This window comes from Sorex araneus, chromosome 2 (assembly GCF_027595985.1).
Source record: "Sorex araneus isolate mSorAra2 chromosome 2, mSorAra2.pri, whole genome shotgun sequence".
Classification (NCBI taxonomy): domain Eukaryota; kingdom Metazoa; phylum Chordata; class Mammalia; order Eulipotyphla; family Soricidae; genus Sorex; species Sorex araneus.
In genome coordinates, this window is record NC_073303.1 from 347,648,787 (window position 1) to 347,720,875 (window position 72,089).

Sequence of the window (72,089 nt, forward strand, 5' to 3'; positions counted from 1 at the left end):
ACTGAAGATGTATCATCCATGCTTTCCTTCCTCGGGTGACTATTACCATTACAAGGGTGATAAGATTGCCATTTTATTGGCATTTTTGTAACTTGGTGGGGAAAGCTAAGTGTCCACATAAGTCTCCAGGCCAGAGCTATTTGTTTCATTGTGCTTCATGGACCCTTTGCATTGGATTATGCATCTGTTACAGAATGCTTTATTTTGCAGGTTCTGTGAATATCTTATTCCACTCTTACTCAGCAATGTGGTGAGAATGAATGTCTCCTATATAGATAGTTTTGTTCACATCAATACAGTATAGTAGAAAGAATAGACAATGGATTTGTTAAAAACAAATGCGTAATATATTCAAATATAGATTATCTATGGTCCTTGCTTATAGCCTGGATCTGCTGCTGGATCTGCTTCCTACATGCATATTCTTGTAACCTCACCCAAAGGAAATATATTTGCTTAGGTATCTAACCTTCCAGTCATCTAAGAACAGTCCTGCTGGGACATGGTTGATTGCTCTCTTCTGTCACACTTCGTATAGGATTAGTCTATATACCAACCATATCTCTCTCCCCTTCCTGTTTCTACTAGAACTTGTCTGGACAGAAACTTGGTATATATGTATGTTTGCATCTTCCCCTTACACCCATCAAGAGAGGATCTTCAGGTTCAAGCTCTAAGCAGGGCTGTTGTGCCTGTGACCTTCTGTGTACCTGTGGCTTCTTAAAACAAACATTTTCACATTAGTACTCTTTGGTTCCTTGTTTTCTATAACATTTCCATATTTCAATCTCTCGAGTATTTTAATTTGTGGTTCTCACAGAGTTCACCTTTCAATCTCCCCCGTTATAAATGACCAATTCTGATTGACCTGGTTGTGAATATTCTGCATGGATCAAATAACCATTTGTTTGAAAAGTCTTCAAAAGACTTCATACCAATGTGATTCTATAACAAAGACTTTATATTCTTTCTTATTATAATTGTAAAATCATTTCTGCTAATCAAAGGACTTAAACTCTTCAGCAGAAAATAATTAAAGCATAATTAGGATAGGTTATGTACTGAGGTATGAAATCAGCCAATGAAAGTAAAGCATATGTATGAAGTTGGCAGATAAAGCAGTTGTCATGCCACAGGATGAGGATAGAGGGTCCTGCAAGAAAATTCATTTTCCACCAAAGGGCTTCTCTTATTGTTGATGTCTTATACAGGTAGGAGTTCAACAAGACAGATAGTTAAAAACAAAATAATACATATATGTGTGTATATATACATATATGTATACACACACACACACACACACACACATATATATATATATATATATATATATATATATATATATATATGTAATGCAGGAGCCTTGAGACCTTGATAAGACTTTCAGCTGAGAGTTCAGTGGAGTGCAACCAAAACTAAGTTCATGGAATCTGGCCTAGGATTTTCTGCTTCCTTTGACTGTAGATAGAATATCTGCTTCAGAAGACTCAGAAATTGATCCCATCTTCTAAGGAAGCCATGGCATGTGTGAGGTTTGGCAGGCAGGGAGAAGATAGGTGTCCAAGATGTCTCCGAGTGCCTAATGGGTGACTCTATGCCTACTATCTGAACCTGAACCTGTAACCATATTACTCATCGTTCTCTGAATGTGCTGGGAGAAGGGAATTGTTCTTTAGTTGGCTCTTGATACATTTATTTTGATTCTTGGCAAAATCTGTAGTGTGCCTCTCGTCTTTGACTTTGCTTTCAGCATTCCTTGCCCCAAATTAAATGGTAAGACCTCATGGGATGTCTTTTACTGCCTTGTGACACTTTTCTTTTTCTCTGCTGCCCCGAGAAAACTATAGTTGTTGCTTGCATGTTACTTATGACTTCCACACTGAGTTCTCTCTGTGGGACCTCTCTTCTTTGGGAACTCTCTAGCTGAAGAATTACATTATGTAGTCTGCCATTGGTTAACTAGAAAGAGACTGTCACCTGTCTCCCAGTGGTTGCCTTCGGGGGAAACAAGAAGCCAGAAAGGACTATCTGAGTAAAGTTCTCTTGGTAGAATTCCTGGGGGGATTTTTTAAAATGAAATCCTGAACTCAAATATAGTAGTTTGTAAATTATACTGCTTAGATGAACCTAAGATTTTCTTTATCCCTCTGGTTTATAGTCCCCTTGGTGGCACCAGTTCCACTAACTCTGCTCCTTATGTTGGGGCAGAATTAACTCCACTTTTCCCATCATCCAACCATCTGGAAGGTACTTTTACTTTATTTCCATAATATTATTCTGACGGGTAGTCATGGGGCACACCTTGAGGTGCTCAGGGCTTATTCCGAGTTCTGTGGTCCAGGCTCACTTTGGCAAATCTTGGGAGACCATATGTTGTTCCTGGGCTCTCACCAAGTCTGCCACATGTCAAACAAGTATCTCACACACTCTGGTATTTCTCTGGCCCTCTTTACCATAACTGACTTATCTCTCATTCCCAACTTGAATGGAGCACATCATCTCTGCTTTTTTCTCTAATCTGGCTTCCTCCTTCCAATGTACAAACATGAACTAATGTTACCCTTCTCTTCTGCAACACTGACATACTTGTGCCTTTCACTACCTGGAGATTTCCCCTTATTTTCTCCTCTAAGAGTATATCTGATAAAGAAGGGCTCTTGAACTCAGTATCCCCAAATCTGACTCTATATTTATAACTTCACTTTCTATTTCTCTGTTTTAGATGCATGTATTGTATAAGCACACACTTGTACACACACATACCTACATGTATATACTAAATATATGCATAGTTGTATACACATACACATTTGCTAGAGAAGTGAAGTCATTCTCACATGATAATTATTTGAGTTATACATTTTATTTATATAATTTCTGAAGAACCACATCTTAACCCTATCTCTATTGGCTTAGCTTGGAAGTTCAGTTGAAAAATTATATACTTCATAAATTCTTCACTGATTCTCTTCCAATATGGCATAATCCAATTTCCTAAACTTCAAAGGAGCATTTGAAAGGAGTGGGTTACTATTGGATATTTTAGTTAAAGAATATATTGTACATACATTTAAAATTAATTTTCTCAATCATCCAAAGGTACTAATGCTCTCACTTTGCAAGTGACAAGATTCTAGCAATTGGGTCAATTTCTCTCTTTCTCTTAAACTTCACTCAGCTCGTAAATGTCAGGGATAAAATTAGAGTCTTGTTTTTCTTAACTGGATTGCCAACTTTTTTTTCCTTTTTTTGAGGTCTTGCTAAAGCCTCTCTGAAAGATTTATAGCTCTGTGTTTTTGACTTCGTTATGAAACATGCCACCTTTCCCCTTATCTTCTCCCCATTAGATCTTCCTGTGTTTAAGGTCAGCTCTTTGCCCATGTGTAGACTTATGATCCAGAGCTCTTTAGAAGTAACTAAATTTCACAAGGTATTTAATTTTGTTTCTCAATTGAGATAAAATATGTATCTTTTGTATTTCATCTTACTCCAAGTATTGTTCTGGGGAACACCCAAACTTTCCTGAGATGGTAAAAATGAAAGCATTTTACCAGCTCCAAAGCACTATAAAAACTCAATTCAACAAACATTTATTAGGCGCCTAATATTTTCTAGAGACGCAAAAATGAGATAAGATCCTTACTGCCAAGAAGATTATATTTAAGGTAGAGTCACATACAGCAAGAGGAAAGTAATCGTAGTATAACGTGAAATATATAAGCACTAAGGAATTATACTACAGAGATAGAAAAATAGGTGGATGGAAGTCAGGAAAGATGTATTTAGTGCTAGAAGGTGAGTTAGATCTACAAAATCTTGGAGCACAAAATGAAATACAGAAACTTTATTTATTTTTACTTTTTTTCTTTATTTGAACACTATGGTTTATAATGTCGTTAATGATACAATCATTTTGTGCACTAATGTTCCAACATCTATCACCAGCGTGATTGATTTCCACAACTGTCCTCAGTTTCCCATCATCTCCCAAGCCCTCGCCTTTAGTAGGCCCCAAATAATTTGATATTCCTTTTTTACACCTAAATGGCTAATGAAATTATAAAAAATCGTTCAGTAAAATAAAATTTCTGAAAATTGTTATATATCACCATGAGGTTATTTAGTATGTCACAGCACAGACTTGAACCCTCAAGCCTACACGTACAATAAAGAAGCTGTGCCTATTTTAATGGACTGCAACATGTGAAAAGTCTAGAATTTCTGAGTCAAGGGAGAGATTGGAGAAGTGGCTCAGTCAGTCTTTGTTTTATGATCATCTATATAATCTGTGGAAAGTTTAGACTATCACACTTTTCTTTTCCAGAAACAGTTTCCAGTACTAGAATGGAGACTTCTACAACAGTCAATGCAGTTCGAATGGATGGATGGCTGAGTAACATGAGTGAACTTAAGTTCTTGTAGGACCTTCAGAACAGAGGACTTATTTTGTGCTTCCTGAAACTAGGACAAAGTCTGGTTTAACCTTGGTGCTTAAAAATAAATCTACTGAAGCAATGACCAAGTCAATAATTTAATAAATATAACCAAACTGTGGTGTGCATTTGTGTGTGTGCATGCATGTGTGTATGTGTGTGTATGTGTGTGTGTGTGGTGTGTTTGTGCACATATGTGCATGTAGGTACCACTTTGGTAATACCTTCTCTCAAAAATTCTGCTCACAAGATCTGAATCTGACTGAGTAAGAAGATGTGTAAGATGCTTATGAAGCATCTATGAATTTTAATGGGCCTTTTATGTATCCTACTTCATTAATAAAGGAAAGAATGGAGTACTCCAGCATATTTTATCTCCCATCTGTATTCAAATACAACAGAATTTCTCCACCAATAAAATTTCAGGGTAAATTAATGATTTTCATTTTCTCAGAAAACCTATTTTTCCTGAATGGGTAGACTGCTGACCCAACCTATCAGTGTGATTTCCTATTTAATAAAAGGTAGAGGCAGATGTACAGTGTATGATACACTGTAAAGTGACCTTTGGTCTTATCATCAATCCACGACTTCGAGTTAAATGGGGCCATGCTTTTTGAGGGGAAAAACATGGGTCCACAAAGCATGTGATTCTGTTTTGTTGGTTAATGCTGACTTGGACATTCTTTGTTGGCCTACAGAGGATGGGGAGCTCTATTTGACCTATTGGATGAATCTATTCCTTTCTGGACGGTTTTGTTTCCATGTATATACTGGCTTCAATTATTTTCTTATATAGACTTTTGGAATCATTTAGACTGTCTTGACCATACATGTTTTTAATAGACATGTTTCTGGAAGACACAGAATAAGGACAGAGCTGAGTTAAGGAGAGACTGACTACAGAAACCTCTGAAGGTTATAAGAGAGATCCATTTCTTATGCTACAGACAAGCTTAGTGCCTTCTCCATGTAGAGGATGCAGGTGTGTGAGAGACCCATCAAGAAATACAATAAAAGTACGGCCCCCTGGACCAGAGAAGCTCCGTAGAAAAGATCATTAGGTAGACCAGAAATCTCCCTAGTTTGCAGGTCCTCATTTTCAGTCACTTTGTATTATATATTGATTAGCATTAAATGAGGTGGGATTAAGGCAAAGGGGTAGAGAACTATGAACAGAGGCTTCCAAACCACATCATCCAATGGACAGTAATTCTACTGTTAACATCTAACAGTTATCAAATACTAGCTGGTTTTAGGGCTTATTGATGCAACTGTGGGGGTATGGGAAACCATACAGGGCAGTGCAGTATTCTGGGGTAATAATAGTAGGAGGTTGTCACCTCCCCCTGAAGGAGCAGAGATTGGAGTCAGTTACTAGACCCTAGAGAGAGATCTGTGCAGAGTGGGCATTTGATGGCTATTGTGGTGTTTGGTTGAAGGATACAATCAGTCAGATAATTATGGAGGTGAGGAGTCTAAGCTATAAATACTCCTCAGGTATTTGTCCTGTGTGTGTCCATTGTCTAGACCCAAACAGAAACCAGAGAACATGCAACTTCATGGACATAGGCAGTGTAGATAAATTACGTGGTATATTGAGTGAATGACACAGTATGGTTGCAATCTAGATCTTGAGGGAAATAGAAAATAATCCACATGCATCCTTATGTCATCTAATCCTCACAGAAATATTAATTGGAAAGTATTGTTGTGTCCATTTTATAGTTGATCACGATTATACTGAGAGGTTAAATAACATCCCCAAATATATACAATAATTGGCAGAACCAGACTTTAACATGAAACCCCTTTTATGAAGCCTGACCACCTAACTACCATTCTAAACTATAATAAAGAAATATATATTTCTTTTATATATATTTGAAAGGGTTTTATATATATTTGAAAGGGAAAGGGTTAATTTTCCCTCCCCGCCCCAAGCAGAGCCTTGACAGTTGAAGACCTCCGGAACCCAGCCACAGCTCAAGGCCACTCTCCACACATTGGGACAAGCCTCACACATGAAGGGACCGGCAGAGGAACCCAGGTGTGCAGGACCTGGGGCTGAGATCTCCAAGCTTGCTCAGATTGGGACTGGGCCTCCTCCACCCACACCCCCCATTTTTCAGTAGCGTGGCAGCCACACCTACAAACTGCCCCTGGCCCCGTGTAACCCCACCAATGGCCAACATCCAGAGACTATAAGACCAAGCTCCTGGAAGTGGGTGGCCGCAAAGTGGCCTCGTGACATCTAATAGCTTTGTTCTCCCTCTTGGAGAACCTGACAAGCTACCAAGAGTCAATTGCCTGCACGGGAGAGCCTTGCAAGCTCCCCGTGGCTTATTCATATCCCAAATACAGTAAAAGATATATACATACCTCGCGGAGAGCCCGGCAAGTTACCAAGAGTATCCTGCCCACACGGCAGAGTCTGGTAAGCTACCATAGGCCAAAAACAGTAATGACAGGTCTCATTCCCCTGACCCTGAAAAAGCCTCCAATCGTTGGGAAAGATGAGTAAGGAGAGGCTGCTAATATCTCAAGGCTGAGTGTAATGAAGACATTACTGGTGCTCGCTAGAGTAAATCGACAAACAATCGGATGACAGTGATCAGTGATATATATATAAGAAATAAACAGTAAAATATCCCTTTGGGGTGGGTGGTACCGGCCCCACTCTCTGCCAAAATATGATCCCGGTGGCCGCACATGTGGGGCCTCACCGCAGCTGCACGAGCATGATTCCAGAGGCCAGCTAAACTACTTTTGGTACCGGCAGCTTCTTGCAGAAATGTCTCCAGATTGAGAACTAAGCCACAGCCCCATGATTGCCCAGGAGGGGAAAGGTTTTTCTCTCTCATCTTTTCCTTGCCAGGAGGGGGGGAAGGGTGTGGCGACCACCATATTATGAGGACCACTAATGAGAGATACAAGCTTGCAATGATCCAATTTCTGGAAGAAATTTCCCTGGACTTAGTTGCTAAAATACAGAAATCCAAAACTGCACGGCTGCTATTGAGGCCGTGCGACCTCATATCTCTTCACAGCAGGTCTGACTCTAGTGGGGAACACCTAACAATAATAGTGAGTTTTTTTGTTGAAATATTGAATGTAACCGAAGTAAAGTGAAATTTATCAGTTACACAGGTGGGGGTGGGTAGGTGGGGGGGGTGGGAGGTATACTGGTGGTTTTTTTGGTGGTGGAATATGTGCAGTGGTGAAAGGATGGTTGTTTCAGCATTGTATAACTGAGGCTTAAGCCTGAAAGCTTTGTAATTTTCCACATGGTGATTCAATAAAAAAAAAGTATCCCTTTGGAGGGGGAAGAATGGCAGTATGCAGAGTTTTCTTTTCTTCATTTCTATCACGATTTGAAAATGCCAGTCTCTAGCAGGCTTGGATTCATCTCAACCTGGTCCTCCAAAGGCTGGCAATAGGCAGGTATGCATATGGAAACAACCTTCGTTTAGGGTACTGTTGGGAATCAGGTTCTGTACTGATAGAGTTTAGGCAGAGAGTAAGAATAGATGGCACAGATGAGAATCAAATGGAGTGAAGAGAGCTGGCAATTACGCTGGAGGCTTCCTTAACTTTGGAGTTCACTGATTGTTAGTAATTGGCCACCACAGAGTCCACTGTGTACCTATATCCTCTCTTTATAATTGTAGCAGGTGGATTTCTTAGATGATCTTAAAATTTCCCAGTGCTTGGTATATACACAGTGTTCCCTATTTATTCAATTAGATATCAATCTAGGCACTGCTGTGAAGAGAAATTTCAGATGTAATTATGTTCCAAATCAGTTGATATGGAGATTATCAGCATGTGTCTGACCTAATCATGCAAGTCCTTAATTTGGGTCTAGAGATCTCTGACAGAAGTCAGAAGTTCAAAGGCCCAAGAGATAGTGCAAGATGTAAGGATTCTGCTTTCCAGTTTGTTTTGCTTTTAGGGTCACAACTGGTTGTACTCATGGCTTATTCTTGGCTCTGAGCTCAGGGAATACTCCAAGCAGGGCTCAGGTGATCATAGGCAGGTCCAGGGGTCAACTCTGGGTTGGCTGAATACAAGCGAACACCTATGTGCTGCACTATCTGATGGTCTCATGGCATTTGCCTTGCATGCAGCTAACCCGAATTCAAATCCCATGCACCACTTATGGTCTCCTGAGCACTTCTCAGGGTCACTCCTGAGTACAGAGTCGGAAATAGCCCCGAAGACACATCCAGGTGTGACCTCCACACACCCCCTCCCCAAAAGGAGAAAGAAGTTAGGGCTTCAAAATGTAAAGGTATTAATCCACAGAAAACTCTATCTTTGGGCAATGGGCAGGTTGGGAGCGTATTTCACAAGAAATGTAGGTGATGTCTAGGAGTTGAGTAGCACCTGGATGACAGAAAGAAACAAGGACCAACATGGTAAATAGCCTGAGGGAGTTTCAAAATTGATTCTTACTGATACCTTCAGATCTGGACTGGAGCGATAGCACAGTGGGAAGGGCTTTTGCCTTGCATGTGGCCAACCTGGGTTTGATTCCTCCATCCCTCTTGGAGAGACCGGCAAGCTACTGAAAGGTATCCTGCCCGCATGGCAGAGCCTGGCAAGTTACCCGTGGCGTATTCAGTATGCCAAAAACAGTAACAACAAGTCTCACAATGGAGACATTACTGGTGCCCGGTCGAACAAATCAATGAACAATGGGATGACAGTGCTACATGCTACCTTCAGATTTAAAACAAACAAACAAACAAACAAACAAACAAACAAACAAACATAGTGGACAAACCAGCCAAGCTTGACTGGACTTCTGAATTACAGAGCTATGAGCTAATAATAAATGTGCCATGTTTTCGGCCTCTCAGTATCACATGGAAACTAACACAAGATTGAAGCCGCACATTTCTCACTGTCTAAAGTACTGAAAGTTGTATTTCTCTCTAAATATTTTCCCAGACTGAGGGAGTTGTCCTCTTCAAGTTGTATCCAGGAAATGTGTTTCTGATGACCAATAGACACAGAAGTACAGAGCCTGGATCCCTTCATCTCCACTTGGGATCTCTGAAGGATACCACCAATTTTGGACTTTTACTAGAATAGTGTTCTTCAACTTTTTCAGATGTGTGGACCAGTGAAAGTAGAAATATTATCAATCCTGGACTTGTTGACAGCTAAGACAAAAGCCAAAAAGCAATGTAGACTGTATTTTATTTATTAAATCGAATGCTATGAAAAGAAAATTTATGGATAGTATGGCATCTGCTGCTGTTTAACTGCTGTATGATTGGGGGAAATTTTTGGCGGACTATCAGGAAGTTTCTCTAGTTTGGCACTGGTCTGGGGACCACAAGTTGAAGAACAGGGAGGGATATGGAACATTTGTAACATCAGAATTTCACTTCTTTCTCTGCCCAGTGCTGCTTTGCTCATTCCCTCACAGATGGTCTTCCTGAGACCATTTCCCAACAAGTTTCTGCACACAAATTCCCATTGCAATCTCTCTCCATTCATCTAGATTTAAGACAATGCTTTTAGTAAGCTCGGAGTGGTAGTGGAAAGGCAAGAAGGGTCATATACAGAACCTTAAGGGGAGAGCCGATTCCTACCATAAGCAGTAAAATAACAACGGAGGGGTGCACATGGCAAAGACTCAATATTTGTGAACTAGATTTAGAGGGATCACAGTTTTCAGGACTGACTTTGTCATGCCTCTTGTCCTTGTGGTGATAATTAATAGCTACCAAAAGTGTTGCATTTTGCACGGCAAACTCCATGGTCAGTCTCCTCAGATTCTCTGCATTGTGAGAGTGAAAGGATAGAGAGGCCAGTTTAGGGTGGGCTAAGGAGAAAAGGAGCATAAATTTTGAGGGACAAGAAGGATTTCTTTTTTTTTTTTTTTTTTACTTGCAAGTCCCCAAGTATTTTTCTAGGTCGGGAAGGGTAAAAAAGCATGAACAGAGAAAGATAGCCAGGACTATAAAGGTCTGCAGGGGGAGTGGGGAACAGCAGCAGCAGGAGAAGGAGGAGTAGGCTTTCATTGTTTGAATGACATAAGGAGCTTGTTAATGAGTGTAATTTTATGAATGTATAAAACAAGGAAATCAGCACACACTGGTCATAGAAGCAGTGAGTACTCACAGACAGAATCATGCGACATTTCCTCATATGTCTTGGGGAAAATCAAAAGGAGAAAGGGAACAGATGGCTTGCCTCCCACTGTCTGAGGCCAGACCATTTTGCTTATCTGGGCTGCAATATTCTTTTGTTTCTAACCCAGTTTGCTTATTTGTCCTGTAAAGATGCCTTTGTGGATTGATGCTGAAAATCATGATGTTGATGGTAATGGCCAGTCCTTACTTTTGCAGCCCTTGAAATGCTTTCAAAGTTATTTCACACTCGTTATATCATTTCATATCATCCAAGATGCTTTTTTGGGTCTTCATCATGGTCCTATGGGAAAGGCAAGATAGGTATTATTTTTCTCATTCAACTGAAGAGATAATATCGTTGAAAGAATGCTCAAGTGTAATAGTAAGTGTGGATGGAGCTCAAACTAGAACCTCATTGTGACAACCCCTACAATGATTTTTCTTTCATATGGTGAATAGAAAATAGTATTTTTTTTTTGCCTAGAATTGACATAATAAACTCATCTATCCACTGATCTCTCCATTAAATGGTATCTGCCACTTGCTCAGACATGCTCACAACAGAGTTTGCTGAGTTGTACAACAAAAGGATTTCTTATAAGGGCATAAATCTTGATCCCTTCTGAGTATATGCTGTTATTTATCTTATTTTGGATAGAAGTATTAAAGGAGGAACAGTATTTACTAGGTCTTGTGATATGTGTATATATACATATACCTCTAATCTTGAACACAGTCTGGCAAAAGGAGTGCGAAGCTTATGTGAGAAAAATTGAATACAAATCTATGCAACTATCTACCTAAGAGTACCAATAATATTGGTCAAGCTTAGGGTAGACTTAGTTCTTAATTCTGTGTCCATCTTTGTGTTGAGCTATTTTGATTCACCGATTCTAGAGGTCTCAGTAGGAATGTAGGTAAGGAAACCTATCTAGACCTAAGTTGTTTTTGAACTGTCTGAAAGGATGTGATGTTTTCGCTATCAACATTTTCATGGGATAAAAGCCTGCCCATTTACCTTGTATGATGATACATATTTTTACCTTGTATGAAATTCAAGGAATTAATGTTTGTAGTCTCAGTTAGGCCAGAACTCATGCCCTCGGGGAAGGCAAAATCTCCAGAAAACCGGAGTAGAAAAGTTTCAGTAACTCAGTGGCCTCCTGGTGCAACTCATCTTTAAACTCATCTCTGCTGGGGCTTAAAGGGTTTGGGTCTTTGTCTTAATAAACAGGTTATTACCTAAAAAGCCATTAAAGCAGCAGGAGAGAAGGCTGAGCCAGCTGCTGGGCAGAATGGCAATCTACTGTTCTCTCAGCAAACGCAAGCCCTGGAGAAGTCTCAATTAAGGGCACTAAAATTTTGTTATTTCATAGTATGAAATTTTTGTCAATAATGAGGCTTGGATGTGTTTTATGACTCGTGCGCCCTCGCACTCCTCCCTTTTGGGTTGGCTTCCTGAAAACAGTCGACATAAAGTCCAGTTTTTCCTGGATGAGGTTTCTGTCCCAAGGCTGTGTCAAGATGATAAATACTTCAAATTGAAAAGCAGTGGAGAGAGCTTTTTAGGACATCTTAAAAACTGACTTAGATCAATTTCTAAGATGGTCAGAAAAAATATGTATCTGGCTATAAAGTCATCTCTTTATCATAAGATTTTTAAATATTTAAAAACATATTTGAATGTTTACATATACCGCATATGACCTAGTGTGCTTGGGGGCTTTGTCCCAGCTCAGTACTTAGAGATTTTTTCCAGAAGTGCTGAGGGACCATGAGGTGCAGGAATCAGCCCTGGGATCCTATATGCAAAGCATGTACTCTATCCCTTGAGCTATCTCTTCTGCCCTGAATACTTCCATAGAGACTTCCACTACCTCTTTCTTGAAAAATATGGCTGCACCTGCTTCTTAATTACATGCTTTTTAAAAAAGTTTTGCTTTTTGGGTCACACCCGGCAATGCTCAGGGGTTACTCCTGGCTCTGCACTCAGGAATTACTCCTGGTGGTGCTTGAGGGATCATATGGGATGCTGGGAATGGAACCCAGGTTGGCCGCATGCAAGGCAAACGCCCTACCCACTGTGCTATTGTTCCAGCCCCTCACATGTTTCTTAATCCATTGCTTTTTCTATTGTTCTGGATAGGTTTCACTGGGCCCATTCAGGTCCGTTTTCCTGTTCTTTCATTGAAAATGCTATTTCACAAACTTTTAGAGCTGTCTTTTCTGCTCAGTCAACTCCTATTCATCCAGCAATGTGAGATGGGAAAGCACTGAAATAATCTATAGATCTGGAATACCTCCTGCTCTTCCTACAGGTAAGAATCATTTACCATGGGGGGCAATGGTCCCTGTTGCATTATTATAGTATCAGAACTAAATGTGACTCTATATACAAATTAAATGAAAGTTATGCCAACTCTCAGTTTCCTTCTTAAATGCTGGAGCAACAGTTTCCTAATTTCAGAAGATCAAAAGTTCCTTCTAGAAGGTTTTTCCTTTTCTTATTTCTCTCTTTCTGACTATCTCTGTCTCTCTTGGTCTATACAGAATACAATAACAAAAGAATGCAGGTTGGATGGCTTTACAAACAGAAATAATTAATTTCATTACAGTTTTGGCTGTAAAGTTTTAGATGAACGTCTGGTGGAGTTTGTGGGGAGGACCTATTGTCTGTCTTATGATGATCTTATCTTATAGCTTTGAACTCACAAATCCTTTCCTTCAAGTATGTGCATGCAAAGAGAGAAAGGCCAAGCTTTCAGATGTTCTTTCAAGGATATCAATACTATATATCAGAATCCCACCCTTAAGACTTTGTTTGCTCTGAATTACTTCTCTCCTTCAAATGAAACCATGGTGTGGGGTTAGGGCTTCAACATATATATTTGGGGGAACACAATTTTTGACAAAGCTACTGAGTACATTAACTGGAGTAAGGAGAGCCTTTTCAGGAAATGGCACTGGGAAAGCTGGATAAGCACATGTAAAAAATAAAGCTGAGTCCAAATCTCATGCCTTACACAAAGTAATCTAACATGGATCTAGGACTTTGAGATCAGACCAAGAAGCCATAGAAAAACTGAATTCACTGAGGAAAAGCTAAGTATAATACTCCAAGATTTAGATGTTAGCAATGTTTTCAATGGTATGATTTTGTTGGCAAAATCAACAAAAATAAATATAAACAAACTAGACGACAGCAAATGAAAAAGTTTCTGCATGACTAAAGAAATATAGGCTAAAACTGTGCAATGGCAGGTGAATAGATAATGCCGGAATGGTATATGGAATACTATGCTGCTGCAAGCAATAATAAAATCAGGAAATTAGCTGCAACTTGGATGGAACTGGCAGACATCATGTTAAGTGAAGTTTGCCAGATGAAGGACAGATACCGGATATTCTCTTATTTTTGGTAGATAGAATAACAGAATGAGAGATTTTAAGGTATAAAGGGGGGCTATACTTAGATTAACCTTATAAAAACAGAAAAATTTAGATAATAGAAGTGAGAAGGATACTAAAGGGAAGGGAAGACATTAAAGGAGAGAGTAAGAAACATATGAGTGGTAAGGAGAGGTAGGGGTCAGGGGCCTCAGGCACAGATAGAGTTGTGGTATATATATATGGACCACAGACTCAACAGACTGTAAGTATGAGATCCAAACTTTAAAATGTGCCTGTCAAGGAGATAGGCTTGGGGATGCAAGGAAAGCTGGGCACATTGGTGGATGGAAGTCAACACTGGTGATGGGATTGAACACTAGATGCCTGACACTTAACTATGAATACCTGTAAATCATGAGGCTTTAATAATTTTCTTTTTGGAAAATAAGGGGCAGAGAGAAATTACAGTGGGTACTGAACTTGCATCTCATACAGCCACCACAAGTTTGATCCCCAGCAACCCATATTGTCCCCTGAGCTCTTTCTGAAGTGATCCCCAAGTGCTGCACCAGGATTAAGCCCGGTGTACCACTGGATTTGACCCCAAACAAGGAAAAATACAAACTATTCAAAAAATTACTCAATGTTTAAATTTCTTATACATATTGCTAACACACTGGCATCTCAACATTTAAATATTTCTGATAGTCTCTCTCACGAAATGCGTATTTTCAGCTAAGACAGCAAGCGTCTCTGGACAGAGCTCTGCTTCTACATTCTATGTATGACTAATATGAGATAAGACATTTTTTAGAGTTAATAAATACTACTTACCAAACTGACTGGTCGCTTTACTGACATGAAGCCAATCAATTTGACTTCTGTTTCATAAAATTATGGGTATGTTATGAATAGATGTATTATTTAGAAGTGAATAGATTATTCATTAGTTTTAAAAAGTAGACTTCAAATCTTAGTGATTTAAAATAGTAAAATATTCCTCCTCCACATGCCTTATATTCATCATGGGTCATTTGAGCAAGGAGGGCTGATTTATCCAAGAACACAGTTAGTGGGGTTCTGACACTGCTTGGTTGCTGTGCGAAAGAAGAGCATGCGTTGCAGGGTTTGGCATCAGTAATCAAAGGCTCTTGGTCATAATTCAGTGGCCAGAACTAGTTGCAGGACCTCATTTAACCACTAGGGCTTGGGGCTAAAAGAAAACTCATGCTTTGTGTCCAGAGCACAGAGAACTCAAGTATTTGGAACTTAATGATAGCACTGTGGAAAAGGAGAATTCTGTGTCACAGAAAACAAAGAAGTTAACAGTTATTTCATAATATTTATCTTTTATTCTTCTAGAAAGTTTCCTTCTATTCTCCCCACCCTCTTTCCATGTGAACTCAGGAAAGATTTTTCATACCCTCCATGGGAACTCGATTGATAGCTCAGAATTATTCTTTACTACTATTAGAGCGTGCTTTCCATATTACCCAGGCACTTGGATAATGACACTGAGATATTCCTGGAAGGGATTCCCTGGCAATTTCTTCCGAAGGGATGTAGAAAGTCCTGTGGTCAGAGTAGGAGGGATCCTGGATTCCATCTCAGCTTTTCCTCTGTTTCACTTACGTATCTGTAGGGCAACTATGATGAAAATGCAGGCATGAGCACGTGCACGCTCACACACACATATGTGTGCAAGCACATGCACAGAATTCTTCTGAATTTGAAAGCCACGAGTATAGTCTAACCACGTAGCCAGGACATAGATGGTTTTGCAACATTGCTTCCAGAACCTGGAAAAAAGGCATAAGCAAATTGAACCTGCCTCTGTACTTCCCGACACAGCATCTCCCCATCACAGCAGATGGCCCCTCTAGCTCCTGATGTGGCTGTTGAGCTGGAATTCAGGACACTCTCCTTGCTGGGGGGCCGCCTACACTGCTGGGATGCCTCATCTCTGATCAGCTGTGAAGCAGTCTATTAGCATTGCAAACAGAGGCACCCCTCCTTGCTTGGAGTCCATTCCTTGACTTGTTTGGACCAATACACTATGCAAAATAAACTAAGAGGGAATTAGAATATTTTTGTCTACTGTGCCTGTCTAAAATCACAGCATCCCAAAATGCTTAGGATCCTTTTTATGTTGTTTTCCTTTTGTTCCTTTAAAAACTCTCTTTTCTGAGCAAACCAAGGACTGATGAGCTGTCCCCAAACTGCAGTACTTACATGCAAATATGAATGACAAAGACCTTGATTACAGCTTCATTTTCCTTCGTGCAAGCCTTTAAAAGTCACTTACAGCTACAGAAAACACGAGTCATGGACCTCTGCAAGTGTGGTTGAGTCAGTGGGGCTGGCTGTCAGGGTTTCTGGGTATTTCTACTCTTCTTTCCATTAGCAGTACTGGTTTTCAGCTGGTAAAGTAGGCCCGAGTGACTCCATGGATATTGTTCTTACAAGAAGACCCTCTCTGTTCTTCCATCTCTTAGGTTTTACACAGTCTCATGGAAAAAGCTATCATCAGGAGAGTTCTGTGGTCAAGTCATTATGATGCATGGTCTTGGGAGAACGTGAGTGGGAGAGCAATATCCTGGATAAGAAGAAGGAGTGAATGAGGATTCTTGAGGATTCGGTGACCACGGCTCCGAGAACAAGGCTGGAAATAGGACAATGAGGAGAAATTAACTTTTAAGATAGAAATGAGAAAACCCTCACATTTAGAGACACTAGACTTCATTCTTTTTAAGGGCATGAGCTCTCAAGTAGTGCTCAGGGACCAGGGAGCCATTCCCAACAACACCTGGAAGATTCAATGCTTAGTTCTGCAATGTAACCACTTAGACCTCAGTAGTACTGAGAATCACCAGCAAAACCCTAGCGATGCTCAGAGGCCACCATGGCTACATTCCATGAAGCTTAGAAGACCTGGGATCAAACATGGGGATCTATGCATGTAAAGCTAACACCACTGACCACTGAGTTCTCTCTGGTTCCTAAACCTCCAGCTTTCAATGTTAGAATAACACACAGATCTCCTCTCTTGGGACTCTTTGTAAGTGAAGCCGGGGTGGGGGGGTTGGGGGGGTTGGGGGTTGGGGCTCAAGCATAACAGCGTCTGTGTGCATAGAATCTTCACCACCAAAGACAGTAATTCATTAATTTAATTAAACAGATGAGCAAGCAGCAATCTTGCCACATATATCTTTCCTCATGAAAGTATGCAAAACCCACTGCAATTTCTACTGATTTATTAAATAAAATTTTTGCAACTCAACCAGTAGGTAAAAGCTCCTGAGCTGGAAGAAGGAGTATCTCTGATTTAAGTCTCGATTAGTTCAGTTAGAAACATTTGAAAGTGGAGTCACTAAGCTTTCATGTCAGGAAACAGGGAGCTAAATAATGGTTAACAAGGTCTGCGGCTTGGCTGACTTGGTTGATGCAGCTTTCCAGCCTCTTGTCACTGTACTGTCCAGAACAGGCACTATTAATATTTTCTCTCTTTATAAAAGGACATATGTGTTAATAAATGATTAAGTATATTTTAATAGTGGCAGAAGGAATCATAATCAGAATTTCCCCGATTCTCAAACATTGCTCCTGCCTGCCTTGATCTTAACACCTGAATTTCACCAACAAGAGCCTTAAGTTCAATAGAAATAGATTTTGAAAAAAGAGTTCAGAATCATTTGATTTTCTGCTACAGAATAAAAGGACCTAGAGCCTGCAGAAACTTTTTGGTACATAGAAATGTCTCAATCAATATTTGCCAAAGAGTGGGGATTGTCTGCTATCATCCATCAAGACATAGTAAGTATTTCACTGTTCATAATTTGTCATTGGGAACATGACCTTGTGGACCTTGTTCTTTGTATACTGACAAAGAATAGGAGGAGAGAAAGAACTAAGCTCATTCCTAGAGAAGTTTGGGTGAAAAGTTTGAGTTCAATTAGCATCAGGAAAGAGCTGCAGGCCCCAGCACCTTTCTCTCAGTACCTGTCACAGCCTTTGCAGCCTGAAATTTAGTGATTGGAAAACAGGCAGTCTATTTCTTTCCACTCACTCTGAATAATGGGAGAATCTTTCTATTATACCACAGCATGAAACGCCCTAACATGGTTTGCATGCCCGAAACTCCGAGTGTCACCTGTGTTTCTACAACCTTACAAGACGTGGAAGGTAAGCTTACAAGTCATGAAGTCATTGGAAGCAAATCTCTCTGTAGAATCATAAGATGCAGGGGACGGTTTCCACCTCACAGATATCAACTTCAACAACTAGAGTACTGGAGCAGCTTCATAGATAATATTCAGGCAATGCAACACATAGAACAATTTTTAACTAGGATCAAATCTAATTTTTTAAAATTTTATTTTATTGAATCACCATGAGATAGTTATGATCTTTCATGTTTGGGTTACAATCTCACAATGATCAAGCACCCATCCCTCCACCAGTGCATATTCCCCACCACCAATATCCCGGGTATACCCCCCCTTTCCCACCCTCCCCCTGCCTCCATGGCAGGCAATATTCCCCATACTCTCTCTCTCCTTTTGGGCATTATGGCTTGCAACACACACACTGAGAAGTCATTATATTGTTCTATTATCTACTTTCGACATGCATCTCCCATCCCAACTGTTTCCTCCAGCCATCATTTTCTTAGCGCAGATCTAATATTTTAATTGTAGCACCAACTTACAAACACACAAATGAGTCTAAAGTGGTGAAATTATAATTCCTAACAGCTTTCATCTCTTCCTTATCCATTTCTTATCTTCATTGTATTTCTTTACATTATAAATATAATTTATACTTTTATTATGCTGAGTCACCTAATGTATTTGAAACCTTCCTTCCAAGTCTCCCAACTCTGCCCATTTTATCCATAAGGTTATATTCCTATGAAAAGAAGCATATGTTGGGAGAAGGGTGTTGATCTAGCAACTCTGTTGGTCAATTGATTGTCCTCTCATGCTCATATCTTCTTAGTGACCATGATTAACATTTTTTCAGGCTTATCTTTTGCCTCAGATACCCATATTGTATTTTTAACATGATAAGAATTGAAGGACATCTTTGTTTTCCTATTTCCAAGTCAGTGGCAATACCTTAATTGGGCCTGGGGACCTAGGGTCTTCATTATCTCTATAAGCTATACCTAGCATTACTGTAAATCAATAGAAATTATAAGTGAACACAGCATTCTTTCTCTTTAAAAGAAATTGGGACTTCAAAAGGGATCCTTTTGTATTCCCTTCTAATTGGAGTATGGCACTAATTCTTACTCCAATTTTTCCTTACCGTTTGTTATATTTCCTTATGGGTTTTGATGATATCTGAGATTCCTTGGGATTAACTTTGTAATAAATGTCCTTCAGTGCATTTTCACTGGAGTAAGACATTCTTTCTTATATTCACTAACACAGATAAACAGAGACTGATTTAAAAAATAAACAAATGAATAAATAAAGAGTGGATCTATAGCCCAGAGCAGTCTCAGAGTTGGGGAACCAGACTCAGTGCATGCATAGAGGACATGACTGGGAAAAGGAAGAGGCAAAAGGAATGGAGTCAAAGATAAAAGGGGACTCTAGAGCAGGAGTTTATAAAAGGGTCAAGGAAGGGCTTAAAAGGGGATTCCAAGAGTTTGACAATGTTCTGCAATCCACAAGACCAATAAACTTTGATGTTAGGGATTGAGCTTCATCAGGAATTAAGCTAGGTGTGGGGATACTCAGATGATCAAGACAGGATGAAATAGAGAATTTTTATTACAGAGTTGACAGAACCCTAGACCTCATTTAGTATAATCCTATTTAATGCCTGAATTGTAACCAGGACAGCCTCTGCTTTGGCATTCCCCTGGAATGCAAGAGGGTTTCCAGAGCAAATGAACCAATCCCTTGTATTTATTTAATTTTTCAATTGAGTTCTTTCTTATTAATGCTAAAAATATTTATAATTAGTATAAAATTCTATAATATAATAATCATCACCAATATTATCATCACTAGTATCACTGTATCTCTGTATCACTGTCATCCAATTATTCATCAATTTGCTTGAGCGAGCACCAGCAACGTCTCCATTGTCCCTGTCGCATGTTAGTGTAGCCCAATGGTGTATTGGGGGCTCTTTCAGGGTCAGGGGAATGAGGACTGTTATTATTCTCCTTGGCATATAGGAAAAAGCAGGAGTACATTTTAATTTTGTTAGACTTTATTCAGACACCGTGGTTTATGGTGTTTATAATACAAATAAAAGAAAGGTGATTAGAGGCTGCCTCAAAAGTTTCCATCCCTCTCAGAGAGCCCGGCAGGCTACCGAGAGTATCCTGCCCGCACAGCAGAGCCTGGCAAGGGCCAGGCAAGAGCCTGGCAGAGCCGTGGCATACTTGATACTTGATATAACTACTATATAGTAGATTATCAGTTGGAACAGAAAGTCAGGAATAAAGCAAATCAAGCAGAATGAACAAAGAAAAGTTAAGAATCCCACTTTTTAATATTTCAGGATGGCTTAAGCCATCCTTGATTTATAATAAAATGTGACTCCACTTAATTTATACACCGAGGCTCTTGTTATGACCTGAGATTTGTTTCAAACACAGTTCACATATAAAAGATCTGCAGTGTTTTGGTAAGAGCTCCTAAATGCCAGGATTCTTGCCATTCATGATCCATGGACACTTCAACCCTTCCTGTGCCATAGAAAGCAAGTGGATTCCAATCAGCAGCTTAGTTGGGGGTGGTGACTGTCTCTTTTGTTTCAACATTTTTATGATTTAGCAGCTTAAACTACATAGGGTCATATATTTTCCAACTTATATTTGCGTCAAATAATTTATTTGTTACATATCACTATTTTTTCATCACTGAAAATAATATGGTTTACAACCATGTTGGTGTTTATGTTTTTGGTATAAAAAGTTGTTGCATCTCCACCATCACTAAAATGCCACCTTTTGTTTATTGTTAGAATATCAAAAACTTCCTTTAGAAACGTGTTATACCATCCTTTTATTCACTAACAAACAAAACTATTTAAGCAATAACTATGTTTCAGGCATGTTTTAGGGGTTGAGTATGTGGCTTGAGCAAATGCCATACACCCATGTCATCAAACTACTCATGATAGAAGGTCTGGGAAGTTCAGGACTCTGTGAGGTCATTTATTGACTCTCAACAAACTACTTGGAATTAGGGGTGTGGCTTACCAGTAGAGTATGTGATTGACATGTGTTAGGTCTGGGTTTGATCCCTGGTATTGTACAAAAACAAATAGAAGGACTACTTGGCCATTAAACTTGACCACGATGTTTTTTCCTCCTAGTATTAGGACTCCATTATTTGTAAAATGGCGACAAAAGTAATATATTAAGGTGAAAGAGTGGATGAAATAGTGCATAGGAAGATAGTTCTTGCTCAGAGCAGATAGGAAATATTTGTCTGTCTGTCTTTAGCTTCATACCTCTCGCCTATAATTGCCTAGTAAAAATGCTGATAAAAATGAATCTTTCTGTCAGATAAGGTTGAAAGTGGAACTGTTGGAAATGTCTCTCATACTGGCTCTACTCATAAATATAGGTCTTTGAGCATAGCAGTCAATTTTGAAATTCTAGAATAATACCGATTTCTCCATGCCCATGTTTATTTTCCATAGCACATCGGTTCAGGCAAGAATAGTAAAACTATCATTGTATAAAGGATAGACTGCTTTGGTAAGGCTCTAAAGATTTGGAGTCAAATCATTAAGTCACTAAATATGGGCTCACCAAATAGCTGTCATTAGTATTGGGTGAAGGGGTAGACAAGATGAGTTAGATGGACTAGAGAGGGAAATTGGGTGAATGATTTGGATAGAAATGCAGAGTTGTATGGAAGTGAAGTGGGTTGAGACTAGGGGCACTTGCTTATTAATCAGAGTACAAACACTTAGTTGCACTCGTCTACACATCCTTCCTCAGCAGAGACTGAACATAATTGTAGTGAGCATCTTGGATTTCTGTGTGTTTTGCACAACCTGATGCCAGTGTTGACAAAGACTTATTGCTGCCATCAAGAGGTTTACATTGCCTCTCTAATGTCCCCCTTCTGTGGTGGCTTTATGGCCCTGCTGTCCAACTTAATATCTGCAGCTTGCCATTTGGCATACAAGTCTCTCTTTACCCCAAATGCACAAGGAATGGAAGGGAATGAGGCCCTGTGTGTTAGACAGCTGTGTCAGTTTCTGGTTTGGGTCTGGGATAGCGATCCATGACTATTATTCTATATAATTTAACAGTTTCCTACCCAAATTTTGTTAGTTTTTCCAAGGGAGATCAGAGGGAAACATCTCTGTAAGTTACAATTGGAGTATCTGTAGGTCACAGGAGAGTTCAGTTTGGGCCCTAAAAGTGAATACATTCAGAGCTACTGTCCTACATGTCAGCAGGGACTGCATCAGCCCAAGTGTCTCTTGACATGTGAATGCTACATGGCACCTCTAGGAACAGATATGACTGGTAGTGATTTATTCATCTTTATTTTCCTTTTCTACCTCATAGGAGCATCATCTGGGATTGTGGTTAGCATGCATTTGGGAGCTCAGATTACCGGGCTGGGGTTTTCCTGGAAATCATTTATCTCTATGGGCTGCTAAGAGGCTAATGTGACTGTTCAAAAGCTGGCAGCAGAGAATGTATGTTGTGTAAGAAAAAGAATATAGGTTTTGGATGCAGACAGTTTCACAGACAGAGCCAGACCTAGAGAAATGCTCACTCTCTGGGTTGTATAGATTCAAGGTTAACCCTTGAGGTGAGCCTCCTAAAAATTAGTATCCTTACTCCAGCTCTTTCTGCAGGTTTAAATCCTGGTTTAGCCACTTTTCAACTGGGGTCTTAGGTGAGCTATTTAGTTTCACCAATAATAATTTTCCTCAGTGGTAACAGAGGATTGTTTCTCAGAATTCCAGTAAGGATAAGATGATGTGCCATAAATAGGACAGAGAGTAGCACTGTGACTATAAAATGGTATTTCTCTTGGGACTAGAAAGATAGCTCAAGTGGTAGAGTAAATGCTTAGAATGTGTAAGGCCTTGAATTTAGTCCCTATACCAACACATTGCCACCTGAGTGCTGCCAGGACAGCCCTCCTTGTCTTTATAAAAATAAAATAACAGAGGCTAAAGGAATAGTACGATGAGTCAGACATTTGTCTTGTATGTGGTTGACCTGTATTTGATCTATTGCATCTCATATAGTCCCCCAAACACTGACAGAAGTGATTCCTGAGTGGAGAACCAAAAGTAACCCCTGAGCACTGCTGGGTATAGCCCCCCAAACAAAAGAAACAAACAAAATAATAAAACACTATCTGTACCTCTGATACCTACCTCACTCTAGGAAAAAAATCATCAAAAAAGACAATAACAATGATTAATAAAAACCCAATAAACTGGTTTGCAGTCTTAAGAGCTACAACTAAATGCAGTCTTAAAAGCTACAACTGATTTTCTTACGGCAACTTTTTTAGATATAAACTTCAAGCGTTACCTCAGTATGGAATGGGCTTGTGACACATATCAGAAACCAATGGGCTCCAAAGTGTAAATGGGATAGAGGTCCCCATATTGCAGGGTCTTATTGTCCCTCCAGGGAAAATCCTCTACCTCTCTGCATAGAATGGGCTAATAGGGATATCATCATGGGAAGCAGATTCTATCTATGTTTTTTTCTCCAGCTTTGCCTTTAAGTCTTCATTTTCTAAAACACAACATCTGATGTTCACAAACATATCAAGCCATAAGCTGTAAACATGTCTGACAGAGGAACTGCAGGGTTAATGTGTCAGTTTTTCTGCAAGGCCCTTGCCTCATCCATCTACTGATTTCAAATTCTACCTTCTCTTTTAGGTCAATCTTAGGTTCCTCATTCTATTTGGTGTTCTAGACTCTCCAGTTCATCTTTATTTATTTTCTCTCTCTGCTTTGGAAGTTAGTCTTATCAATTCCTTTTGGGACTGTGGTTAGGCAAGTTAGAGCTACAGATGTTGGTGCTGACTAACATTGTGGGTCCAGCTCAATGACTGCTTTTTTCTGATATAAATATTTTTTGAACTTCTTTTCCAGTTAGACATTATCTCATGAATCAGTGGACTTTAGGTCCTGGGTGAATTTTTAAAAACCCAAAATATCTGACACCCAAGGTCACCCAGCATCTGAATGACCAAATCTAGGCTAGACCTTAGCTCTTGCTAACCATGTCCTCTTTCCACAATGTATTATTCCGTAATCATTGCTAAATTATGTGCTTCTGCCTTGCAAATATCCACTCCAGGGATAGATAACTGCAGGCCTCCTTCAACAAAACGGATAGTGATGTACTTAAAGAAGGAGGCTCTGTTTGATCAATCTTATATCCCCGTGATGCCAAACACAACATCTGGTACACAGGAGAAGCTTTTAAAAAGATCACAAACAAAACCCCAAGCCCCCAAATACTTATTGACTTGATTTAACCTGTACCAGAAGCATTCACACTCCAAAAGCAATTCCTACCTGGGTAAGAGTTGTATTACCTAATGGGATTGATTTTCAATACTATGCACTGGAGAAGTCCAACTGGGCATGATATTTTGGGGTCAGAGAGGTTTTTCCTATGCTTTTAATGTCTCATAACATTGGCAGATACCCAACCTACAGCATTGGAGACTAATGAAATCCAGGTGACTTGAAAATCTAATTAATATGGTTTTAATTATGGCAGTAATAATACCTACCTCCTAGTATGAGATGGTAGGATATTACGTTAGTAATACTAAATTTCCCAAGAGTGCTAAGAATATTTAAGATGAGTTAATTTGGAAGTTACTCATATGAACAGAGAATAGAAACTTGAAGATTCTAAAGAGGCAAGCAATCATCAATGTATCAATCAATTTGTAGCCAATCATTTATCAATTTAGAGATATGCTAGGTTCTATCCATAGAAATATAGAATACATCTATTTTAAACCACACCTAATGAGATATAACAGGCAAATCAGATATTTCTTCATCCTATCACATCTCCATTAATTCAGTGAATTCCTTTTCCACTTATCATTTATCCTATACAGGTTGTTCCAATCTAGCATATGTCACCTTATATTGTCCTTATGTGAGGATGTTTTGCTCCTCAGCAAGGAATGTAATCCCTTGAAGACAAGAGCTGTGTTCTATTTTATTGTGTACTCAACTCCGGCTATAGTGTTGGTGTTGAAAAGGTACACAGTAAGTATTTCTTATAGCAGTTATCAGTCACTGATAACATATTGACAAAATATTTGACAAAAATATTTCTTGTAGCAGATAAATAAAAACTAAGTGTAAGTAAGTAAAATTGGCATGTATAGGATTTTTTAAACAACGGGTTCAGGAATTTGGAGTTTATTTTTCAGGAAATGGGAGACCAATAACATAATGACTACATTGTTGGTGGAAGTTGTAAGTTTCCTGTGAAAAATTATTATTAATCTAGTATTAAAATACATCATGGGTTTTTCCCAGGTGATTCTATCAGCCAGCCAAATGGGTACAGATGTCCATTCCACTGACACTTTAGCTCAATTCAGTTTTTCATTAAATTTCTAACAGGCAGGAAGTCTGTTCAGAGTTTCTTTGAGTTGTCTCTCCAGTGTATTTTAGAATAAACTTATTCATCTATTCCTGAAATTGTGGCCCATGTTATGATCTATGTTTTGTTACCAGACTACCTTTTCGTACTAGTCATAGTATGGACTGACCAAATTGGGGCTAGACCTTGTCACTGCTGTACCCAAGTGGCAAACCATACTTAAGTTTGTCACATTCTATGCCTTTCTCCTTTTATTCTCAGACCTTAATATTTCTATTGCTTCCTTATTGTGATGTAAATAATAAAATTAACAATATCAAATGCAATATGTATGATTGCAAAATTACCAAAATCTTTACCTGGCCTGTGAGCCCGACTGAGCTCCAAACTTGATAGGAAATTCCCTGGTTTCAGCTATATTCCCCTTTCAGTGGGGAAGACTATGTGACTAGCTCCCTTAGAAGCAGATCCAGGCTTTGATACATGCCTTCAACTGGTTGGTCAGCTTATGAACTAATTTATACAAACCAATTACACCTATTCTTGAAATATTAATCACCTCATGGTTTTTAATTCCAAGGCTTGCCTTCACAGCCTCCACTTGTTTACTCTGTTCTTGACTCTAAACTCTGTATGGCCTTGCATGTGTCATCCTCATTCCCTGAAAGGGTTGTGAGTAAAACATTTTTTTGTAATTTTATCTGTCCAGTATTTGGTTATCTCATACTTCTTAGTATAAGGGATTCTTTCGCTCACCAACAGGGTGGATAAGAGGTGATCATAAACACACAACCTTCATCCCCATTCCTTCTAGTTACTTTGCACATCAACTGCCAAGTCTTCTGATTTTCCTTCAGTTGATAGCTAAGGGAAGGGTGAGCTGCTCTCTTGGTCTTGGCAGCTCTAACTGGCAGGGCGCTGGTGTGAATGATGATTGCTGAGCATTTGTCTTCTGAGAACTGACCAGTGACTGAATTTCCTAACACTGTGATTTGGTGTTTGAATAGAGACAGAGAGTGTATCCTACTTTTTACATTTATGTCATTCATTCAATCACCAGTTTCTATTGAGCATTTATGAAAACTGCCTCCTGAACTTACAAAGAAGTATAAGGCAGCATGGCCTCAAGGCACCCACAGTCAGGAGGGGAGCCTGACAATAGCATCAATAATTTTGACATAGACAGATATGCACTCCAATAATGAAGTGCCTGTAGTATTATGGGAGTTCAGAGGGAGATCAAAGAGAAGCAGCACTGAATTTAGCCAAGAATAACAGGTTTCAGAAGGCTACTGAGAGGTAAGGATCTTTTTGAAGGTCAAGTAAATCTGTCACCCAGATGACATGGGGAAAAAGAACATTTTAGATTAAGGGAACATTATCACTGAAGTTCAGACCACTTCTTACCACCCTTACTTCTGCAGCCCTTGTTTGATCCAATGTCATCTTTTACCTGGACCCCTGAAATATTGCCCTGGTTTCCTGCTTGTATCCTTGCCTGTGTGGAGTCTTTTTCATCCTGGAAGCCAGAATGGTTCTTTTAAAGCATTAAGTATTTATCACGTTACTCCTATAAGGGTTAGGCAGTTTGCTTCGACCTCCAAGATCTCAGCTGGTCTACACCTTGAAAGCTTCTACTCTCCTGTGCTATTACTCCTCCCATTTGCTGCCACAGCACCAGTTAGAGCTGAGTTTTTTTGAGGCTCTTAGGAACCCATTCCTACCTAGGGCCTTTGCACTTTCTGTTCCTTTTACCTAGGACACTCTTCCCAATGTATGGGTGATTTTCTCCTGCAACTCCTTCATGTCTGGCTTTAAATGTCTCCTTCTCAATAAAGTTTGCCCTGAGTCTGCTATTGAATTGTAAACCAGAAAAGCTCTAACAATTCCTCTTTACACGGCTCTTATTTCTGATGTTTTTTTCCTATATTACTTATCTTCTTCTTATAAACTATATAATTTGCTCTCATTCATCATTTGTTGTCTGCCTTCGAAACTAGATTATAAGCTCAAAGAGAATGAGATCTTTGCTATTTTGCTCCCTGATATAGCTCAAGGTACTCAGAATAGAATCTGGCACACAGTAGAACTCAATAAATAATTAGTTGTCAAATGAATGATGGATGAATGACAGATTGTGGTACCCTGAGAAGCCACAAGCAGACTGGCACATATGAATGCTTTCAACAAGCATGGTTGAAGAAGAGCATAAAGGCAACAAAGGGTCAGACCTTGGAGGGCTCTGTACGCCCTGGAGAAAAACTTCTAACTCTATCCTGATGGAATTAGAGAGTCCTGGAGGGATTTCCAAAAAGGGGATAGAACAGCAAGATCAAAGATCTATTCTGTTTTCCAAGGTAGAAAACCTAGGAAGAAAGTATTTGGCCTTGAAGAATTTGGAAATTTATATGTAAAATTTGACAGAATTTTGACACAGAGGCAATGGCATTTGGACAAAGGTAGAAAATGGGCTTGGAAATAGAAGACCATGGCAGATTCCTGGCTCTAGACTTCTCATCAGGATACTGTGGAGCAGAAACTCAGTATCATGACTTTCAAACTTGTCATTCCTGGTACTTTGAGGAACTGGTGAAGAGCCAGAGAGATATTAGATATATAGTATTTGATTTCTCTCTGACTTAGGGTAGACAGTTACTATGCTTACTTTCTCACAAGGGTGGTTTTATGCTGACTGTTACATGTGACATCTAAGAGGTGTTTCTACGTAATTGACATTTATCAGAAAAGGGAGAACAGGCGAGAGGAAAGGTTGTAGCCTGGATACAGCACCATTCTGGGTATGGCCTGAATAACAGAGAAAGAATGAGACAGGAAAGACAAGGACAGGAAAATTCTGAGAAGCAGATGGACACCAGCTTGGGCAAAGTCAAGGACAAACCTGCAGGAGCAGTCTCTCAGAAAAGTTCTCACTGCCCAAGCCAGGGCAGGTAGCTTCATTAGAAGAATGTGTGGAGGAAAAAAGTAACTGCGAGGAGCAGACATTGTATTACAGGAAGAGTGGAAATAAAAGAAACAAAGGCTAGGCATTGATCTATGCTGGTACATGGCAAATCTCTGTTATTATTATTATTACTAGCTTTCTTTGACTTACTTTTATACTTACTATTGTTGAATATGCATTATTAGAAAACACTTCCAATGGTTGAAAGGAATTCAGTATAAAAAGAGTGTACAAAATGTCAGGAGAAAAGCATAGTGGCGAAGGGCTAAATTATGACCTTATGTTTTAGTAGCACTAATCTTAAGCATGTTGTCTTAAGCCTTCAAATCTCAAATGAGAAATGGAAATGCAAATAATATAGTTCTAGGTAGTTTTGTTGCAAGTTCTTTGCCACTAGCATTTTTTTTTTTTTTTGCTGGCTAATTGGCCATAAGGCAATTTTCCTGTAAAAAGATAAAATGATGAAAAATCAAAGAGGGATGTTAATTTAAAAGGGCATAATGAACCTTGAAAAATTAATAACAAAATTTAAAAGATGATTGCAAAAATGAAAACACAAAATATTTGATATATTTGAAATGTATGTCTATTCATGTCAATATTATGAAGAAAATCAATTTGTGTTGTGCATTGGCATATACATATTTAATTCATAATACTGCATTTTGTTTCCTTGTTGTTTCTTCTCCTTTAGCATAGCCCATTATTTTTGGCAAAATATTTTTTCAAAAAGAGAGCCGTATGTGTTTTAAAATAGTTGTGATGCATAGGTGTAATTTAGCATTACGTTGGTTTGTAAATGCCTTCTGTGTGTTGTTTGTTCCTGGTATATTGTCTTATGTCTGCTGATTGATATTTCAAAGTTTAGTGGGTGATGTGGGTTCAACACTGCACCTTTGAGGTCTTTGCCTCTTTATCCTCCTCGTTGCCTCTTTATCCTAGTGCATTTCAAAATAAGAGCAAACTCTTGGGACAAATCACCGTCAAATGTCAACTCAACAGATAGAGCCATCAATTACTTTACTAACTGGAAGAAATGCTAATGCTGTAATGCATTTGATTTTTGCATTAAATTCAGCATCTATTTGATAGCGCGTTTGCTTGATATTAATGATTCTGTGTTAAATGTGTGTGTGTGACTTCTTTTTGCCTTGAAACAAACATCTGGTTATAGCAGTATTCAGGTATACCTTAAGAGAAAACAACAATATTTCCTTTCTCAAAATTGGTCAGTAGAGATTCAGGATCTAGAAATTGAAGAAATAGTACAGGCACTTGTCTTGCATATGGCCCACCTTGGTTTGATTGCTGGCATCACATTTCATCTCTCAGCACTACCAGGAGTAATCCCTGAACTGAGCCAGGTGTGGTCCAATTTCCCCCTAAATACAATAATAAAACAAGCACTTAAGTCCCTAAAGTTGGATGTAAGTTCTTTGTGAGATTAAAAACAAAAACAAAAACACCCGCTGTAAATCTCTTCAGACTTCTGCAGAAGTAAAATCAACAATGAATGGTGTTACTATTTATTTTTATTTTATTTAACAGATGAATAGTCATTTGTATCTGGACTGTATTCAAATGCAGTATTCAAATCAGATGCCCATTCTGAGACCATCACCATTAAAAAGCAAAGCAATTTTTTTAAACCATTTTCAAAAAATTTAGACTCCTCAGGAATCACATAATCATTTGCTTCATGAAGGGGTGGTAGGAACATAAAAGGAGTTTGATTTTTCTTTCCCCTCCAAACTCTAGTATTGCATGATTAATTTGAAAAAGATTGCATTAAAAAAAACAAGGTGTTGTATAAAAATTAGCTAAAAGATTCATTGGGAATTCCTACCTGCCTTTTTCATTTTTGCCATAGCTTGGCAAACTTTTTTTTTTTTTATGAATGGGATGGATGACTAGAGTCACCAAAGTATTTTCAAACTGATATGTTATCATTTTTTTCTAGTATAGTAAGCAATTTGGCTTTACCTTTTCTTATTTCACACTTTTAGTAAGTTTTATTGCCATATTTTCTATCAAGTTGATATATATAGTTATTATCATCCACTATTTTAAGACTGCCACATTTACTTGTCACTCTATAGACCATTATGGGGATTAAGATTTATATAATATAAAAATTGAGAGTACTGAATCAATTGAAACCAAACTGTCAGCCAGTCATTTTATGTTTTATGGCAAAATGGCTGGGTTCTCTGTACTGGTTTGTTGAGAGGCATGAGACTTGGTGAAGTATTTAGCAATGTATTGGGAAATGAGGTGAATAGTGAGAAAGGCAATGTTTGGAAGTGGTAGGAAGAGACTTGGCCTAACCCTTGCACAGTTGGAGAGAGACTGTCTTAAGAAGAAATCTTAGTTCATTTCTGAGGCAGAATGGATGGTTGTATTGTGACTTGAGGTGAGTATAGAGGGATATTGGTGGCAGCTTAGCATCAGTCAGGAACTGTTCATAAAGTGTGAATCAGCTCTTATGCAACAAAGATGCTGGGATGCTAGGAGAAAGCAGAGGAAATGGGATAGAGACATAGAGATTTTTCCTCCTATTTTTAATTTTTTAATTTTGGGTTATACCCAGTGATACACAGGGGTTACTCCTGATCCTGTACTCAGGAATTACTCCTGTTATTCTGGGGGGACCACATGGGATGCTGAAGATAAAGCCCCTGGGTTGGCTGTGTGAAAGGCAAATGCTCTACCCACTATACTGTTGCTCTGGCTTCAGAAAGACAGAAATCTTGAAGAGTGGGGCCTGGAGTCATAGTACAGCAAGTTGGCAGTTGCCTTGCAAGTGGTCAACCTGAGTTTGATTCCCAGCATCTCATATGGTCCCTGTGCATCACTAGGAGTATTCCTGAGTGCAGTGCCAGATGTAAACCATGGGTGTAGCCTCTCCAAAAAACAACAACAAAACCAAAAAGTCTTGAAGAGTGAAGAGAACAAGATGAAGATGGAAAAGCCAGATTCATGGGTCAGTGACTCATGTGGTCATGAAATCCCCATGGTTGAGGTTCAATGCTGTGGTCTCCACCTTGGGCATTTTCTGGGTTTGTTTTGAGCCATACCTAGAGGTGCTTGGGACTACTCCCAGTTCTGTGCTTGAGTGTCACTCCCAGCAGCACTCAGGGGAACATATGCTTCCAGAGATTGAACCCAGATCTCCAGCATGCGAAGCACGCGCTCAGTCCTGCCAGCTGTCTCTCTGCTCGACCATCTTCATCCTTTAATAATGCAATTGTGAATTGCACTTCCTGAATGAATCCAGTGGAAAAGAGGGACTCAATGCCAAAAACCTGGAGTTTGATTCACTAGTTCCACCTCCCCCAGGATGGTCACTGCCTCCTGCTCCCCTGCTTGCACCTGCCTGAGTGGGTACCAGGCGAGAGAGAGGATCAAGTCAGCCCCACAGCTCTGGCCAGGATCTGCATTTGCCCTGTGAGGACAGTGACCCGCCTTTTCGAAAACTTATGCTACTTTGGTTTAGTGAAAGTTCTACATTAATGGCTATTTTACAAATAGAAAGAAATGGGAGACTCTTCAGTGAAAGGCAAATCCAAAACCAGTTTTCAGCCTTTCTTTGGCATCTGCATCCTATTAGAGGAGCAGCTAAAGTGGCCCTACACCAAACAGTCTAACTCCTTCTTGCAACTGCTTTACCCCGGCAGCTTGTTTATGATATAATTTCTGCTTTCACTATCTATTAGCATTATTTTAGATTTCATGTGCTAATTGACAATTTTTTTTCATTTCATTTGGAGGGTGTGAAAACGTCAATTTTTTTCCTACACAAATGAATGAAAATGAATGTAATTGCTTCTCTGAAAGCCTCTGTTCTTGCATGTGAGCCTCCTCTTAGACACTAAGGGGCCATGTGCATTCAGGACACATGCCTTGCATTCCTGGCACAATATGGCCTGCTCAGAACATTTTCCAGGTGCCTCTCTGCACGTTTCCAAGCATAGTCGGGTGTGACCCCAGAGACTGTTGGCCTTGCCTGGGTTACCTGGGTAATACCTGGACCACCACTTCCGTACAGCATCAATCCTTGGACCCTTGCATTGAACAACTGGCCTGGTTTCCTGAGACTCTGGTGGGCCCCCCTGCACCTGCTGAAGCATCAGCTGAGAGCACCTCCATCTCAGAAGTTAAAAGGATAGAAAACACACAAAAAGCCTTTTCAGCCTGCATCTTTATTTCTCATGGATCCCACAAATTATGAAGCTGGTCCTATGAAGGGGAGTTATCTATAGAAAAGAAAGAGAGCAGCTGATGAAGCAGCAGTGGGTGGTTCAACTCGGAACTTCGCAGCTCCTGGTGGGCAAAATAGCTTTGACATAGGAGTGCAGGAAATCCAGGACAAGAATTAGGGCAGACAAGTGTGCTCAGGTAACAATAGTGAAATTGTAAGAGAGCATAGTTACAATAGAGAGAGAGGGAGAGAAAGAAATGAAAATAATCAAGTGTTAAATTGGGTAGAGAAGAAATTCAGACAGACGGGAGAATGTGAAAATGCAGGATAGGGAAGAAATATAGGCAGACCAGGTACAGGTGAAACGAGGCCTAGGGTAACTCCTCTAGGAAAGGGGATTTAAGAGCAGAATTTCCCGAGTCCTCTATTTCCAGAACAAGTTACATCTCATTAGTAAAGTTTGTAATTTGCCTCTTTCTCTCTTTCTCTCTCTCTCTCTTTTTTTTACCCAGCATTTGCAAACAAAACATTGCACTCAGATTCAAGATTTAGACTTCTGAATCATAGTATAACTCATTTTTTTGGTATAAGTAACATATGTTTGGTGTCTTTAAACACAATTACTTTTGTATAATAAAAGTGTTGATTTGATGATGCAACATTTTCTGCAAGTGTGTTTAAGAGAGTTTATGTTTTCATAAGTTGCAATGAAACTCAATTATGTATGTGTAATAAGGCTTCTGATTGTTACACTTAGACTTTTCTGTATAATGAAGCCAGCAATTAGAATTTGCTTGCTCTATGGCTTACGAAAGCACACTTGTTTGGGAGACAAAAGACTCTTAATGAGCCCCCTTTTTTTTGTTAATTTTTTTGTTGTTAAAAACCAGTCTATAATTCAAACATATAATTAGATTTCTTAAAGGTTTGGATTTTTTTTTTTGGTTGTTATTTCTTTTCTCCAAGCACAAAACAAAGCAAAAAGCAATAACTTTAAGGCATGCATCGTTTTAGAGCTGCGAATCTTGCTACGATCTGCAGTTTTACTTTAGAGTCACCTCCAGCGCATATGGCTAAGTCCTGCTTTGCTCTGGAGACAGCAGCCAGGGCAAGGCCGGATTGAGTGGAGAATGGCCTTGCCCTGGTACTGAATGGGACAGAACTGTTGGGAATTGGTCGCAGTGGCATTGCTTGAGTCTCAGCCTCAGGGACAGTCTGAAGGTAACACAGAAGAGATTTCACTTCTCTTCTCTGGCTAGCCCGTGACTGGGCTGCCACCACTGAGATGGACAAGCTATTCCCTGTCCTGACCCGGTGGGTACAGGCAGAAGTGTCTCAGTGGACTCAGGACCCTTTGCCACACTTTCTTTTCCAGCTTTGATCTGCACACAGCATGACAGTTGCTCATTAGTCCTCGATTTACTGTGGCCATTATTGTCACTGCTGGTCATTTATGTCACTTTTCCAGGAGAGTGTTTCTCCTTTGGTTGCTGGAACTTGTGGGGAAGCAGTCATGAAGCCATCATGTGTCAACTAAAAGGAAACCCTCTTGTCTTGCAGAGATGTTTTCCTTTGAGCCTACTATTGTTAGAAGTGCTAAACTATTTCGTACTGTTACAGATCATTAACAGTTTAATGAAATTTGCTTTCCTAATTTATCATATACTGGGAAGATTTTCAGTTGTGTATCAGTGTCCAGTGAGAAGCCCTAGATAACTATAGGTATCACAAATTGAAGAGAATTCTGTGTAGCTAACTGCTTAAATATATGCTGGCATAGCAGAAGGAGAAACATATTAACATAATAGTATGGTGGGACCAGTGTGCTAATAAATATATGCACTTGGGAGTTTGAGCTTCGTGGTAGGCAAACATAAACCTTTGGCACTGTGGCTCTTTGCTGATAGGAGGACCCCAGGAACTTCCCATGCAGATGGCTACATCCTGTAATGTACTGTTAGAGCCTTTAGTTCCCTGAAATCTCTTCTACTTTCTGAGAACCAGGAGGAGAATGGCTTCCCTCCACCTTTTGCTAGCCTCCAGTGAAGGCCTCTTAACAGTGATTTGTCACTGATCAAGGATTCTGGGCCATACATTTTCCAGAATTTTACACTGGGGCTAGAGAGGGAAGCCAAGTAGGGTATATATGGGTTTGAATATGAGTTCTTACAGTATCTGCCACGTTAGAGATATGTACCAAAAGTGGTCTAGAAAATATAGCCTTCCAGTGACATACATATCCCCGATGTGGGTTTTATGTAGTTGACACTCAGTAATAGAGTGGGGATATATAAAATATTCTGCTGGGAATTATCAATATAAAGGAGAGATGGGTCATATATGAGAACTGAAGTGAACTGTCTTGAAGTTAAGAAGTTCTTTATTCCATTTCTCTCAGAGATAGACATTTACATCTTAAGGCAATGGTCCAATTCATTTAATCTAATCTGAATCCAACCCATTCAGAAATTTTACCCTGGTCGGAGATTGGCTCCATGTCTTGGAAGCTGGCCTCACATGCTGGGGGAAAGGCAACCCAGATAGAGAAGGGAACACCAAGTAAAATGTGATTGGAGATCCCACATGGGAAGGGAGATGTATGCTTTTCTACTAGAAAGTAGACTAGAGACTGAACACAATGGCCACTCAATACCCCTATTGCAAACCACAGCACCCAAAAGGAGAGAGAGAACAAAATGGAATACCCTACCACAGAGGTAGGGTGAGGGGTGGGGGAAATGGGACTGGAGGTGGGAGGGAGACTGGGTTCATTGGTGGTAGAGAATGGACACTGGTGGAGGGATGGGTTCTCGAACATTGTGTGAGGGAAACACAAGCATGAAGATGGGTAAATCTGTAATTGTACCCTTATGGTGACTCACTAATTAAAAAAAAAAAGAAATTTTACCCTGGTCTAGAGAGTTGGGTTGTTTTCATTTTCTAAGATCAAACCCAGTTGTTTTCAAAGGTACTCAGAGGTACCCAAAGGACCATATGGCTTTGGGGATCACTTGGGTGTCCTGCACACAAAGCACATATTGAGCTTTTTGTTGTTGTTGAGTTTTGAGTTTGGGGGGTCATGCCTAGCAGTGCTCAGGGCTTATATAGTTCTATGTCTGTGCTCAGGGATCAATCGTGGCTGTACTTGGGGGATCATGTGTGGTACTGGGGATCAAACTTGGGTCAGCTACGTGCAAGGCAAGTGTCTGATTTCTGTGCCATCTCTCTTGTACCCTCATAAAACCCAACAACTTTCTAGTCTCTGTTTTGTTTCTTTATAATGTGCATATGAGTGAATTACATGATATTTGTTCTTTTGTTTTCTGACTCACTTTGTTTAGCATGATATCTTCTAGTTTCCTAAATACTGCAAGAATTTATCTTTACTCATAGCTGAGTAGTATTACGTTATGTGTGTGTAATATAGTGCAATTTTTTAATCTACTTATCTATTGTTGGGCATGTAGGTTGTTTCCAGATATTGGTTAATTTAAATAAAACCGCAGCAAATATAAGATTACATCTTTTGGATTAATGTTTTTGTGTTATATGGATTATATGGGTTATATGGAAGTGTTATATGGAAGCTCTATAATGACCTGTTTTAGAAGTCTCCAAACCATTTTCAAAAGAGAATAAACCAAGCAACAATCTACCAACAGCTAGTGAGCCTTCATTTTTTGTCACATTCCCACTAGCACTTACTGTTTCCAGTCTGTTTAATATAGAGAAGTCTCACAATTGTCAGTTGCCATTTAATTATGGTTTTAATTTTCATTTTCCTGATAATTAGTGGTGATGAGCACTTTTTCATATGTCAGTTGGGCCATTTTATGTTATATTTGAGGAGGTAGATGTAGGATAACGTAGCCTCCGGTAGTTTAGGTTTATTAGGTTACTCCCATTACAGTGCTCCCATTCCTCTTTGTTTATTTGTAGCTTCTTTCTTAGTGTTCTGTTGACTTGTAAATATCGTTTTTCTCTTCTCCTTGAGTCCTTTGCATAGTTTATTCAGAGCAATGTCCTTTTTGTATGGACACAGGAAGACTTAACAAATGCTATGCTTTTATAACCTGGGAGTCATTTGACTCTACATGATAGTTTCCTCCTGGGCATCTGTTCTCTCAACCTAAGCCTCAGCTGCCCTTACTTCCTAGCACCCCCAAAAACAGGGTCCCGATGAGGGACGAGACGGACCCAGGGCAAGCGGTGAGTTGTGTGCTACCCTGGCATAGAGATGGGTCTGGCCAAAGTGCCTAATGCTTAAGTATAAGTTAAGAGCTTGATCATGGACAAATGTTGTCATGATCCAAACAGTGATAACTAGATTTGGACCCTGCTAGGGTGAGGAATGATTAATCTGGCCTGAGTGCTGTGGTCTGAGCCTGTAGCAAGATGTTGCCAGGAGAGCTGCCTTGCAAGCCTCACTGTATCTCTTGCTATGTCCATACAAAAATAACTAGTATTAAGATGTTAATAAGTGTTTGGACTAAGGAAAAGAAAAAAAAACCCTTAAGAGTCAGGAAGGGCTTTGGAATGCCCTGCCCTCAGGAAGGGCTTTCTTATGTTGATTTTGCTACCTGGCTGGGTGTAGCCTAGAGGGCAAGGTGGGAGAGAGAAGAGGAGGAGAGACAGAGAAGCAAGAGAGGCTGCAGTTGATCCAGAGAGAGGCCGGAGCTGGGAGTGTGGTAGATGAGAAAGATGGAAGATTGAATAAACGATAACTAATCAGCAACCAGCTTGGTCCTCGTTCTTCCTTCGCCTGTCCTTGGCCAATGGCCGACCCGATCCAGCCCAGACACAGCGGTTCCAGAGCACCGAACGTGGGCGGTGAGACACAGCCGCCCAGAGAGCATGCGAGTGCACGCGCCCCTCGGCATGCTTTAGTTTTTTACAGGTAGACATTTAATTTCTCTATTTAAGTGAATAAATTTATTTATTTGGTTTTCAGTCTATACTCAGTAGTGTTTAGGGCTTACTCTTAACTCTGTGCTCATGGATCACTCCTGGAAGGGCCTGGGAGCTTATAGGGGAGCAGGGATGGAACCTGGATTGTTTGTGTGCAAAGCAAATGTCCAATCTGCTATGCTAGTTCTCCAGGCCCTCCATTTTATTAAAAAATACTAGGGGGAAGGTACACCTGGCAATGTTTAGGGCTTATTTCTAGTTTTGTGCTGAAGTTACTCTGGCAGGGTTCAAAGAGCCATTTATGGTGCCAGGGATCAAACCAGGATTGTTTGTGTACAAGGAAGTTGCCTTAACTGCTATACTAGTTGCCTTAACCGCTATACTGTGTCTCTGGCCTCCTCTCACCATTAATTATAATAATAATAATAATAGTAATAAATATATGTGTATGTACACACACATATATATCACATTGACTTATAATACTGTTAATGTTAGGGTTTTGTGCACCAAAGATTCTAGTAGCACACAATCTCCAATAGTGTCCACTTCCTTCTATCTTTGTCCCAGTGTCTCTCCCAGCCTCTGCCCCATGTCCCCCGCCCCCTTCTGCCACCCCCTACTACCCCATTCCTCCTGCAGGATAAACTTCCTATTATAGATCAGTTTTCTCTTTCTATTGCCTTTGAGCATTTTTAATTTCTTTACTATGTTTCTTTATATCCCACATATGAGAGATAATCCTGTATATGTCCTTCTCCTTCTGATTCATTTATACATCGTGATACTCTCCTCATTCATCCACATAGCAGCAAATTACATGATTTCATTTTTTCTTATAACCAAGTGGCATTCCATTGTGTATATCTACCATAGGTTTTCTTTTGTCCACACCCAAAAGTGCTCAGGTATTACTCCTTGCTGTGCACTCAGGGATCACTCCTGGTGGGGTTTGGGGACTATATTATCTACCAGGGATCAAATGTTGGTATGTGAAAGGCAAGTGTCCTACCCACTGTCCTATTGCTTCAGCCCCATATCAAGGTCTTTAGAAAAGAAAAATATGAGAACTATAGATCTATATCCCAGAGAAGTATAGATCTATATTCTTCATGAACATAGATGCAAATAGCCTTAACAAAATATCAGCAAACCAAATATAATAGTACATCACATTCCCATCCTCCCCACAGGGGCTGTTTTCTTTATTGTTGTTGAGTTTCGAGAGTGCCTTATGTATCTTGCATATTAGCCCTTTATCTGAGGTCTTATATGTGGATAATTTTTTCCCCCCGCTCAGTAGAATGTCTTTTTATTTTCGTCTTTGTTTCTTTCACAGTGCAGAGCTTTTGAGCTTAACGTAGTTCCATTTGTGTATTTCTGCCTTTGTTTTCTTAGTCAGTTGAGTTGTATCACTGAATTCTCAGAGGTCAGTATTGTGGAAAGTCTTGCCTCAATGTATTAATAGATACAGTTTTGATATTGAAGCTTTTAATGTATTTGAATTAACTGTTGTATTTGGGACAAAACAGAAGCCTAATTTCTTTTTCTTCTTTTTTCCTTTGACTATCTAGTTTTCAGGTAAAGATGCTCTCCTTGGTCCACTTCATGCATCTCTCCCCTTTGTTATGAATTAAGTGTCCACACAGTTGAAGGCATATCTCTGAAGTTTCAGTTCTGGCCCATTGATCTGAGAATCTGTAAAGACTAAAACTGTTTGTTCCAGTACCACACAGTTTTTTTTATTACTCTCCAACTTTGCTGTTCTTGAGTCACATGGCCCTCGTTGGCCTCTATCAGTCTGTATGTAGAATGAAAGATTGAATAAGAGGCTTGTCATATAGAGCCAGGCTTCTATGGGTGTGTTCAGTACATTTGATTTTCTTTAACCCATCCTTAATCTAATTTTCTCACCCATCAAAACTGTCTCCCATTTCTCTTTTACGAGTGGTATTTTTTCTTTCCCTAAGTGAATTCTCACCAAGTAATCATGCTCTTGCCCCACTGAAAGTGTTTCTTTTTATTTTTTTCATCGTGTAAACTGTGTACTCATGCTGCAAGTCCACCTTCTTCCAGGTAGCTACAAACATCACCTCCAGAATGCACAATGCACCCACTCTCTTCTAAGCTCTATTTGTGCAAGCCTTAGTTTGAATTCTCTGCCTGAAACTTATAAGAGACTGGGCATATTTTATTAACTTTTCACATGAGCAGCTCTTCTCAGTTTTTGACCCTTAGTAGGCAGAGCTGATATATATGTCATAATTTCCTTGTTTCACCATCCAGCCTAATCTGGTGCTCAACTCAGCCCATGATGGATGTTTCTAATTATAAATTAGTGAAAGAGCTGGTGACGGATCTACTTAATGTGTTACTTGTTTAAGCGATGGAGAGGCCAATGTGGACTGCAATGGTCAGAAAGGAGTCACATCGAAAAATTGGCTTAGGAGAGTGTTTTGAAGTTCAGACAGGGTACGAAAAGGCAGAGATGAATGATGATGGAGGGGGTAAATGGCATAGCACAAATAAAGAAGACTCAGGAGAAGCAACAGGAAACTTAGGAAGGACTATAGGGAGGATTGGTTAGTTCAAACATAAACAGATTAGACTGTGAGAAGTCATGTTCTTGGTATGGTGCCAAAACAGATGGCATTGGAGAAGCAGGGGGTGGCAAATTTAATTCAGAGTTATACAGCACTCTCTGTGTACTGGGATGACAGTGTTGAAGAAGATGCAATGTCTTCTCATTCACACAAATTTATAATCAAGGTCAGGAGATTGAGGCAAGATCACCCAGAACCCTTACACCAAGAATATAACGTCTATGTTTTTCTGGGGCTTGGAGCGGAGATCAACTAATCTTGAAGTATGGAGGTTCTAAGTATGGTTCCTGAAGACCTAGATAATTGGACCTTATGCTCAGTTCAGTACTAACTGAGAGCTTTACTGAGAACAAATCCATCGAGTTCTGGATGTCTGCGTCAACATCCATGCAGGTTGGATTAACTGTAGCAGCTACTCATAGGATTATGCTCAGAACTGATTTATATTTGTGGTATGAAGTTAGCATATTTGGAGGTGCCATATATTTTCTCTATAGTACTTAGTATTAAATATCTATTTTAAGGGAAGAGAAGATAGCATATTATTGAAAGAGGTTGTTAAGGACCTTGTGTATTGTGATGTGGAATAAACAATAGACAAAGATTGGAGGTTACAAAACTGGGTGTGCAAGGAGGGAAGTACAAAAATGTGTACAGAAGTGATGTGTATCTGGCTCCTCCAGGGAACAACAGATTATCAAGTTTGTTGGAACTAAAGAAAGTAAGTTAGACTAGGTAACAACTTGGAAAGATAAGTAAGGTCTGTGCCAGGTTGACAAGTTTGTTCCTAGCAGGCAAGCAGTAGAATGGCCTTGGGAATGGTTAGGGATAAGAGCCTGGCCTTGCTATGGACAGATTCATAGTAGGGATCCCTGGCATGGCCCAGAGTGGGACCCAGAGCACCACTAAAGTCAGAAATGCTTCATCCTTCAGGCTTGCACTGGTTAAAATTTTGAGGCAAATTCACTTTTTCAAACTAGGTCTGGGAGAGAGAAGGCAGGTGAATACAAACATCCCGCAGCAATCCCCAGCAGCAACAAAGGTAATGAAACATCGGGTATCTGCAGCCTCAATCTCTTATTGCTGATATTCAGATAATGATGCCAATACTCAGCTTGGGAGGGAGGAGGAAATGTCGCAGGGGCAACTTGTGTGGCTTATTTCCTGGAGTGTGGAGAGAAACTAGAGACAGAAATGAAAAAGGGGTCCCCAGAAAACAAGTCTTCTTCTTCAGTTTGATATAAAGCAAAGGCAAAATAAGTTACAACCTATTTTCAGGAGTATATTAGTGATGTAGACAGGTAGATAGGGAAAGGCCCTGGACAACAAAACAGGTCAGCAAAAGTTCTGGGAGGAAAATTCCAAGGTTGATCCACTTTGTGGATACGGATAAGACCTTGAGCAATGGACCCTGAGGAGATTGGACCCCCTCCCCATGAAGGAAATTCCTCGAATTCCCTCGGACCTCTCCCTCAATCTGAATGACTTTGGTGATTCAGCACAGAGAAGACCATCACCACTCCCAACCTCCCTGGTAACCTCCTTAGCAACGGATTTTTACCTGGGAAGAAGTCCCACATGGGGGCAGGTTGGAGAAGCCCTATAAAAGCCACCTTGAACAAAGGAAGGGTGCGCATATGCTGCCTGAGCCCATGTGCTACTTGTGTCCACGTGGCCGAGCACATGCGGTGCCCGAGCACATGTGTCACCCGCATCTCCCCTCTTGAGATGTGTATTTTCATGCTTTTGTGTCTAGTTCTAGGATGTGTGTAGGGGCTCTCTCCACCCTTGGAGAAGCCCATGTTCTCTCTTGAGTGCGTTACTCTCTTTTTCTCTCTCCCACTCCACACCTTAAAAAACCTCCAAATAAAACCTTCACTGCTTGTCTACTCCTGAAATTCCTTTCTGCGAGGGGAGACAAGAACCCAGTAACCCTGGGGTGGTAAGGCGGTTGGGGAGAAATTGACCATCTTTCTCCTCCCTGCTTCACATAAGTCACCCATAGGTCCCACCGACATCATTGGGAGGCTTCTCCCCCTCCAGCCTGCTTTCACTTTTGGACTAATAACAACTCTCCCTCAGAGATGAATAGTGTTTTATGATGTTTCAAATGTTATTTCATGTAGTTCCTCAATGAATGTTCATGAGGCAAAAACATGAAGGGGAGGTTCTCTGGGACTCACTTAGGGAATAGCTCTAAGCCTTGTGTTGTGTTTTCTATCTCTCACTCATGCAGGACATCTTGGAGCAATTAGTTCTTGGCCTGGGGGACCTGCGGATGATCAGAGATGAGAGAGAGCTAGAGGATGAGCCATGGAGGGCCTGCCAGCTCTTCCACCCGGTCCACACCTATGGACAATAGACAATTATCAGGTTTCCTCAGGAGACCAGAGACAGCCTCAGGGCCCTTCTTAAAACAATGCTAGATAGCACTTCTAATTGATCAGAGGTGGCCCTCCCTGCATTAAGGCATCATCCATAGTGTCTCCTTGTTAAAATGTCAATATTTGTGGAATGTTAATAGATTGAGCCATTACCAGTCCCTGGCACCTTCTCCTGAATTCATTTATCAGATAGCTGTGTGCAAGCCCTCAGAGAAACTAATCTGGGCTGGAAGACTTTGCTTACCAAAGATCATGGGATGGTTAGTGGGATGGCTCCTCCAGCAGAGATTCAGACTGTTCGACGATTTCTTTGGGAGGAGGTTTTGTCTCTATTCAAGACATCGTGGCATAGGACCTCAGCAGATCACTTACTCTCTAAGGTTCTGTTTCTTCACCTCAAAGATTACAATAATGAAATTATTCTCTGCATTACAGAAGTACTGTGAGGATGAAATGGGTTTTGTTTTCTGCTTGGTAAAGTATTTTACAAATGCAAGGTAGCATCATTTACCTGAGTTGCAGTCAGAAAGGGGGGACTGAAAAAGTGGAATGGGGAAAGACACTATTTGGAATCTAAATCAGCCCAAAGGCATGAAGACCTTTGAAATGCAGACCATATCTGAGAAGCACAGAAAACATTGAAATGCAAAATATCAAGCCCAGATCAGATCTGAAACCTCTGGAAAAAAAAAAAAGGTTCCAATTCTGAAGCAAAGGCCGTTCTAAATGTGGCAAAGAAAACCCTCAATTATTCCAAATTCTCCCTGCTAGAGAACAAATACCTCAATAATGAACTATTTTTGGTGGGGGTCAGTTTGGGAAAAAACATATGAAACCTAATTTGGCAGCATGAAAGGCATGCATTTGTCTGGTCTGAATATCCACCCACATCTCTGCCTGATCTATAAATCCTTTCTATTTACTTATTGTTTTACTCTCTGACATGCATTCTTCATCTTGAGGACTCCCTACTCTTCAGCTTTGGGGGTGTACTTTCCTCTCTCTGCTCTGGAGCGTTCTGCATTCTTCCCTTTTCTCCCCATTATATTCCTCCAATAAACTTTTCTTACTTCACTATTCATCTCCTTCCAGAAATGCCTTTCTATAAGGTTAGGTGATGAGCCAGAGAAGAAGAAATTCGGGCAGAGATAGGACTGAGTTTTTTTTCTTTTCCTGCAAAGAGTAAAATACCTTTTTGCTGTCTGAGCCCCTGGCTCCCCGAGAAATCGTCAGGTGATGGGGATTAATTCCGGTACCTTTAACATCAGGTATGACACAGAAGCAGTTTGATGACTGCTGCACAAAGCTGTCGAGGCACAAGGTACCTGCCATGTGGTCATATACCTTGTATTCTCAGGTAGTCGAGTTGGAGAGTCTCAGCTCTGAGCTGACCTTCTGAGGCATCTCTCAGGCATTTCTAAGGTGGGTAAAGAGGGAAACAACAGACTTGCTGTCCCCTCTCAAGCCCGTTACCTCCCTTCCCACTCACTTCACATAAGTCACCTGCAGCAGCTGCACTAGGAGACCAGTTATCATCGCTCAAGTCATATGCACAAAGGTAAGGAAAAGAGTAGGAGAGAGGAATTAATCTTTATTAAGTCTCCAATTCACTCATCTATAATATATATTAGCTCATTTAATTTCCATAAGCACTCCATGAGGTGGAAACGATTGAGTCCATAGTCCAGCAGATCACACACAGCTAGTGTTTGTCAGAGACAAGCTAGGAACTCAGGGGGGTTTGAGGGCTCTGTCCACACCAAAGGCCAGAGCCTCACTTGCTCACTTTGACTATATCATTTCCTGCCTGCAGTAGACTGACTTAGGTGAGAATGAGAGCAGTGGGGATTAGGCGGGTGCCCTATGACCAGAACTCGGGAGACAAGCAACACTGACAAGGATTTGTAAATCTCCAGGAAATGATCAGGAAGGCAGAGTGGAAAGTCAGCCACTTGTTCCTCAGGCCTGGGCAAGATCAGGAGCAGCTATTATGGCACAAGCATCAAGAGGACCTTTGCATGTAGATCTAACAGGGCCAATATGAAATTAATGTACAAACTCCATGGGAGCAAAGTCAAGTCATGGTGGGGTCTAGTGGACTTTACACAGAAAAGGTGTGTGAAGGGCTAAGGAATATGACCGTAAGCCTGTGATGTGGGATGAGGTTCAACTGTCCAGATTCTTCGACAACATTTTAGCCATTTTAATCATCTGTTCAAGTTATTTGCTATTATATAATGAAAATGGATATGAAATATGAGTACACCAGAACTCAATCGATCAGTATTCATTGAAACATTGAACTGTACAGTGGCACAAATAAAGAACATTCAGTTTGACTTTTCATGTTTGGGAAGTTGTGAAGAGTTTGGAACGCCATACATAACAAAGAAAATGCGCGTTTATTACACACTTTTGTTGTGGCTGTGTGGTGTTTGATGAATCAGAGATTAGTGACCTTCAGGTCCTCAACGTACCCAAGGAAGATAGAGACACAAGAGATAATTTCAAGATTCTAGCTCATTTGTTTTTATGCCCTTGTACCTGCTATGTCAAATCAAATATCTAATATAGTGGATCAGATAACAAGGGATACTATTTAAAACAAAACAAAACAAAACAAAACAAAAAAACAAAAAACAAACTAGTCAAGCAGAGTCTATAGCAGATGCCCAAGCAAGGATGAGGGGAAATGTCAAAACCAGGACAGTTAGCCCATGTCCTCTGACTGCCCATTTGAATTACATATGAGAAAGCAAGCAGAGTGCCTTTACCCAGAGAGGAGAGGCATTGGGTCCTTGGGCCCTTCTAAAGCGCAGAGGGAGGAATCCTGAGAAACAGCATCTCTTTTGGCTCCTTTATTGAAGTGTAAATTCGTGGAGTCGTGCTGCAGGGAAGCGAAGGGAAGAGCAGCTTCAGGATGGGGGATGAAAGAAGGAGAAACCGCAGTGCCAACAAGAAAAGAGATACGAGGGGACTGAGATAGTAGATTGTAGCTCAGCCTGCAGGCCAAGGAGTTGTTTTTTTAATACATAGAAGCAGAATTAAAATAACAGCCACAGCTTCCCCAACACTTCAAAAGATTTCCAAAATGCCATTCACAGTTCCCTCGGAGCCATGACCCTGGCAGAGAGAGGGAAGGACTGCAATGAGCCAATCAGGGCCTCTGAGACATTCTGCTTCTTTCATGGAGGATATCACAAATTATCAGGGAAAAGAACCTGATTTTTTTCATGAAGGTATAGAAGCAGGCACTATAGATGGACATTGAAGAGATGTATTTTGACTCATTATGTGATGGATACCTCTAATAAAGCAGAGTGGTCCAAAGATGAAATATTTTGTCTTAGGTTGTTATTTCTCTATATCTAGAGCAGTGGCCCACTGGATAATATTTTTGAGAGTGTTAAAACCTGATATTGAGTTTTCCTGGGAAATGTCTTTAAAAATATAGATTTCTAACATCTACCCACAGAGATTGTGCTTCTGTATATAAAGGGTGATCTCTGGAAGCCATTTTATTAAGTTTTGGGCCACCTTGATGATATTCAGAGCTTGCTCCTGGATCTATGCTCAAGATAGAGCATAGGTCACTCCTGGAGCAATCAGGAGAGCATATGTGATGCTCAGGATCAAACCATATTGGCTGCATTCAGGGGAAAGGGCCTATCCTATCTCAGTACTGCTTTCTGGCCCCAAGCTCTGGAGAACTTTTATTTTAAAGATTTCCAAGTGACTCTCATTCATGGGTGTAATAACTGTAACAACTTTTTATAAATGATATTAAACCATTGTTAGAATTACTGTTTTATTTTGTAAATGAATTTCCTACTTGGACTCTAAGCAATTAGAATCCTAATCTCAAATCTAAGCAAAATCACCAGATTCCCCTATTCTGAGCAAGTCAAGTCCTCTGGCTGCTCATTGGTTGATTCAACACCTGCCTTTGAGTTACTTCATGGCTTCCTGCTTATCTTGACCACATTGGCTTGCATTTCTCCCCTGATCTCATGCAACATTCCTCTTACAAGGGGACGAGCCTGAGCATATTCAGCAGTAGTTTCCAGATAAGTCATGTGGGAACATTCAAGCTTTTGCATAGAAAAATATAGCTTATTTAAGAAGTACCCAATAGAAAGTGATCAATGACATTATTATCTTCATTATTTCCAATAACAGTGATTATTTCTCAATAATTTATGAAGCCAGCTCTTTTTAATTCAATAAAACAACTAACCAGGGTCTATGTAAGTATTTGATCAATTGATCAATCACCCCCTTCATTGTACAGATGTCATTTCACCTTGCATTTAATTGATGTGAGAAGGTCAACTCAATCCTTTTGTTATCTTTTGCATTTGGACTAAAGTAAACAGTAGGGAGAGGAAATTTTTCTCATGGCTCAATTCTGTCAGAAATTTCTTTTCTCCCGGAGGATGACAGGAGCGATTTGTCGGAACTTGCCTTGGATACTTGGAGAGGGTCACCTGCAGGGTTAGCTGGCACTCCTGGACACTGAAGGGCTTCTGTTTGCTCCGAACAGACAAAGCCTCTTTAAATGACATGGCCTATTTGAGGTCACTCGGTCAAAAAGAGGGTCAGCAGACATATGCAGACATAGCTTGTAGTCGGCTGGTGTTGTCCAACAAAAGCCTGCTCTGGAAAGGAAAGCAGGGGTCTGTAAGCATGGGTCAGAAGGAGCAGTCTGGAAAGGAGAGGCTGAACTCACGCTGGCCAGTCTTCCTGGAGGATTGTTGCCCACTGGAATGGAGGAGCACTGGGCCAGTGGAGGTTACCTTCTGAAAGAGCCGGTCATGGTTATTTGTGGGGAGGAGGGAGAGAGAGAGAAAGGGAGAGACAGAGAGAGACAGAGATAGAGACAGAGATAGAGACAGAGATAGATAGAGAGAGAGAGAGAATGACATTTCCTGGAAGCAGCAGTACTGATGATGTAGGGAAATGAAGAGTCAGTCATACATTCTGTGGGAGTCACACAGTAGGAAGCAGGCAGGCAGATACACTAATGTTAGGTAAAGACTAATAGGCAAAGATTGGGGTGACCTAGAAATGCCTTTTTCCTCTATAGCATTTGGCACATGTGGTGAGCTGGCGACTGTAGTGGTCCCCTCTTGGGAGGAGGGCATGTTTATTGTGGGATCTTGTGGTTGGGTTTCAGAAACATGACACGCTAAAAGTCCTGTGAGTAACATTCCTTAAAAAAACACTCCATGTCCCCAGAGGGTTTATTCACACTGTGGTCTGTGGCCCTGTAAAGATCATGACAGCAGAGTAAGAGATATGGTTTGAGAAGTGCAATGAATTTGGAAGGGAAAACATATCATACCAGTCAAATAATAATATCCACCTAGCCTCATTTCCTCTCAGGGACTCTGAAGATTCAAAAACCAAACTAGCTGTCAGTGTCAGCATACACGTTTCATGAAATAGTGCACACCGGAAGCGAAGGATCCAGGTACTATAAATTCGTTAAATTAAGACACAGATTTTCAAGTTCTGGTGTTGGTCTATTATCAAAATGTGAATTCCCCCCACTCCCATTTTCTTTCTTTTTGTTTTTTAGATTTCACAAGGACATTCCGCTTCTGCTGCTTACCACTTTCTGATTTGCATTATAAATATTTATTGAGGGAATGATGCAGATCAATCCATGTTGATCTTGGTGCCTTGAGGGCAAATGGGATGTTGGTGCCTTAAGGGAAAATGGGATATTTGATTCATTTTTCACATTTCTTCTCTTCACGCCTGTGCCTTTCACATATTAATGTATGCTTTCTGTGAGCACTGTACCAGGCACTCTTACTACAGTGATCAACAAGATAAGGTTGCTGCATTATTTTCTAGTTAGTGCAAATAAACCAGACCTTTGCTGAAATAACTAACGCCACTAGTTTTCACAGTTGCAGGTACATTTAACTCTCTACTGTATAACTTCCAAGTGACTTGCAAGTTAATCAGAGGAAGAAAATTTAAAGTTCTGAGATCAGATGTTTAGGCAAGGTAGTAGGGAAGGTATTTAGGCCCATTGTGATGGAGGAAAGTGTCTGCTCTGTTTTTATAAACAGAAGTAAAGGATTTGTGCTTTACTTCTATAAAGGCAATCCGCCACCAGGCTCTGCAGGGGTTAACATGCAGTCTCTAAATCAGTCATTCTTCAGTTGGAATTTGGACTCCATTACTATTCTATGGCATTGGTGTCTTTGAATTCAGTGGTGTGACCTGGAACAAGGGAGTTAATTCTCTAATTCTTCAGTTTTTTCATCTGTAAAGGGGGATAATAATATTTAACTGACCTTGGGAGGATTCAATTAGGTAATATATTAATATACTCATCAAGGAGTCAGTACTTTGTCAGCACTCACCATCGATCAGTGAGACCCTTCAAAAGCAGCCTTGCATTGTTAACATTACTTCTTCAATTGTGGAGCTAGACGTTTAACCTCTTGGAGGTCAAGGCCATGCCTCTTTTTCTTGTGGATGCCATAGGAGTCAACACACACACACAATAGGTCTAGTCATTTCTTGTTAAATTCCCTCCAGGGGTTCTTACATATTTTACTAAGTTTCCTTGTCTTCTGTAACGCTATTCTGATATAGGCCCTTTATACACCCCTTCTCCATGTTTTGTGAGAATAAAACACAGCAGCAAATCTAGTCCTGACATTAATTACACATGGTACATGCAGCTTCTGAAGTGAGTGAGAAAGAAGAATTTGATTTCTCTAGAGTATTGGGATCTTTCAACTGACAATTTGCTGCCTCTACCAAGCACATCTGGATGCTGTCTGTGGAGTGCCCATGCTGTTTGCCATACAAGCAGCAGAAATTACTCCCATGGGACCATTTGGCCAGGGAAATGACCGCCACAACTGAGTAGAGAGGAGGTACGATTTCCCTTTGCCAAGGTTATAGTTATTTTTTTCTGTTCCAGAGTTGTGACACAGGACACACAGGAGTTATAGTACTTGCTGAGGTCATAAGGAAGGGGACTATCTTGGGTCAGGAAACTGATGACTATAGATGCAGAGGCTAATTTTCCAGAGTTTGGAATGTGAAAGATTGTTGTACATGCTTGTGCGCATGTATGTAGGCTTGTAGATGCGGCTGGAAGTGCACACATAATGCCTGAATGTGCACACACCTGTGTACTTGTGTGTGTATGTGTGTGTGTGTGTGTGTGTGTGTGTGTGTGTGCGCGCGCTTGAGTACTCTGTGAGTATGTAATCCTCTGCTGTCCCCTGATCCTTTGGTCCTTTATATCCACCATCTTATCTATCTACCTATCTATCCTCTAGCTAGCTATTAATCAATCAATCATCTATTTCTATTGACTAGCCATTCTTCATTGAAAACACTCCATGGCAGGCACCTAATTAAATGTATTCGTCTAACAATCCTTTGGGGTTGCTTTTATTATCCTAGGTTACCTTGAAGAACTAATATTTAGGAAGTTTCCTAATTATCCATAGTCAGTCACCTTACGAGTGGCCTAGCAGGGATCAAATTCAAGCAGATACACACAGCTTTAAAAGATTCTGCCCGAGGGCCAGCATGTCCCCTGCAACATTCTAATGTTTTTAGTATCCCTCTGAAAGTATTCAATCAACGATGCCGGCCACAGTCTTCCTGGAGTGCTCTGTCGTGTCAGTGCCCAGTTCTACATTCAGGCCACTAAAAGCCCTTCCCCTAATAGCCCAAGACAGCATATCTAGCACCTGCTTCAGGGCGGTGGGTTTCTACTTCCTCGGCCTTGTACAGAGATCATTGCTTTTCAGACCTGGGCAGCAGGGCCCCTGGGGATTTCTACAGTTAGTTTATAGAGTGTGAAGATCAGTCATGGGTCAAGGGAGGTGTCCAGAGGGCAGCAGTGGCCAGCTGTTCAGAGAGAGGAAAAGGATAAACAGGTTTATGTGACACGCGGCCTCCTGGGTGCTTGAGGATCATTTCAGTGCCAATAACAGGCCCAGTGCTGCTAGAAGCATTCTCTGAGCACAGAGAGCGATCCAGGCTGCCTACCCACTGACGCTTCCAGAGCCGCACATGGAGAAAAAGCTGCTGCAGGGCTGACGGTAGTAAAGAAGAGTTCTGGAGGGAGGGGGTTTCAAAGGCGGCCTCCATTCCCAAGTCTGGTGTGAATGTCAGGCAAACTCTGCCTATCCGTGTGATCTTTTTCAGTAAGCTACCTTGAAATGGGAAAATTTATACTCCAAGATAAAATATGATCTGGGGTGGCTGATGCAGCAAATAATGGCTATCTACTAGGTACATCTTAGGATGAATTAATTTATTGGACTAACCTTTGAAGGAAGAAAGCAGTGACCTGAGCATCTGAAAGAGAGGCCAGGAAAGTCTCCGGAGCTGTGCTGCCCAATATGGTGGTCATTAGCCATATGGGGCCCCGAGAGCTTAGAAGGCAACAGTGAATTTTGAAACTGCAATGCAAAAAAGGGATGCAGTATATCGTTAATAATTATTTCATGTTGTTTACATGCTAAAATGATATATTTTAGAACTGTTAGGTTAGAAAAAACATAATGAAATTAATTTCACCCATTTCTTGCTTCTTTTAAAATAACACGGCTTCTAGGAAATTAATAACTTTTTGTAGCTTGAATTTGCAGCTTCTGCTATACTTCTGCTGGATTGTGTTGCTCTACAAGCACAGCTCAGGGAGTGCTTTGGAGATGCAGGGATCTTGGGGTACATGGGATGGCCATGTGTAGGACTGAGGGTAAGCACAGAAAGTATACCTACCTGCTAGCCTTCCTAGGAAAAACCTGCCTATAACAGCTCCAGTATACTTCACTGTGTGTATACGATATAGATCAGACATTAGCACAAAAATCACTATCTTTACTTAATGATTGATTAATTTATTTAGCTTCTAACTTAATATGCCTTTCTAGGGCACTCACATTCTCTAAGCGACATCTATCTATCTCTAATCCTGTGGCCCAAATATCTTTACTGAAATATAATTGTAGAGCATCATTACTAGATACACGGTATGGATCCTGATCTGCTTCAAACAGCTATTCTCCTATTTCTGCATTCTGTGTTTTTATGGGTATCTGTTTAAACATTAAACAGTCTTAGGGTATGAAGTCTCATGACTTTGGATGGCAACTTTAGATCTTAGAAATCCTTTTTGGCCTTAGGTAAAGCTCATTAATCTCCCCTGACCTTTAGGGGGGTAGTTTCCTGCATCATAACTCTAAACACATGCGGTCTATTGCTCTTTCCTTAAGTCACACATGGAAGTCCTATGTCATATTTTAATCTCCCCTGGGCCAAGTAAATTAGGTGCTTACGGAGTGCTTGATGGCTGCTATCATGTCCTTACTTCGTATAGATATGAACTCCTGGTGGCACTGATGAACAGTTTGAAACATAGTCACATGCCTTTTAGGCTTGATGTTATTAACTCCAATTGTATCCAGGTGTTACATATAACAAGGTCTTGGTGGTTTCTGATCTACTCTGACTTTGAGTTTTTGCTTGGACTAGTGGCCATGACTGAGTCTCCCATGAGCTGGTCACTGTGCCTATGTTTCCATGATTAAAGGTATGCTTATTCTTTGAACAATCCTTTGAACATGTGAAAATCCTTATTAGCTGAGTGCTTACAGATGTCATTTCCTGGGAAGAAATGAGAGGGTTGGAATTGCAGGTAGGAAAGATGAGACCTCTGAAAGAAAGAAAACAGGAAGGGAAAGCAGGATCGGAGTGGGCATAGCTGAGAATCCACTTCACCTTCTCCCCAAATTTCTTGAGGCGGGTTCTTTTCTGGATCTAGAAAATGTTTACTTCCTTGCTCTTCCTTTCATCTCTGCCAAGCCAGGGCTGGAGGAATAAACCTCATGTCAGTAAATCAACAGAGCTGAGAGATCAGTCAGTCAGTCAATCTTAAGAGCATTCTTGGATTTGTGGATGTCTTGAGAAGGATGCTTAGAGAAACGGAGGATAGGGTAGTTATTAAAAGAGATTAAAGGGTATTAGCTAGTGCCGCAGCAAGTTATAATTAAAAAAGGGAACGGAAAGGAAACAGGAGACTAATTTTTCCAGTTGCTGAAATTTCAAGGAGGAGTGAGCTGGCTTGTGAACCATTACTGCTTTATATTAATTCTCCCGTATGGTTAAATCTAACCCAAAGTCTTTCTCAGTTAGAAATGTCCTAGTCAATTTCACTGTATAATACAGAGGAGGCAGCCAGGGGACCAAGCAGCCGCAACCACCTGAACCTCAGAGGGTATTATTCCCTGAAGGATGTGAAAGCCTGTTCTGAAAATAAATTAGTTGTTTCTGGAACACAATTGTTTCTTGACACAAGGAGGAGGAATTATCATGATGTCCATCTAGAGAACTTAAGTCCAGCAGTAAAATGGTAGATGCCTCTAGAATATCTGGATGTCAGTTGTGTTTCTAAGCATGACACACATGGTAATGAGTTAATGCCTTTGCTGCTAGTTAGAACTGCATAAGGAAGGTGAGAGGTCACATACCTGATGTGACTTAACTGGGCCCCTGTAGGCTTTAACTCTCAAAACTTCTACCTACTTTAGTCAAAGGTCCAAAAGTCCTCATTAGAACTTTTATTTGATAACTTAAGACATCTCTCTTTACATGCAAACTACCTGAGTATTAATGCTACCCATTTACCCTCAAGTAAGGATTAGACATCTGAGAGCTGTTCTTGGCAAAGGAGACCAGATTATAGCTTATTAGATAACTAATACATAGAAGGATTTACCAAATTGACTAAATCTCAAATTTTTGTGCAAGTTTAGTTTTGGCTTCTGTGTGCATATGGGCAATAGTGCATCTAAAACTATTAATGGTATTCAGGAGAAAAAAATCTGTTTTGATTTGCTTTGGGGCCACATGCAGCAGTGCTCAGAGACTACTCTTGGCTCAGTGCTCATATGGTACTCCTGGAAGTGATTGAGGAGACACACAGTGCTGGGGATTCAACATAGGGCTTTACATGCAAGGCATGCACTCTAACCTGCTGAGCCATCTCTCAGCCTAAAAGAAAATGTTTTGTAAAACTAGCCCCAAATAAAGATTTATGTGAGACAAACATCTGGTGGTACAGATACCTTTAGGTGAAAGATTGACTTTTTCATCTTTAGTCTGCAATACACAATGAAACACTAGAATTAAGATTCTTCTTGCTGGAATTAAGTAAGGGTAGGTGAAGAAGTGGGGAATTCAATGAATTAAACTGGGTAAGGAAGCAAATAATTTGCATTTTCATCATTGTTTCTCTGCAGTAAGCATTTTACAGAAGAGAGAGTCCAGGGAAAGAATGAAGATTAAGTTCATTGATGAAGATGCTATACAGGTGCCCATGTCTCACTCCTTGCTCAGTTGCCCTCTTTGTCACCAGGGATAAAACTGTTTTCTGGACCCTTTCATTTTAATCATGTCCATTGTTTCTTTTTACTCATTAGCTCCAAGAGCATCCCTAAATCTATCCTCGTTTCCAGTTTCCAATTTTTTCTTTATTTCATGGTCTTGGGAGGCCATGAAAGGACTTCCCAGCGCCTGATGTCATAAAGCTTTCTTCTTGGATTCCCACAACAATTGGAGCTACTTTTTAAAAAAAATTTATTCTTTTATTGAATCACCATGTGGAAAGTTACAAAGCTTTCAGGTTTAAGTCTCAGTTATACAATGCTTGAACACCCATCCCTTCACCAGTGCACATATTCCACCACCAAGAATCACAGTATACCTCCCCCCACTCCCACTTCCCCAGCCCCCCACCCTGCATGTGTAACTGGTAAATTTCACTTTACTTTCACTTTAATTTGATTACATTCAATATTTCAACAAAAACCTCACTATTATTGTTTGGAGTTTCTCCCCCCTAAAGTCGACCTGCTGAAAAGAAAGCATTTAATAATTTGTTTTCCATTGCTGAGAATGAAGAGATATGAGATCGAGAGGCTGCACTAGCAGCTCACGGTTTTGGATTTCTGTATTTTAGTATTTTAGTAACTAAGTCCAGAGAAATATCTGCCAGAAATTGCATCATTGTAAGCTTGTACCTCTCAGCTACTTTATATTCCACATATGAAGTAGCAATCTTTCTATGTTTGTCTCTTTCTTTCTGACTCATTTCACTCAGCATGGTACTTTCCATGTTGATCCACTTATATGCGAATTTCATGATTTCATGTTTTCTGACAGCTACATAGTATTCCATTGTGTAGATATACCAGAGTTTCTTTAACCAATCATCTGTTTTTGGCAACTCTGGTTTTTTCCATATTGTGGCTACTGTAAACAGTGCGGCAATGAACATAGAAATGCAGATGTCATCTCTACTATAGCTTTATGCCTCTCCGGGATATAGTCCCAGGAGTGGTATAACACTTGGAGCTACTTTGATGACAGCTCAATGACTCTTATCAATGACCTTTATAATACCTTATTCTGTCCTATCTGTGCTTAACTCTGCTTTTTTATCTAAAAAAGATAAGATAGCTTAACTATACAATGCCAGGGATCTTATTTTCTCCTTTCTTTCTGCTTCCTTATTCCTCATGAAATGCTCGTTTTTCTCCTGGACAATTCTTTATTGTTTGAAAATACCCCGGGATACACATAGGCAGTCTCCTCAGCACCTATGCTTTTTGGATTAGCTGATGCCTATGTGTGTCTTATTCTATGAGTACACTTGGTTCAGGAGAGCATGAATTAGTTTTAAGAATTTTTTTCCCATGTCTCAGTGCTGGTGAACTAATACATTCAGCCCAGGATAGTGCCGGTGAACTTCTTGCCTAAACTGTATCCAATTAGAGAGACAACTGATTCCAAGATTTGATGTCCCTAAGGTTAAATACTTCATGGGTCAATTTTTAGAGTTGCAGCTTTAAAAATATTGACCAGGCTAAGAAAATTTCCTCCTCTCACTTTAGCATCACCATTCTTTCTCTGTCTCACACTAGACGCGAGAGTAGTTTCCTGCAGTTTTCTGCCCCTGTGACTCCCTCCTCTTCCTTCCAGTTCATACTGAGTGAACTGGATCTATGCCTGCATCTCCTTCCCCAGATGTCACTGTCCTTTGCTAGCACAGACCCTTCACTCTCTTCCATTCTCTGCCAGTAAGGTCACTTCATCAAACTAAAGCTCATTAAAGAAAAAGGCAGAGAGGCGATTCAGCATCCTGACCCCAGATATTGTAGCTGAAAAAGGCCCTTGCCTTTTATATTTCAACCTGAATAGGTGTACGACTGAGTAGTGGAAGGATTTGTAGCTGACACTCAATAGAAGCTGCTCTCGAATTTTGACAAATCCCATCTTGAGCCAAGAAGAGAAACAGATATTGATCCTAAGTGTACCTAATTCATCTCTGCACTTGTAATCCCAAAAGAAAATGCCTTCTATGACCAGAGGGCAGTCAATATTTTTTCCATCTTGTAAAATAAATAGCAGTTATTTTGGTGTGTCTTCATGCGTCTGGGTACCAGAAGTAAACAAAGAGTTGATTTTTCCTCTTTTGATAGTCATGTCATAATAACTACTGGGTCTCTTGTTTGTGCTAATTAAAATCACATCAAATAATTTGGATTTATGAGTGACTAGAGGCAATTGTATCACCCTTTGGCCACATTAACAAAGACGCTTCATTCCCCAGTCTAGGGAGTGGCTTGTCTGTGGAGACTTAGCTGGAGACACACAATAAATTGCAAGAGAATTCATTTCAGGGGACTCCCTCTGACTCCTGCAGCATTACGGTTTTAGCCACACAGGGGAGGTGTTCATATCAGCCAGGGGTCTACTTACAAACATGGTTTTATTTATTGTCCTTCCTCTTCTTTACCTGTGAGACTAGAGTTAGTTATGGGAGAACTTCCAGAAGGTCAGCAGGTCAAGCCAGATAGAGAACTGTTCTGTTTCCACAATCATTCTGTATATTCTCAACCCAGATGGAGGGTCACAAGTTGTTGGAAATACTGAAAAACTGATTTGTGTCTATATTGATCCAAGCCTCACATCATTTCCCAACCACCCCAGGTCAATTCTAACAAACAAGCACAGAATTTCTTTGAAAGGATGCTTGTCAAACTCTGTGCCTACATGTGAGCAAACATCAGCCTAATTTCATTATTTCTCCATATTAATAACTGTTTTGATGATTACACCTGACATGCAGATAAGCTTACTTAACTTCTTTAAAATTAAGGACATGTCAAAAGTACTAGAAATAAAATTGATTATTCAAGACTTTGAAGGAATGTTAGTTTCAAATTAAAAATCATTAAATATTGGCCACCTAAGAGAAGCATTTGAATTTTTCTCAAATTTCTTGTTGGTACCCTGTCAGAATTTTTGTCTAAAGCCTTACCAAGATAGGTAATTTTTGTTTGGTTGTTTGTTTTTGATCCACACCTGGCGATGCTCAGGGGATATTCCTGGTTCTGCACTCAGGAACCATGCCTGGTGTGCTCAGGAAACCATATGGGATGCCCAGGATTGAACCGGGGTTTACCACATGCAAAGAAAGCACCCTACCCTGTACTATCTCTACACCTGTACTACCTACTACACCTGTATCTACTACACCTGTACTATTTCTCTGGCTCCAAGATAGGTAATTTTGGTTTTTCATAATCTGTCAGATTCATTAAGTGCTAGGCAACATCTCCTCATGACCCAGATATTAGTGTTTGGAAATTGTGGATGAATATTTAACTCTCCAGTCAAATTAGGAGGGGGTTAGGGGACTGTTTTGCACTACCTCTGGTTGAACATCAGCACACAGAGCATGTGATCCAGCTCTTTTTTGCTATCTCCCTAGACCCCAAAGTACGTTGTTCTTTGCAGTGTGAACCCCAGACTCTTGCATAGGTTGCTGTTTGGTGTAGGTTTATATTAAATGTGTGTCCTACCTGGTTTTCTCAAGCCCCAGAAAAATATCCCAGAAGATTCTATATCTCTGCTCTGAGATTTCCTCTGAATACATATCAAGTTCAGGAATGAGGCACATCCTGCCTATCAAAGTGGAAATGAGTAAAACATGAGTTAGGTAAAGACTCAATAAAATTGCTTCTAATATTATAAAACTTCTGGGCAAGAGAGATAGCTGTAGCTTATGCTTTACTTGCAACAGACCCAGACTTGCCCCCTGGAAACTCATGAATCCTAAGGCACCTCTGGAGTTTTAGAGGATCCCCCTAAGAGGTGGAGAAGTGGGTGTTCGATCATTGTATGACTGAACCTCAAACATGAAATCTTTGTAACTGTATCTCACAATGATTCAATTAAATTTTTTTTTTTAAAAAGTAAGTGGCATTGGGTATGGCCTCCCCACAGTTTTTATTTTCTACCAAACATGTAAATTTATAGCTAAATGTTGACAACTTTAGTAGAAATATAAAAATCTCATTGATGTGAATGGGCAAGTGATATTTAAATAAAAGAATATATTTTGAAGACCAAAAACCTATCTTTAGTCTTGAATCAAACTAACTCTGTGCTCTTGGTTAAGTCACTTAATACCTCAGCATTTCCAAGTTCTTCTTGCCAAATAAGTAGTTTTAGATTAGATAGCTTCAAAACTCCCCTTCTGCTTTAATATTCTATGAGTCCGCAACTCAAAGACATGTAAATAAACCATTTGGGAAGATTTACCTTGTTTTCTTTACAACTGTAATGCAGAAATTAAGTTATTGGGTTTATCTCAGTGAGGCTAAAACTCAACAAATATCATGCTTTTGTGGTGAACCTCTTTAGTGGATCCAGGCTTTTACCAAGCGTCTTCTTCAAAATTATGATCTTCTATGGTCCAAGGAATGATAAAAGAGTGGTGTACTTTGGCAAAACTAATGCCTATAAAATGAAATTGTAGGATTATGTTTCAGAGCATATGAGTACACTGACATATATGTACATTATCATGTTCACATATTCATGAGCATGGTTCTTAGGCTTAAAATACCAACCGACCTCAGAGATGATCTCATCTGGTCTCTTCTTTAGAGATTGAGACTGTTGAGCTCCAGAGAAGTGAAACTATAAAAAATTTAGAAATTTGAAACCTGGATGCATTTGTTGACACTCATCCAATATCTTTTTTATTGATATTTCCTCTCACAATTCCACAGGATGTACTCATTATATGCAGCTAAACATTCATGTCTTCAAAGTAACTTAAAAACATAATCTTATGCAATCTTAAAACAAGTTGGCAATTATTAAGGATAATACATTTAAACATCCTCAATCTCTGTGAATTTGACATGGTCAATACACCTGTGACTTGTAACATATTCAAAGTCTAACAGTAAACTCGAGGAAAATCTAGATTTCTTTCCTGACTGGATATTTTCAGAGTTGGGTCTACAGCACGGGACTTGAGTTCTTAGTCTGTGTTTATTCTTTCATATCAACCTGGTTCTTACCCAACTTTATTACTTTTCATCATCTCGCCCAGTCTTTGCTTGCACTTTCAATAACTGGTGTCTATCACAGCCTGAAATAGCCAATTCCACCATGTCTGTTGTTCCTGATTTTTAACTTAAATTAGATTACCTGCCCCTTCATATATTCTTCTTTATCCCTTGCTCTCTTGTGTAGCACCATGCACACAATGACATCATGTATCTATGAAGATACCACAGCGTTCCTTGCACATCACTGTCGTGTCCTTTGTTACTGGCTCAGCTTTCCTATTTTATTCTCCCTTTCATCCTTCACACTGTGTTTCCTTCCTTTGGGTATTTCTCATTGTCCTCAGGAAAACATTGCACCCCAAATAGAACATGATTCCCTTGGTGTTCTCTGATCAGTATGGAGTATAGTGAGCTGTTTTTCCACTATGAACAGGATACTACCTTTCCATCAAGCACAGAGACTCATCAGTTTTCACTTATTGCTTTGTTAAAGGGTGATGAATTTGCTCAATTCATTCCTTGGTTTCTCAGCAGAAGACGGGCAGAGGAGCAATGGGCTTGATTTCAAGAATCTCTTTCCTGCTAGAATGCTGAGGAGCTTGTCAATATCTTTTCTAGGTGTGTTTTGTCAAAGCAATATTCCAATAGACAGCCATTAGCACCTCACCCTACGCTTTAGAATCACATTTGGGGGAATTTACTTTGACTGATCACAGCTTGCAGGAATCATTTGGTTCTATGGATCCAATTTTACGTTTCAAAAGCTATTTTCTATCGATAATGTTGTGTTTACCACTTGTTTACAATGATTTGCAAGAGCAAGGATAGTAATTTTTTATTTAAATAAAATAAAACTTTTAATTTTCTTTGAATTTTGTCGAAAGGAAAGAAGAATCTGTCCATTTCTCTCCCACACCTGCAAGAGGCAGTCACTGAAGATAAAATATATTGCACCTCTGAAAAAATGTGATGAAAGCAAATTGTCACCCTATTGACATATTGAGATGATAAATCCACACAATGCATTTCCCAGGCCTCAGTAATATGGATGTTTATCTTTTAGGAATTTTATCTGATTAGGAAAGTTTATTGTCCATAGATTGAAATGTGGTGATCAGTCTGATAAAACCAAAGGCTGAGTAACTCTGAATTTTATTATAAGATATGGACAATATTTTCATCTGGGTACCAAGAAAAGATAAAATACCTAAGCAGATGTGATTCAATGATATTCTCCAATTCTGTGGGAACATGGGAGAAAACACAGGCCAAAGGGGAAAAAATTCAACTGGTGACAGACAATAGATTTTAGAGGAAAATATGTGATAAGAAAGAAACAGTGCATTGTTTGGGACACCTGTAGTTAATTATTGTAGCTAAAGACATTAAAATCAGTTTCTATGCTCATATATCTTCATAGGCTGTTTAGCAATATTAAATGACAAAAGCTTAATAATCAAAAGTACTGAGTTAGCAAATGTTTTCTAATTTTAATAACTTCTTGTTGTAATTACCAAGTCTTGGAGTGAAATGATTTAATTAGAAAGTAATCAAGAAGTGTCTACTGTTAATTGAAGGAATTATAAAAGATCTACATTTTTAATATATTTCTGGGGTAATAAAATTAGAATTTACCATAATTATTTTTAAACAACCCTGATGAGAAATGTCTGATGTGGGAACAAAGTATTTGATACTTCCAAGAGTGGCACCCATCACTGAGAACAGCACAGCACTATAAAATCATATTCCAATTGTTTATAAAATATTGATAATAATAGTAAAATTAAAGCAACAATGGAAAAAATCACCGAGAACTCTCAGTCACAAAAATAAAAGAGTTTCAGACTGGAAACACTTATTCATAAATGTACACAATAGCCTCCTCATTTGAAAAAAATTGGTGACAAATCAGAAATCAAGTAATATAATGAGGGCTTCTAACCCAGTTTTATTCATTTTTTTCCTTATTTGGGGGGCACACCCAGCAGTATTCAGGCATGCAAAGCATGCACACAGCCCTTTGAGCTATTTCTCTGATACATCTAGCAATGCTTTAATGGGTTTGTTTTGCTTATTCACTCATCTTTTATAACCCTCTCTTGGCACATGATTTTTGAGATAAGTAGACATATTTCTTCTCCACTCCATGGTGTAATATATATTTATATGTGTGTCTAATTCAGTTGAAGTGAAAAAGACCTTATGAGAGGCAGTAGAGAACATTTTGCCCCTGCTGTTTGCTGCTCAGTATTTATTCTCATAATGTACAAGTATTCAAGTGCTGAGTATTCATGGGTATTTGTAGAATAGGAGTAATGGTGGAGGAAGGGACTAAGAGAAATAAAGAGAAGTTACTTAGTTTCATAAAAGTAGAAGTGGTGCCATTGAACATTACAAAGGTAAAATCATTCAGCTTCATATTGCTGATCTGGAGTGGAGAAGTGAGCTATGCCTTTAAATATCTAGCTGTTCAAAGTGATCATTTTCATGGGCACTGAGAAATTCACATCTTCACTAAACCCACCCATCTCTTGCTGTCCCTCCCAGGTCTATCATTATGATATGCCTGCCTCACCATCTAGTCTTTAGCCACAGTGAATTACCAGGGACTTAATAGTTATCTGGGGTTTAATGACTTTTCTCTGTATCTTGGACCATCAACTCCTCCTGGACTCTCATTAATCCCAGGGGCAATGGCTTAGACCATGATCATTATTGCTTTAACAAATACTTCCAGGATACGACGAGAGTGACTTTCCATTTATCTTCCATGGAAATTTATTCTGCAGAAGTGACACTGTCAGTTTAAGAGACACAAACCATTGTCTCAAAGTTAGAGAAAGATGGCATTATTGCTCTCTGTACTTATTATATTAAAAGACAAAGACTAAGTGTTTTATTTCCTGAACTCTTGGAGACAAAGAAACGCTGACCAACTTTCTTTCATACATTTTGCTAATCTTGTGACAAGATATTCTTTATAAAGGAAAAAGCTACTTGGGTCTGGGGAGGACTTTGGGAGGTAGGGTGAAGAATCAATACATAGAAAGGTCAGTATTTTAGAAATGCAAATGAAATTTAACTGACTGAAGCAGAACAAAAAATTACTAAGGAAAGTATATATATTTAAAACATTCCTGTGCTTTGTCATTGACTTCAATTTGTAGACTTACCCCACAAAACTGTTGATTCAGCCACTAAAAAGAAAACAAAATGAAAAGTTAAGCTCACCATTCATGTAGTAGTAATAGATAGCAAAATTTGCCTCTGTTGAAAAGAAATGAGGTGATTCATCAAAGATCCAGAATACAATAAGAAACTTTTTAGTGCATTATTATTAAGAATATAATAAAAACCAATTAGCATAACACCAAACAGAGAATATATTTGAGCATATTCTTTGAAAGAAACATTTAAAGCAAGAATAAGTCAAAGGTATAATTATATACTTTTAGATGAACTCCTAGGATTTACTTCTTAGACAGCAAAATCCAATTCCTTTATTTAATTTCAGAGTTCTAAAATCTGGTTTTAAGCCCTTTTATTTTATTTGGAAGCAAAATATTTGTGCACTCCATCAGAATCATTTATTACCAAATTTATCTTCAGTGTATATTCTCTCTTTGTGTAGTGGCCCAATCACAGGTTATGAAAAGAGTATTCTTTATTTTTCAGCTTTTACTTTATAAACGTATAAGTACATATTATATATTAATAATTATTTAACTACACATATTGCATATGAAATAGAATTAATATTGTAGATACGAGAAGAATAAAATCATATGTGACAGTTCCTCTGCCTTCACATTATCTAGTGTGATTTTAGGGTCAGCCATGTGATTTTCATTGTTGTCCCTGTCTTCAAAGAGAAAGCATACAAATCAGACAATATTAGAAGATTTATAAATTCCCTTTGTCTTAAAAGGATCTGACTCAAGTGAAGAAAACTAATTTTTTCAGCTTGTGTTTGTTAGAAGACAATTTCTCCTATGCTAGAGAACATTACCAAGATTTCTACTTTTATATGGTACAATGTTTTGAGATTGTTAAAAAACAAATGAACTTTTTTACTGGGTTTCCTTCACAGACATTAGTATCTAACCGAGCTGCAATACTAAGTTCTCCAAAAGTGGCATTTTAAAATAAAAAATCTGGGGTTGGTTTTCTGATCTGCACCAATAAGAAAATTTGCATAAGTCTCAGTACTTTAGTCTTCCCCTCATGAAGGTGACTTTTCTTGAAGTGTTTTATCTTTTCTTTGTAAACTTGGCTTTTTCTGACTATATAAACCTTCCATTTGTATAACCTTTCACAGTGTTATGGCTATATTGAATGATGCCCAATTTATTAATCATCTTAACAAAGTCATTTAGACCTTAAAATTAGCTTTGTTGCGGGTGGAGCTGTAGTACAGGAGTCAAGGCATTCATGTGGCTTATAGCTGATCTTGTTTAGACCTCCAGCACCGTCAAGGTTGAACCCTAAGCACAAAATCAAAGTAGCTCCTGAATACCACTGGGTGTGGTCATAACACTTGTCTTCAAAAAATAAATAACACTTGCCTGGTCAGTGGCGAGTCATCTTTGAAGACACCTGTAGCTTCAATGTTGTGGAGGGTTTTGCTGACCTTATCTTCAATGTACCTTATAGATTCTGGTCTGATGTTGAGGGCTTTAATCCATTTTGACCTGACTTTTGTGCATGGTGTTAGGTATAGGTCTGAGCCCATTTTTTATTTTTTTTGATGTAGCTGTCCAGTGTTGCCAGCACCATTTGTTAAAGAGGATTTCCTTGGTCCACTTCACATTTATTGTTCCCTTATCAAAGATTAGATGATCATATATTTGAGGATGTGTGTAAGTATATTCTACCCTGTTCCATTGGTCGACTGCTCTGCTTATGTTCCAGTACCATGCGGTTTTATTTATTAGTGCTTTGTAGTAGAGTTTGAGGTTGGTGAAGGTGATGCCTCCCATCTTTTTTCCCCAAACAGAAACTTTCTCAAGGAAGAAATCCAAATGGCTAAAAGACACACACAAAAAAATTCTCCTCATCACTAATCATCAGGGAGATGCAGATCAAAACAACAATGAGATACCATCTCAAGTTATTTCCCTCCCTCCCTCCTTCCTTCCTTCCTTCCTTCCTTCCTTCCTTCCTTCCTTCCTTCCTTCCTTCCTTCCTTCCTTCCTTCCTTCCTTCCTTCCTTCCTTCCTTCCTTCCTTCCTTTTTTCCTTCCTTCCTTTTTTCCTTCCTTCCTTCCTTCCTTCCTTCCTTCCTTCCTTCCTTCCTTCCTTCCTTCCTTCCTTCCTTCCTTCCTTCCTTCCTTCCTTCCTTCCCTTATGATTCAGTTCAGGGTCTACCACTGCATTATGTCACTCAATATTTTTAAAGGAAGTTCACAGAATTTTGTGGAAGATTTAAAAAAAAAGAATAGGATACCTTGTTGTCCTCCTTTCTATGAAGGAGTACAAATTTTCTTTTTACTTTCCCCATGAATTCCATGTGTGGATAAATAGTAATTTGATTTTTCAATATTAATTCACTGTAGACATATTTCATTGCTGTTGGAACTCGAACTTGGAATAAAAGAATAAAATTTACACCAAAGATTCCTAGAATTCCAACTCAAAGAAAAAATATTAGTCCAGACTATACCATGGTAAAGTATATGTTTCTCCTCAATTAAGAAAATATAAAAAATAAAATTTCGACCTAAGTTCTACTTTAAATGCCATGTTGCATCCATGTACTCAAGCTGCGGCCCGCTATTTATTAGGTCAGGGAACTAAGAATGATAGTTTACCCAAGGTTTAAAAGTAATCTATGACTGTATACTCTCATCTGCTTTTCAATGTCGAAAACATTCTTAAAATGCATGTCTTTTATTTTATTTTTCTGGCACTGTTACTCCTCATTTCTATGTTCTTAGATCATATAATAGTTAGAATTATAAAGAAGACCCTTAGAAAAACTCTACGATAGATACCCCATAAGGTATGTCAAGAAGTACATTTTTCAGCATTGTTTGAAAAATTAAAAATTTAAAATCATGTTGAGTGAACATATTGGAAGCTAAATCCACAAATTGAGGAATGGTCTCAAGATCATTATAAATTAAAACAAAGAAATCTGTAGTCAAAACAATGGTACAGCAGATAGGGTGTTCATGGCCAAACCCCAGAACTACATATAAGTGCCCTGAACATCCCCAGGCATGTTTCCTGGGCACAGAAATGGAGTAAACCCTGATTACTGCAGGGTGTGGGCCAAAAATTGAAGGGCAAAAATGTAAATAGATAAATATCAAAGTCATGGTACTGAGTATAAATTGGCCTTTTATATATTAAACACACACAAAGAATCATAGTATGCATTAATTTTTATACTCAAATCAGTAACATTTAATATATGATAAATATTTATTATAGCTATACTTATAACAATAAAGATTACAAAAATTAAAATTTAAGCCATGGGAACTTGCTATCTTTTAATTTTGCATATGTTTGGCTCTTTTTAGTTCCTTTGGACTGGAGCAATAGCACAGTGGGGCTGGGGTGATAGCATGGCAGGTAGGGTGTTTGCCTTGCACGCGGCTGACCTGGGTTCGATTCCTCCATCCCTCTCAGAGAGCTCGACAAGCTACCAAGAGTATCCTGCCCACATGGCAGAGCCTGGCAAGCTACCTGTGGTGTATTTGATATGCCAAAAACAATAACACGTCTCACAATGGAGACATAACTGGTGCCCACTCGAGCAAATCAATGAACAACAGGTCAACAGTGCTACAATGCAGTGCTTTTTAATTTTGTTACTAAGTACCTATATTTATTTTTAAATTTTCTATCTTTTGTTTTGTATTTCTTCAATTTAAAAGTTTATCATATAATTTTTTCTAAAGAAACATTTAAAAAAATTGCTAATCTTCTGTATTGTTCCTTTCATTCTTCTCCTCATCAAATGTTAGTAATTAAAGTAAGTGACTAATTTATGATTTTATCATTGATATTTCCATCTACTTTCTTTAGGTTTATTCTCAGTTTCATAATGTCTTACAGTTGAAATTTAATTTTTATTTTCAATTGTTATATTTCTTAGTTAATTATAAATAGCCAAAAGCTGCTTTCCAAATATTCAAGAATTTCCTTCAAAAAATTTTAAATTAAAATTATTTGGTAATCATTAAAATCATGCAAACTTGTTTATTAATTAATTGTATTTGTAATTAGTTATTAATCACAAATTTTAAAATTAATTAATTTGTAATTGTAAATGTAATCAATAAATAAAAGAATTTATTGATTTTTAATTTAATGAATGATACTATGGTAAATAAATAAGGATTTTATGATATTGGCATTTAAAGTCTGTTGGACCTCATTTTTTGAATTGGAAAATATTTTTAGTATATTTATATGCATATCTATTTTTGAGAAAATTTGTACAAGTACCCATTTGATAAATATTTTTACTTTGTCTTTCAAAATTCTCATATTGGTAAATATTTATTGTTATTTTAATATGTCAGTTCCGGACATATTTGAAGATTTCTACACTAATTATATATTAATAATTTGTGCTGAAAATTTTGTAAGTTCAAGACATATATATAGGTGTGTGTGTATATGTGTATACACACATATACATATATGTGTGTGTGAAGACATTTCTTCACTAGACAATCCTCCCCTCGAATTAATTTAAATTTTTGTTTTAAAAATAAAAATTTGTTTTAAATTTATTTATAATCCATAGTCAATTCAATTTACTAATTCAAAAAAGTTGTTTTTGTGTTCATCATTGTGAGACTTACCTTCACTACGTGTTCTTTCTGAAGTGGAGACCTTAGTAATTTTTACGATGAGACTCTATGATTAATATTTGCATACTGAAATGATCCTTATAAGTAAATTTGGAAGAGGGTATACACATCATTCTGTTATCTATTTAATTCTTCCCAAATATTTTTTATTCTATTTATTTATGAGAGTCTTGGTTTACAGCCAGAGGTGCTTGGACCTCAAACTATGTTAGAGGTGCCAGGGATTGAACTGGGGTTGGCTGCATACAAACCAAGTGGCTTAGCGCCTCTACTAGGTCTCTAGCACTGTCTCCGCCTAAATCTCTTGACTTCACCCTGAGAAGGGCTTTGTTTTTCACATTTCACTGCATTCTTTTCTTGGGAAGGGATTCCATTGCCCAATACAATAGTCATGTCTCACTCAGTGGTTCATCTTCTTTGACCTAAGAGCAGCAGTGGACACAATTTGTCATTTCTTGGTCTCTGAAACTGCCTCTAAATTTTTATCTTTACAAGACTGTTCTCTGGTTCTTGATCTACCTGTAAGCCCTCTGTTAGACAGGCTCCTTCTACCCTTCTTACCTGTCAATGGCACGTTCCCCAGGCTTTCAGTGCTCAGATGTTCATCACTATTCATACTTGTAACATGGCTTTAGTATCTAGATACTGTTGTATCTTTTCTACCCAACCTTTTCCAGATGATTGTATTTAACTACCTACTGTATGTGTTTGTTTCAATGTTTTATTGTATGTCTTACATAAAAAAGCAGACTCTAGGTTTTTGTTCACAACCAACATCTGCTGAGGTTTTCTATTTCACGTTCACCTAGTCACCCCCATTACTTATCCCTTTTCTTGAGGTCAGTCTTGAGTTCTCGATCTGGAACTCATTACTTTAATCATATAAAAGAGGATTGCTTGATTCCTTTGGGAACTTAAACGTTACATCCTCAGTAGACCTCTTTTATACCTCTTCAAAAGTGACCAACAACCACTGTGATCTTTATCCTCCTGCCTTCTTTTTCCTAACACTTATCACCTCATTATTATTATTACCTACTAATTATCTATCTATTCTCATTAGAAAATGGGGGTGAGAAAGGGATTTTGTCTCTTCTGCTTTCTGCTATGTCCCACAGACTGAATTAAGTGCTGAAGTGTATGTGATAAAATAAATGATACCTTTGTTTTATAAACCCTCATAATTCTACAATACTAGGTGTAGGGTTGCTGTCCCTCATCATTTCTAGTTTACATCCCCATCCCATTAACTTCTGGAGCCTATAATTATTAAAGGGAATTTTACTTGTCATAATAGGAATTGTTATTTCTTATTATTAAGAATTACCTAGAGCTGGAGCGAAACTACAGCAGTAGGGCCTTGCGTGTGGCTGACCCGGGTTCCATTCCTCCACCCCTGTCGGAGAGCCCCGCAAGCTACACAGAGTATCTCACCTGAGGCAAAGCCTGGCAAGCGACCCATAGTGTATTCGATATGCCAAAAACAGTAACAACAAATCTCACAATGGAGACATGACTGGTGCCCTCTCCAGCAAATTGATGAGCAACAGGATGACAGTGACAGTGAAGAATTACCTATTTTTTAAGACTTAAAATGTCATTTAATTCTTTATGAACTTCCATTCTACTCCTACAAAAAGTAGATAGTTTTGAATATAAGCTTTTGTGCTAGATGTATATTAGAAGACATATGGCTTGTATATGATCTATAGTATACATCTACACATGTATTCACACTATATGTTTTGTTCATAAATTTCTTCAATGTGTTTCATAGTAGTTAAAATTTTACTTTAGATAACAACTATGCTTAATAATTTTTTCCAATGCCTGTTAGCCATTTTATATATTTTTGGGACAAATTACCTGTTTGAAGTATTTTCTTCCTGTTTTATTGGATTGTCTGTAATTCTCTTATTGATTTGTAGGGTTTTAAATATATTCTGTCTAGCAGATGCACTGCAAATATCTCTAACTCTGAGATTTACCCTTTTACTAATATAAAATTTAAACAAGTTTCTAGAATAAAGCATAAGAAAATAGCTGCATGATCTCATTTTGAAGAGACAAAATTTTGCTAAAGTTGAAATTCAAAGAAATGACATCAAGAAGAATACTGATGGATTAAATTTATAATATTTTGACATAATTATTTTGAAATCTGCATAAGAGCTTTAGGAAATTATTTTTTTTGTTATTTTATCATGAGTTTATTCTTTCAGTTTTATATTTGTTAACACAAGTGGCTTGTAATCTCAATATTAATAATAGTATGAGTATCATTATTACTTTGTGATATTATCTATAGTCAGAAGAATTTATTTTTTAATAGAATGCAGAATTTTATTTAATATATATTTACATTTAATACTATAAATTATTGTTGAGGTTTTCCAAGTTATGAGTCAACTTTGTATTTATGCCCAGTTTGGGGATTTCTATTTCCATATGTGTGAATTTGTAACTCATAGCTAAACTGGGTACACTTGGATTATTACTTAGAGTAATAATACTCATAACCTCAAAAAATTATTTATTCCTTGTTATTTCTTCCACATATAGATGGGTAGATGTTCTTGTTCTAATGGACAAGAAAATGTTTGACAAGTCCCAGATTTAAGAAAAAGATCAGGACCCTGTGGTGATACCACGTTAGCATGGGTGGGAGGCAGGGAATTCTAAATAAATTTAGTCCCCAATTTTCACCAAAATCTCTCTTGTATGTCAAACTCCATGTTTCTAAAGTGTAAGTATTTTAGGGCTATCTCAAGTAACATCTCTAAAAACTTATTTTAATAAATGCTGTACAAGACCATAGATTAAGGTCTTACTCCTCTCTCAAGTCCCTAGCATTGTACTGGATTTCTTGGTGAATAAATTAAAATGAAATGTCAGCTTAAATACATACTGAAGTGTGAAGAAGATATAGTTGGAATACATTTTCCTGAAAACTGCCTTTAGAATGATTCTGTTCTTGTTTGTGTAAGTTATGACCATTTGACAAGACTTCATGAGAAAGAGAATATGATAACCCACTTGTCAATAGTCGGGATGTGTCAATAATGGAAAAAAACTCTTCTGTGTAGCCTGTCTTGGGAACAACAAAGCAGACAATACCTATTATCCATGTGTCATTTCCTGGTTGAGGACATAAAAACAGATCAAGGCAAAACCCAGTGCGTCTTTAAATTAGTGGCACAGATCGATGCCCATATTTCTCAGTGTCATGTTTCATTATGTTGAACTATTTATGTCATCGTAACCCAAGGCATCTTAATGCAACCTGACATCCAGGTTATGTTGCATTAAAAAAATAAAAAGCTATTGCATTTTGTTAATGGACTGGAAAACATTCCAGATCTCTCTTTTTGTGCTCAGGAAAGGGTTATAACACACTGTGTTTTTGTTTGTTTGTTTGTTACTATAGTTTTGTATTAAGGGTTGAAAGGTCATAAGCCTTCCATTTTTGTCTGTCAGAAGTATTTCTGTAGTCTGGTTTCTTGTCCCTATTTTCTCTCTGATAGAAGTATTAGGTTTGTGAATGGTAAAATTATTCTTTATAAATGTTTAGAAGTGGTCACTTAAACAGAGTGGCTCTCCTTTAAGTTTCCAAATGGAAATGCCACTCATATTTTAGATCTCTACTTAAACTTTCTGCCTACCCCAACATTATGGGTGAACTGACACACACAATTGAGTTGGGGAGTGTGGGGTCCTTGGGGAGGAAGGTGGGTACCCTGGTGATATGTGTGATATGTGTGGTGTTGGAATCATGTTCATGAGATGCCATTATTATAGTATTGTAAGCAAAAGCAAAACCAAAAACCATTATGCCTACCAATAGCACTACTCTTTCTTTTATGAAATTACATAATAAGTCATTTAAACTGGTATGCTCTATTTTTATGTTCTATTAATATGATAGATTTTATATATCTATAATAGTTCTAGTAACTATCCAAAATTTATTCAGTGTAGGGAATAGTTTTATTACTTTAGTGTTTTCACTTTAGTGTTTATAAAAATAATTTACAGAGTGCTTGGAAAATAAATTCTATGTTTTACTATCAGAGATTTAGATATAATGAGTCTAAGTGAAAATTAGTAATCAACATTTTTAACATCTGTGAGAAAGGCTGCAGTAGAGTAAATATGAAGAATACCAATCTTAGACCTGTTATGGTCAAACTTCTGACAAAAGACAAATGGCTATAGAGAACATACTACAAGATGTTTGAAAAAAACACACCAGCTGTATATATATATGTATATATATACATATATATATGAAAGATGATTTTTTATCACAACAATGATGGATTGAAGACAATGAAATAGCTATTTTTAAAATAATGAAAGAAAACAAAAAACTACTATATTAGAATTTATTTTAAATGAACATACTTTTAAAACATAAGGGTTAAATAAAGATATTTTCAGTTAAATGAAATATGAGAAAATTAATATTATTAAATGTATACCATAGAAGGTACTAAAAATTAATCAAACTTGAGGTGAATAAGATAAAAATATTGTTCTGCAAAACAAAATAAAATTTAGATAAATGATTAACATACACACTTTTGAGGCCAGAATGATCATATAGTGGGCAGGGTGCTTGCCTTACACACAGCTGACCAGGGTTTGATATGCGACACCCAATATGGTACCCTGAAGTCCCATCAAGAGTGGATAGAGTGCAGTATCTATAATGCAAAACACAATGCCCCAAAGTAGAGAGAGAGTATGGGGGAAATGATCTGCCATACGGGCATGGGGGGAGGGTTAGAAAGGAGGGGGCTAATACTGGGGACATTGGTGGAGGAGAATGTACACTGATGGAGGGATGGGTGTTCGATCATTGTATGACTGAAACTCAAACATGAAAGCTTTGTAACAGTATCTCACAGTGATTCAATAAAAAGAAGGTACAGTTGAAATATACAAAATTAAGATGAATAACTATAATAACATGTATTAAAATAATAATAAATATATGACAGTAAAATAAAGACATTAAAATCATTAGAAACCAACTTGAATTAATTGATGTAAACAAAGACTCATTTTTAAGCTCACAGAATATTCACCAAGACAGAACATGTATTGATTCATAAAATGCATCTTATAAATTTCAAGAGGCACTGAAATTTTACAAATTATGTCTTCTGACTATAACAGAATTAAGTTAAAAATCATTAGCAA